At 35.1% G+C, this 72,089-nt stretch overlaps 2 protein-coding genes across 6 annotated transcripts; one reads left to right on the plus strand and one right to left on the minus strand.

Annotated features, from left to right (window-relative positions):
- Positions 1-210: 210 nt before the first annotated feature.
- Positions 211-38,251, minus strand: LOC149779040 (uncharacterized). 5 transcript variants are annotated; one of them, XM_089939604.1, is made up of 10 exons: positions 38,121-38,251; positions 34,867-34,900; positions 32,106-32,184; positions 28,284-28,362; positions 23,486-23,596; positions 19,638-19,729; positions 19,172-19,262; positions 18,206-18,335; positions 10,685-10,836; positions 211-8,831 (listed from the first exon to the last, which is right to left on the minus strand). In XM_089939604.1, exons 2-10 carry the CDS (start codon positions 34,883-34,885, stop codon positions 8,706-8,708), a joined length of 879 nt encoding a protein of 292 aa, XP_089795730.1. In that variant the 5' UTR covers positions 34,886-34,900; positions 38,121-38,251; the 3' UTR covers positions 211-8,705. The 5 variants fall into 5 exon arrangements, with proteins under 5 accessions (XP_089795730.1, XP_089795729.1, XP_089795732.1 ...); XM_089939603.1 differs by having other exon boundaries at positions 38,003-38,128; XM_089939606.1 differs by lacking the exon at positions 38,121-38,251 and adding an exon at positions 37,862-37,976.
- Positions 38,252-49,577: 11,326 nt separating this feature from the next.
- On the plus strand, positions 49,578-70,271 carry LOC149779041 (calcyclin-binding protein-like). The gene is made up of 6 exons (XM_089939611.1): positions 49,578-49,738; positions 53,270-53,492; positions 59,732-59,828; positions 63,313-63,412; positions 63,979-64,085; positions 69,080-70,271. Exons 1-6 carry the CDS (start codon positions 49,721-49,723, stop codon positions 69,222-69,224), a joined length of 690 nt encoding a protein of 229 aa, XP_089795737.1. The 5' UTR covers positions 49,578-49,720; the 3' UTR covers positions 69,225-70,271.
- The last annotated feature ends 1,818 nt before the right edge of the window (positions 70,272-72,089 follow it).

Genomic DNA, 72,089 nt, shown 5'->3' on the forward strand with positions numbered 1-72,089 from the left:
GGTAAAAGTTAAGTCAAACTGACCAAATGGTGAGAGAGAGAGAGAGAGAGAGAGAGAGAGAGAGAGAGAAAGAGAGAGAGAGTTTTAAAGTCAAACAAGCCACAAAGACAGAGAGAGAGTTTAAAAGTCAAACAGACCAGAGAGAGAGAGAGAGACAGTTTATGGTTGGTGGTATTGTTACTAAAGCAGAATAATGACTTAGATCAACTGTAAATATATCAAATTATTTTAATAACCTCTTGTTGGTTAGGCATTTCGCTTAGTTTCTATTCCACATTCATTTCTATGCACTGGTACATGAATAGCAAGGCGTTCATGAGAATGGTGAAGGCAACCAAGTGTTTCTAGTGTGCTACTTTTATCATTAAAACCATCTTTCATGTTTAATCGTAAGTGTGTATTATACTGATTTAATCAATGTGAAGAAAAATAGAAACTAAAAAATGAAAACAATCAACTTATCAATATGCAAGGTGATTGTGAATAGCCACAAAAGGCATAGAACTACATTTTGTAGCGGACACACTCTGGGATGTGAGTTCATTCACTCAGTCAATAAACAGCTGCCTGTAGTAAATCTTAACTCCATTCAAAGGACAAATATATGTATATGTGTGTGATATAAATAAAATATATGTACAGTATGTACACTGTATCAATGATATACCACTTATTGTATAAATGTTTCTTTAAAACGAAATTCCTTTTAATGAAATATTTATACATCTCGTGGTGTATCATTGATACAGCATACATACTATACATATATTCTATATGTGTGTGTGTGTGTGTGTGTGTGTATGCATTATCATATCATGTTAAGTGACAATTTTGCTAATTTCCTCTATTATGTGTATATTTTAAATATTTTTACTTCCTTTTATCATTTTCTATGTGAAAATTTTAAATCTGGAAACAAGTTAAAAAGTCTGACTACACAAAATTAGAAATGTATCTTAAAATAATACATAGTACCCAAAGATTAGTGTGTTATTGGAAAAAAGAAGAGAAATTAGATATTTTATGGCGACCATTGATGTAGAAAATTCTAATTTTTCACACAAGTTAATGATTTTGTTCTTTTGCTGGTGTACATTTTTCATGAAGTTTAATTAGGTGGATCATGTATCGTTCTGGGCTAGTTCTTGTGGTCACCATGCTTTGCATTCCTTTTGCTTTCAATATTTATTTTCCAATTGTACACATCACAAAATGGTATGGTCACCTTTGGATTAAAATAATATACATGTTGACTACTAATTTCAAGTGAAACTTATACAAGCTGAAGGACAAAAGAGTCAGTCCTATGTTTTACTGACCTATGTAAGCTTTAAGTAGTGAAATTATTGCTTTGCCATTGTGCTCAAAACTAAGATCAGTCATATAATTTATAGGATGGATTAAAGTGAACAGAAGAGATATGTGTTACATCCTTTCATTAGGGTCAGGGGTGTGGTGAACATAAACTTTATAGAGAAAAACGTATGCATATTTAATGAATTTGTTGAGTAAAATATTACCGACAATGATATAGTATTAACAGATATGATGATGATGATACGCAGTGCATGGTATTTGTTCAATAACATATTATAAAAGGTAAACTTGTGTGCAGAGGTCACCTGAGCACAATGACCAGTTTTCCCTATCCCCATCTGTGGCCAAACTGGGGGAAAACTGAATTGCAACTGACATAAAATGGGAAATTTCACAATTGGGGTAAAATGTAAATGATGATAATTTCATATCAGTCACTTCCATGATGAAACAAAATACAATACGAAGGTATAAATCTAGCTTATAATTATATCTTAATATTAAAAGTTAGTTTGCTTTTTTTTGCAAATGACTTCAAAGTATACATTCAGTGGCAGTTATTTGTTATGAATTAATTGTAAATAATAATATTTTAGCATATTAATACATTTTTAACAACAATATAATGAACATAGTATGTACTGTCTAGTGGCTTATACAAACAAAATAATTAATATTATAAGCCACTTGGTACTGTATAATACCATAATGTACCACATTGTTTAATACCATAATGTGTTATTTGATAATGTGTAACACCATATTGTATCACTAGATATTGTATAACACTACAGCACCTTATCTGACTCTGTGCAACGCCAAATTGCACCACTAGATACTGTATAATACATAGTGCCCCTCTTCATACTGTGGAATATCATAAATGTCCCACTTAATACTGAATAATATCATATTGCACCATACACTATATTCTACAATAAAGCCACTAGAAATCCTTATACATGCCAGATATGTCTACTGGTAAAGATATCTGGAACAACTTCTTAATACTCACATTGGACACTCAAAGGAATGGAGGCAAATCTTATTCTTATTCTGAACTACACAACTGTAAAAGTGAATAGCAAATCTTTGTACAAGTGTCAAAACAAGCATGAAATGGTAAATCTTTGTACAAGTGTCAAAACAAGCACAAAATGGCAAATCTTTGTACCAGTGTGTCAAAACTAGCACGAAATGGCAAATCTTTGTACCAGTGTGTCAAAACAAGCATGGGATGGCAAACCTTTGCATGAGTGTGCCAAAACAAGCATGGGATGGCAAATCTTTGTACAAGTGTCAAAATAAGCAAAGGATGGCAAATTTTTGTACAAGTGTCAAAACAAGCATGGGATGGCAAAGCTTTGTACGAGTGTGTCAAAACAAGCATGGGATGGCAAATCTTCGTACGAGTGTGTCAAAACAAGCAAGGGATGGCAAATCTTTGTACAAAAGTGCCAAAACAAGCATGGGATGTCAAATCTTTGTACAAGTGTCAAAATAAGCAAGGGATAGCAAATCTTTGTATGCAAGGCATCAGACTGCCCTAAGCATCAATCATAATTTCTCCTTAACCTCCTTAACACTGGCTTCACAAATCCACCAACAAAGCTGAGTAAGTTACACCCTAACATGCTCATGTGATCCCATTTACAATCATATGCATACTGAATAGAGATCCCATCTTTGCTACTGTATACTGTATAGAGATCCCATCTTTGCTACTGTATATTATATAGAGATCCCATCTTTGCTACTGTATACTGTATAGAGATCCCATCTTTGCTACTGTATACTGTATAGAGATCCCATCTTTGCTACTGTATAGTGAATAGCAATCCCATCTTTCTACTGTATACTGTATCGAGATCCCATCTTTGCTACTGTATACTGTATCGGGATACCATTTTTGCTACTGTATACTGTATAGAGATCCCATCTTTGCTACTGTATAGTGAATAGCAATCCCATCTTTCTACTGTATACTGTATCGAGATCCCATCTTTGCTACTGTATACTGTATTGGGATACCATTTTTGCTACTGTATACTGTATAGAGATCCCATCTTTGCTACTGTATATTATATAGAGATCCCATCTTTGCTACTGTATACTGTATAGAGATCCCATCTTTGCTCTCTACAATGAATAGCAATCCCATCTTTGCTACTGTATACTGCCAAACATCAGAACATACACTTTACATTGTCAACATTGCTAAAATAATAACCAGTGTTCTGGTTTTGTTTTAAATAAAAGTAATGAACAATCAAGCAAATAGTATTTATCAATTGTTTGTTTAATGCTAAGAATAGCCAAGCAAATGAGTTTTATTAAGTTTTGAACAGGAAAGGCACATAATTATTATTTTTGCTGGTGTGATCTTACACAGCAGTCAATATTATCAACATGGGAAAGGTGCTTTGGATGAAATTTTAATGTCAAAAGAAATCAATAATTTCCAGTTGCAAATGGCTGAATCAGTTCTCATGGCTGAGATAACCTAAAATGCTGAATGCAATTTTTTGAGACATCATGAGAAATGATGTCAGTCCAGGTGTTCAGTGCTTGTCGAACCATGTGGGTTGTAATTAACTTGTACATTCCTTAAAAACTGAAATAGCAAACTGCAACAGTCCTGTGTTCAAATCATATGTCACGCAAACAGATGAAGCTATTACAACTATATTTGGAGATGCCAATCAATAATGTACCGTTTCCACATTGAGTGCTGGTTTTAAACGACTTATATTATCCTGTGCTAGGAACTCAACATCTCCAAGAAAATGCATGTCACATGGATGCAACATGTTCTCTAGCTTTCCCAATCAAATATAAAAATATTGCACTGATCATGCCTGTTACCTCTATATTGCAGAAATATGCTTGATTAAAGAAAAAAGATATAGCAAGATGAATGAAGGTAAATCAAAAAAGCAAACAGGTTCTTCAATAGTGAAGCTAATCAGTTAGGATTAGTTATGGATTTGTTTTCTTTTGCACACATATATGCACTCATTTATTCAACACAAATTTTTTCAAGAAAACAATACTCAAAGACTCATGTATGGTTTTTTTTTCTACTCACTCTTATTTTCTCATATGAAGTTATTATCCAATTTTTATTGCATCTTTTATTTATTTTAGTTTAATTTCCTTTTTATTCTTGAGTTTCAACTATCTTCAATAATCAAAGTTTTGAGAAGACCGATCACCTGAAGTTCCTAAGTGATCCTAAATTACACAAGATCTGAGCTTCCAGGACAAGTATGCATTGAATTCTCAAAGGATGCACTATTTTTCTCTGTAATGCATCCCCACAAGGCACCTCATTTCCACCAAGATGCTCTCCCATTTTATATTTTGGTCAGCAAGGGCCAATCTGTGGAATAGCTAAAGGATAGGCTTAAGTAAACTGACATGAAGCCAGTGTGACTAATTAGTCCATATCACTGTAATTATCTTGGGGAAAGGAAAGCCCCTCTAAAGGTAAATTTGACATGACTTCAATGGAACAAATGTTCTAATGAATGTGTTTAAGCACTTGCAATGTTTTGGCAAATATAAATGAAAAAAAAATTAAACTGGTGACAATGCATATTTGAGTCATAAAATTAATCAAAGCTTTCTCTGAGTTGGATTTGGGCAATATTGGCAAATCAACAATATTTTATAATAATAATAATAGACTACAACTTTAAGGTACATCTAAATTATACATGGGCACTACTGTAAAGTATCAGTAAAAACCTTTTAAAAGTGTGCAGAAATGTATGTTGACTCATAAAAATGAGTCAGCAAAATCTGTTTTAATTTTTGTGGGAAATGGATTTGTGATGAAAACTACACTAATGATAATAAAAGGCAAAAAAACATAACAGAAAAACAGAGTACTACTGAAGACAACAAAGTGAACTTGAACTTAAAATATATATTTAATGCTGACTCCATCATGATTATGGTTAGGATACTGATAAAAAAAAGTGGCAAAACAACCAATGTTAAAAATTGAAGACCCGCGTGGAAGCAGTTCCCATGGTTGAAAAATGTGGAAAAGGTACGTTTAAAATCAATTTGTGAGTGTTGTAAGACTGTGGGAAAGGAAACTACTTTCACTTGAAATGGAAATAATAACTTGCAGCTATCAACCTTTAGCAATCTCAAATGTAATAATTGTTGAGGGTTGCCATCCTTTGCAAAAAGGTCAGACAATCCTGCATGAAATGATCAAAATAGGTGTGAAAAATGATGACCATATAGCTGGACAGTTATGTACAATGAAACTGTCAATAAATTAACCAGAATAATGGAGAAGTATCTTATACCTGAAGACTTCATTAACCAGAAACCAAATACAAGTCAATGAACAGGAAAAAGTAAAGAAGGTGACTCTTCTAAAAAAAACAGTTTACTGTTGGTAGAGTGGATTATGATGTGAAGTATTTTGCACAATTACAGATAAAGTTTCTACCTAATGTGATCTTATGAGGATGAGAATTTAATCCAGATATGTAATAAAATATCGATCATGTACTTTTTGCATTTTCTTTTCTATCAATTTTTAAATTGAGGGGACTTGCAAATTTAAGCCACGGACTCTTAAAAAAAGGCTGTGGTCTCCTGAGTTCCTGTAGTGAACAGTCCAGGAACCCCCTTCCTGAAATTCTGTTGACAGCCTTGGAAGAAAGCAGCAACAATGATGTTGATACTCATGGTCCATCTTTCTATCATAAAATTACTACTCCAAAAGGTGAACATTTTTTCTTATTTTATAAAAGAGCATTGTCTATAATTTAAGGTTGAACAATAGTGAAGATTAGTCTAATTATTTACCTAAATCTGAGATGCCTTCCTTTGGTATGCAAAACCAGCCTTTGAAAAACCATAAAGCTTCTTAATATTATTAGTAATAAAAACTATTTTGTATCAGAGAATATATACAATGCATACCTGCCAACCCAGCATACAAAAATACTGACTGCTTAAGACAAAAATTCAATGCATATGTAACTATTTAAAACATCTACAACCATCAGTAAAGTAACTTAATTATTTAGTATCAAAGATGAATGTACTGCAATCTTGCACCTTCTGAATGGGCACCCTGTTCCATTCAGAAGGTGCAAGAATGCAACATATGCATAGACAAAGGCTGTTTATAAGAGCTATTTTAACACCTTGTTTTTTTCAGTCATTATTGATTCCAATTTACCATCTTTCATTGATGATGTGACTTCTGTGTGAATATTGTACTGAACTGTCATTCTCCTAGCACACGAGTAATGATTTTCAATTATACTAAGTGGAAAAAGTGTGCAAAATAAATCGCAAGCATCACTAGAAACTGAGGAAGGTTTATTTCTAAAAGAAATTAAGTAAACTGAACCTCAATCAAATTACAAGAAGGTTCTCTCTGGCATTTATAAATGTCCCAATTTTAGGCTGAGTTGGTGAAGATGTAGCAGCAAGCTGAGCACCTCCATTGTCCAATAGAGAAATCACAATTATACAATTTGCAAAATGCATGGTTTTCTTCTTTACTAAATGGTTTCACAAATCTAAACAGGACAAATGATTTGTCCTTCCAGTTGTTTTCTTTTCTTTTGCTGGAGAAAATTTTTAATCTTCTGCTTTCCTTTTTGACATAATTAGAAGTTAAATACTACGAAGACAAGATACAGCAATCCAATATGGTGGTTAAAGACTGGTATGGTAGCCTTGATTTAGAATGAACCCATCATATTTTAGAACCTGATATCCCTATATCCATTCAACACATTTACTCTCAGAATGGAACCGGGTGCCCATTATAAACAGAAAATTGCATAGAAATTTTGAATTTAATTTTTTTAAATTAAAAACGGATTTTTAACAAGACAAATGTACAGCAGTATTTGAGTCCAAAATATGGAACAAATACAGAAAAGAAACAGAACACTTGGCAGCTATGACAATGCAATAAGATGGAGGTACTGATATCTCTACAAATGATAAAAAGGTGAAATTCAAAACATTTTTCAATTTTATATCTTTGTGCATCATTTGGTACAATTTTAGCACTTCGTTCAATATGTTTCAAACATCACAATAATAAATTGTTGACCTGTTTTCCTTACTATACAGACTGACCTTTTAACCTTTAAAATATAGATGGGTTTGAAACCATTAACATCTTCCTTCATGCCCTATCCAGGAAACTGGGTTTCCTTCCAATGAAATATACCAAAGATTTACATCTCAACATTATAAGGAGACCATTCTTGGTTGGCATTTGCTTCTGGAAAATTTTCCAGACTATTCAAACATGATTCCCAACATCTTACATTAACTATTAACATGCATGTTATTATTCTTGTGGTAATGATTAATTTTACTTTATGCATACAATTAGACCTTGCTCAATATAAAAAAATACCTAGTTAATGAAAGCAGAGCACCAATAACAAAACATATTACACACATAAATTACATATAGCATATCAATCAGCCATCATAATGGCATATGTTACATTATATTAACTGAAATATAGGTGATGGCTTTTGCAGTAAAACATGGGGGGGGGGCCAGAATCCAGTTTGAAATTTACCACCCTCCCATAGAAGCAATTTACCTCAGTTTTACAGCCACCCTTGGAAAAGCACACCCTTGCAAAGAATAACGATATCAAAATTATATAAAGTACAGTTTTCAAAAGGATTAATGTCTCTGAGGACAGTGAACAATTATGTTAACTGGACCACCAGCCTACATTTTACTAATTTTAATATTATTCTAAAATCATATTATTGGCAAACCATTAAAACAATGCATGGGACTTAGGCGAAAATTAAAATCCTATTTTGTTTGGAATATGTGTGTGTGTTTTTTTAGTGTTTCTGTATCTAACTAGCCTAAGCGCTTTTGACTCCTAATAAGTCTTCTTCAAAGGCAAATACAAAACGTAGACAAGACAAACAAATAAAACAGAAAAATCACTGTGTTTGCAAAAGTTATATATGTGACTGGGAAAGCAATATTAAGTTCTTAGTAAATCAAACAAATTAATCACCATACATTAACCTTTCCCACTCCTCATGATTCTGCTAATTTTCTTTTTATAAAATTGTCTGGTCCCAAAAATGTTCTTACAGAACAGTCTTCACAGTACTATGATTGGATGAATGAAAGATGACTGATTTCTTAGTCGCATATAACATTTGGCGAATATATGCAAGCTAAATTCATTCATTCAGGGTTGTACATATTCAGATGTGCAAAATGCAAACCTCTAAAATGTGAACTTAGAACTTTTTCTGGCCAAAGCTAGATTAAAATTATTCATAATTTTAGAGTGATAATAACGAATTAAAGTGTACTGATTAACACAGTATATCCATGAACTGTAATCTCAATGTCCTTGTTCTGTAATCCTCTTTCCTTCCACCACATGGATTTGGGCCTTTTCAAAGTTGAAGAAATCTTTTCCACTCAGGTCGTCAAAATTGCTGCAGTCTAGAATGGCAGAGTTCTTCACCTGATAAAAATATACATTTTGAAAGTATAATGTTGTATGTAAACTTAAAAAAAATATAGTAAATATAGTTTCTTATTTTAGTTAACACTTTAAAGTTCAATGACACCTGCCATTGTGGACAACTCTCTACCAAGGATACATCAGTAATAGCAGCAGTCATAAAGCCAGAAGTCCACCTATACAATTTACCTCCATATTAAGGACATCTGTCAATAACGGATGGCATTTTGGGGACATATACCCCTCACAGACAAGTTTCAATGTAGTTGTATCATTTCCATTGTTAATTATATCTATTGGTTTCATGATTAAATTGATACAGGGCCTCTTGTTCTAATTTTCCAAAGATTGCAATAAGGTCTGGCAACCAGACTAAAACTGTACCTCTATAATAAGGACACCTGTCAATAAAGGATGACCTTTTGAGGAATCTGTCCTTCATAGACATGTCTCTATGTAGTTGTATCATTTCCATAGTTAACTATATCTATTGGTTTTATGATTAAATTTAGGATACAGGGCCTCTATCTCTAACTATTAAATGACTGCACTAAGATCAAGCAACCAGACTACATTCTCCAGCCCATGTGTAGAAACAGAATACCTGACAATAGTTTGAGTTAGATGCCAAATAATTCAAAACCCATAAGAACATAACCCATTCATAACCCATCTTCCCCAGACACTGACTTTAATGCTCTTTCCTCTAGATATAGTATATGCTGCTAATGTGGACAAAATTTACAGCTCTATTCACGACACACAGTATATGCTGCTAATGTGGACAAAATTTACAGCTCTACTTACGGCACACAGTATATGCTGCTAATGTGGACAAAATTTACAATTCAACCACAGCACACAGTATATGCTGCTGTGGACAAATCATACAGTTCAACTACAGCACACAGTATATGCTGCTACTGTGGACAAGTATCACAGCTAATTTACAGCACACAGCATATGCTGCTACTGTGGATGAGTTTCACAGCTAATTTACAGCACACTGCATATGCTGCTACTGTGGATGAGTTTCACAGCCAATTTACAGCACACAGCATATGCTGCTACTGTGGAGAAGTCTTACAATTCAACTACAGCAAATTTTATATGCTGCTCTTGTGGACAAATTTGACTACTGTAAACATGTTTTACAGCTTTGCTATTGGCAATTTTGTCAAGATGAACCAAAATAATCCAGCATCAGAAGAAAATTTCAACCTTCTCCATAAATTCGTACAATAGATTGGTCTCTTTTATATGGCTAAATGTATAGCAAAGCTCAAACTCTTCATCCCACATGATCATTATTCAAATGCTTGCCTGATGACATGACCAGTAGCTAACTACATAGCTGATAAAATAGTTAATGTAAATAATTATCATAACATTATCATAATTTATTCTGTACTTCTACATGAAATTTATGGAAGCCATTAACACAAATGGATGAATACCTTCTCATAATACAGTGATCTGAACTTTAGCTTGTTTATTTTGTGACAGATTTGCTGCATTTTTATTAATTGGTACCATCTATACTCAATTAGAAGCCAGGTCAAACTCCAAACGGCTCAGACCCAGGTCTGACATCACATAATGACAGACAGATTTGGGTTTATGCAGTGTGTTACAAGTAAATAGTTTTTTTTTTAAAACACAGAACATGATCTGCTTGCACATTATGCAATGGCAGATCAGGGTCTATGTTGTCTGCAGTTGGAGAGTGAGTACATGTTCCTCTTTTAAAGTGGAATCTACAGGAATTATATTTTCTTCCTGAACAAGTGTGTATTATGGTTCCATTTATTTTCATAAATAGAACATATTGGGGGTACTCTTGGATTATTTACCTTGTGAAGTGGAGTGTACTGGGGATGGTCATGTTTTATTACAGGATTATTGCTGGCCCTGTTAAAGGCAGTGAGAAGTGCCCATCGTCTATTTTCACTCGTGTTTGCACTGCTACAGTGAAGTAAATTGCAATGGAAAAACAAGGCATCCCCTGAAAAGTGTATACAAGGAATGAAATGCTGTATGTAATCACCAAATGTAAGATATATTAATAATACTTTATATATTGCACTATTTACTCATTAATGGCTGAAAATGTGCAGTTTTAAAACAGATGTATTGCTGGGATAAACTGTGGCCTTCCCCGCAATAAGAATCAAGGAAAATGTTATAGGAACATACAGGTTTACTGCAATGGACATGATGGAGTCATAGGGTTTGTATACTACACCCAAACATTTGCACACAACACACTAATTATATGGTCATTATTCAAACATGTTCATGTGACCAATAAGTACAAAAGTTATATACCAAATATAAACAAAAATTAAATATTAAACAACAAAAGAGATCAGTACTCACATGAAATTCTGATCTTTGATTAAAAGTGACACCAAAATATTGCAAGTCAAACCACCCAATACTGGCCAAATCATAAGAGACTATATTTTACCATAGTTTGTTTGTATTATTAATTGTTCGATACATGTACCAGTATAATACCAATCATATCAGTTAATGACTGAAATATTCTATGATACTGATCAGAGGTCTCGCTAGGATCTGACCACATAATTTGCATTTTAAAATTAAATCTTTAATAAAATAATACCTAGGCTTTGGTTTCAATGATTTGTATATTTTTTCTGAATATATCTGCCCGATGATTTAAGAAAACAGACAATCTAATAAACTGGTACATCCCAGACTTAGCGAAGTCCGCCATTATTTCCCATTAGGCCTACTGATTCACTTGCAGTTTCAAACTAATTTAATGACGAAATAGTGTATAAGAGGCAGTTAATATATATCAAGATCACCGATTCTGATCTTAAAACACAAGTTTGTATGTTTTATCATCAAAAGATAGCATGCAGGAAATTGATAGTTGCTACCTTAATCGGAAAAGAGTTAATGGTCAATCAGCTATCAAAGCATAATGCTTGTGAATGGGCAAGAGTTTGTTTGTCAATGTAATTGATATAAAAACTAGGCCTAGCTACTGATGCCTTGATGAATATACTTCGCTACAACACTAGAACTAACCGGGCTAAGGCGAGGGGCATTAAAAAAAAATATGGTATGGTCAGTCAATGTACATCTTAAATAATCACAGGGCGAAGTCGTTTTCGCTTTCCTAACAGAAGAAGGTGAAGCTTACATTTTCAGCCAACTTGTCACCCACTTATGAATGGCATTTTGTCTAAGTCTCAACATGTCTCAAGTCTGAGGTCATGTGCACTGCTTATTCCGCTACATTCGGAAATGAACACAATAACGAAAGCTAAAGTTGTTTATTTAATGAAAACTGTTATAAGTGACCACGTGTACATCTCTGGGTCTTTCTGCCTCTGAATTCAATCACTGTAAATATCAGTACATTTTCATTTTACCACCCGGCCACCAGTCACAGCCTTTGAAATTACTGCCCAGCTATTGCATCATGTTCTTTTTTATGTACTCTTATAAAATGGCAACATGTATGTACACCAAAGGGTCTTTAAGTCACTGAATTCTGTCATTGTAAATACCAGCACAGCTAATTGATTGACACATTTTCCCACAAAGCAAGTGGCTGAAGCAGGACTGGCAAGTCTTTGAATTTTGTCGCATACCCATTACATGCGTACAGAGGACTCCCGCCTCAGTGATTTTCTGCATCCCAGATCAAAAATTGGTGTCCAAATACGCGTAATTAAGTGTTTCAAAGATCTCTGCTGATCACATTTCATTATTCTGGTGAATCCACACAAAGAAATTGGTACCTGAAATATTTGCATCATTTGTGTCAGCAAAAGCCAAAAAAGCTCTTCATACCCATGCATTGGCATCAGCATTCACACAGATAAAGTACAGCATATGTAAAGCTTAACTTCATATCAACTATTCTTTTTTTTCCTGGGTCCTTGGCAGCAGTCTGACGTTTCATAGTACCTACCCCCTGGGAAGGGGACAATGGGGACCTACATTTTACATGTATGTTAGCTTTACATTCTTCATTAAGTTTTCGCATATAGTTCAGATTTTCTGTATTATGTATGTATCGTTATATCTGGAATCATGAAACTTGGTCAAGGTGATACAACTTAGTATGTTCTACACCTCATTACAGTAGTTGACTACTGTGGCCAATATCTTGCACTTCACCGACTTTCATTGAATTTTGTGTTTTAACCCTTTACCTCATGCAAGTGCCTTTGAACACCTCTACTCCATTCTCATGGACACACCTTTTGATGTCTCTTTTGACGCCTCTACACCATTCTCATGGAAGTACCTTTCAACGCCTGCTGTAAACATCAGCCATTTTGAGCAGGTTTTCGTAGCACCACCTTCAGGGAAAACCCCTATGGTGTGAATGACCATTACATCAGATCACATGATCACTGTTTGAGATCTGGACGAAATCTGCTATTTAAAGTAGGTCATACTCTCCAAATGGAGGCTGCGGAGTCCATTCAGTACTTTCTCAAGTTTTCACGATTAGAATCACAACTATGAAAGCTTCAATAACTTCAGTAAAGGCTCTGATATTCACATAGCCAGCAATTAGTTTTTATAAATTATCAAATTCAGATGATTTAGTGATGCAAATGCAAAGAACTTGTAAATTTTGAGTATGAGAAATTGCAGCTACAGTCCGTGAAAAATAATTATACAGCTATAACGATTGTATTTTATTCTTAAATCTTTCTATACATAATATATGTGTACCAAAAATGTAAAGTGGTTTAAATTGATGTTAAATGTAACATATACTACACTGCTTAACAGTCAACAGGCAGGCCTATGTGTATGGAATCAAATAGGTAACAGGTGTTTTATTTATAGCACACTGCACTGGGTAACTTTGCTACATGTATATCTATGGGCAAAAAAGACATACTCTCTATGAGGTAAAGGGTTAAGTTAATTTCTCAAGCTCTGTTCATGCTAGAATCATCAAAATATATGACTGTTTGAATCAATAATAGCATCACATATTGACAAAAAAGGTCACTATAACCTACATTTCACTGATTTGTGTTAAATCTTGCACTTTGCTTACGACAAATAGTTTTTTTTCACACTGTAAATATTCTTTTACCTAGAATCATGAAACCTATTGAGGACTGCATCTTGATGATCAGTACAAAACTTCATCATAAAAGTAGGTCATTTTGACCTATATATCATCATAATATCATCAAACTAGATCAGGGGTCTCAAACCATGGCCCGCGGGTTGCATACGGCCCACCAAGCCATATCCTGTGGCCCACAAAATGATTGGCATCACAAGGTGTTATGAGAAATAACAAAAGTGGTGTGGCCCTTGAGCCATCAAAAAAGCCCTCATGCGGCCCTGAGGGTGGTTTGAGTTTGAGACCCCTGAACTAGATGATTATGCATTGTTATCCAAAACACACTCTTGCAATATATGATAGCTATGACCTACATTGCACATTTTACAGATTTTTGCTTTGGATTTTTAGTTTAACTCGAGATCACATACATATGTAAGTTTAAATCCCATATTCATTTTGTTATACCTTGATTTATGAAACTATGTGATGGAATGTATCTTGAAGAGTACTGTATCCTGATCACAAAAGTTGGCACTATTAACAACATTTCTTGCTTCACGGACTTTACGTTTTGTTTTTACTGTACATGTCTGGATCATTAAACTTGTTAACTGTAAAAATCTCTCTCATATAATGTCCACCGAACAAGAGTTCCTTGAAGGATTGATGCTTTACCTGTTTACTGGCTGAAAATAATTTCTAGGAATTAAACATCAGATCTGTATTTTCTGACCTTTTATTCTTTCTAACTGCTGAGTAATGAAACCATCTCTGAAATTCATGAGAAACTTTAAAAAAATATGTAACAAATATATTTTCTTAATATCTCATTTTTATGATGCTCACAAGATACCTGCAGATAAAATTCTTACTTTATGTGTAGAAAATCAATGAACCTGTTTCAGAGAAAGTAAAAATATACACACATACTAGTTTTGGTTAAATCTAAGACTGTGGGAATTTAAAAAAAAGAAAACAAAGTTATTTAAGCAACATCATTTAATGTAGTCATCAGACATATCCACAAAATGAACTGAATAAAATCCTGTTGTTTTCATTCTTGTTTGTGTTATCATATATAGTTAAAAAGTTGACAATTTTGACCTTGCAATCAAACGAAAATTCTGACTATCAACATGTTCACTAAAAAGCAACTCAATATAAAGTCTGGTCAAAATTTGCCTGTACATGTACAAGTCAATTTGTTCATAAGCTCAGTGATGTGCAAAGATGCAAGCAGTAACCTTTGACCTAACTTTACAGTTGATTGGGCCTGGCTTTCAAAACTCCATTACAAAAGCGCAAGATATGTTGATGGACAAATCTATACCATTTTCACTGAGAACCAACTAAATATCGCAAAATGTTTTGGGGTGAAAACTTAATGTCAATGCCACCATCCCATGCAAAAGGGGTTGTGATAAGATTTTTTAGATGACCCTACGTTGCCATGCTGAAGGTCGGATGAACACCATTTTTGTTTAGAACCAGCAACATTATGCTATAAGTGTTTTAGTGAAAAAGCAATGTTACACTATTTGTTCTGAAGAATTGGCCATATAGATTTTCAGGACGGACATCAAGACTGCTAATTTAAATGTTACATCTGCACTGTATAGTAATATAAAAAAAACAATGCAAAAAGTGGAGGGTTTTCATATGATATGGCCATCTGTTTAAGAGAAGCAGCTGTAACAAAACTGTTTTAAAACTCAGGGGCTAGGGAACAACGGCATTTTTATTTAGGCACAGCTATGTACAGTGAGAAGTACTTTAGTGGAAACTCCAAATCATTATGGCCATGCCTTCAAGAAAAGTATTGTTACCGAAATTTTTCAAGATGGTCGTTACTGATCAGCACAATTTTCACTAAGGACCAACTAGATATGATAGGAAGGTTTGTATTAAAAACTCCATGGAAACCATATTGTGTGTCTGATTGAAACAATTTTAATTTAGGACCAACTAGATATGATAGGAAGATTTGTATTAAAAACTCCATGGAAACCATATGGTATGTCTGATTGAAACCATTTTAATTTAGGACCAACTAGATATGATAGGAAGGTTTGTATTAAAAACTCCATGGAAACCATATTGTGTGTCTGACTGAAACAATTTTAATTTAGGACCAACTACATATCAGAATAATTCTTTAAATGAAAACCCCTTATTGATAAGACTATGTATTCAGGTAAGTAATCATAACAATGAAAACCCCTTATTCATAAGACCATGTATTCAGGTAAGAAGACCGTGTATTCAGGTAAGTAATCATAACAATGAAAACCCCTTATTGAAAAGACTGTGTATTCAGGTAAGTAATCATAACAATGAAAACCCCTTATTGATAAGACCATGTATTCAGATAAGTAATCATAACAATGAAAAACCCTTATTGATAAGACTATGTATTCAGGTAAGTTATCATAACAATGAAAACCCCTTACTGATAAGACTATTTATTCAGGTAAGTAATCATAACAATGAAAACCCCTTATTGATAAGACTATGTATTCAGGTAAGTAATCACAACAATGAAAACCCCTTACTGATAAGACTATTTATTCAGGTAAGTAATCATAACAATGAAAACCCCTTATTGATAAGACTATGTATTCAGGTAAGCAGTCATAGCAAGATTTTCAAGATGGTCACCATGGCAACCAAATCCGAAATCATATTGATACAAATTTTATCTACAGTAGTCCCTTTCTTATAAGGCCACCCCTATTGCAGAAGGGAAGTGGGTGGGCTTTCTAGAGCAGGGTGGCAAATGCAAATAGTAAATACATATGAAGAAAGTCACAAGTACATTTAATTCTAAAACATTTAATATTTTCATTAAAAAATCACATGCATGTTGTGAAATAAATGTAAAACAAACTGTTTCATCATTTTCAAAAGAATGTTATGAATAACCATTGATATAGTTTTAAAACTCTTAATAATTATGTTACAAATCACATCACCTGTCACTTTGTTGGTAACAGTCGAAAAACCAAACCAGTCTCGTCACAATAAAAAATATCCTTGCTGTCATATCCCATGCATATATCGTTAAGTCTTTATTCCAATCTTCATTATTAACATCAGCTGATTCTCCACAAACACTTAATATTGTGTCGCACTTGAAATCTGTGCAATCATCCATTACTTGCTGTAAAGTCGTCATATCCCAATTCAAACTGTTGCTTTTTCTTGTCATTCAAATCAGGATACAAACATCTCCTGGCTCAAACAATCTTCCTTTCTCCAGCCATTTCACCTTCCCACTTCTGCAGAATTGTTTCCTTATCTTTCACGATATTGTTATCCGAGTCTTTCTGACATTAGTTTTCTGCAAGGATCTTCAACCCCCCCCCCCATCTCTTGGTCAGTTGAATTAATTTCACTTTCTCTTCTAAACTGAGAATTTTCTTTTCCTCGATGTCATGTTGATCTTTTTGCAGTAAGTTATTCATGTTGCCAACTACAATACGGATTTAAAAAATTCTGCATCTAAACAAATTGCCATGTGTTTATAAAGGAAATGATCTTGTCACGTGATTCGTTAGTTGCTTTCTGGTACCCTATTGTTTTTATACATTTTTTTTTACACTAAGTGAGAGAAGCCAAAACGGCTTCAATATGTACCATTAACATCACGCAGATTTGACCTTGCTGCTGTTAAGATTTGTAATTTTGACAATTATTGTCAGTAGCAATAGCCACTAATTATCAAAGTCAACAAGCTCAACATCTTACTATGGGAAGCCATAAAGGCTATCAAACCATTTTCCTGCTGACTTGTGTATTGTACATCGATACTGCCACTTCTCAGCTATTACTACTGTTCAATAATTGTAATCTTAACAATTATCAGCGACTAAACCAGACATCTTATGATAACACAGCAGTAAGGCTAACTGGATTACATGTACTTAGTTGTATGGATTAAAATTTTAGTCTTTCTCGGCTTTATGGAATAAATGTGGCTTCTCGTGAGGCATAAATGAATTTCTATCAAAATGAACAATACTTTTAAAAAAATTATGATTCATATTATTTGACAGTTGATGAAGATATTATTTTCAATCAAACACATTTAATAACCCTTTGCTGCCAAGTATTATTCCAACAGACGGACAGACAGTATAATGATGAATATAAAGATACCAAAACTGAACCAACATGTTATAAATGGAAATGGCCAAACTCTGACAGTGAGGTCTGCCCTTACCACGGCTGCCACTGCTTGTGTTCTATTCTGCCATATAATGGGACAAATAAGACACATACAAAATATTACCTGCATTCATCTCCACAAACTGAAGTGGGCAGACTTTTGCAATCTGGTCCACTCTCTCCAGATCTGCCCCTGTTTGACCTCCAATCAGCTTGTGTTCAATTCTACCACACTTGTGAGAACAAGGCAATATCTAAAGTGAGAAAAGGCAATACTTGTACATGCATGCATACAAATGCAGTGTGATAATAGGATTATTCAATGGATGGATACATGCATTTAAATGCAGTATAATAATAGGATTATTCAATGGATGGATTGGTTGCCTCATTTATAACTTCCACCATAGCATAATGTAGGCTCTAAGCATATAGGTCCTTTATTTCATTAATTGATCCACTAATTGATCAAGTGATGGTTGGATTGATGGATGAATTAATGTAATGGCTGACTATCTTTGACTTACATTTGTATGACTTAAGCTACATTTTTGCTGCAACTTTAAAAGTGTGTTCACTTGTATAAGTTATATTACTATGCATATTATTTCATGCATGTTGAAAGGTAATTTTTCAAAACACTTAATCAGATGTTAATAAGTTGAGTGTAAAACTGTTTTAAACTTGAACATATTTTCCATATTCTGATATCTTTCCAAATATTCTCAAAATTATTGCTTTCAGTACAAAAAATAAAACAATCATGTCAAGTCTCGATGTCTTATAACCTACATACACATTAATACCACATTCAGTAGTTTGTTTTTAATGGGGAGATCTAATATGAAACTAAAATAATCTATGATAAGAATTTTTATTCGACAATGCTGCATATGAGACATAAGAGAATATACCCCACAGTACAAGTCAAATTTGCTTATGACCATGTTCCTTTTCATATCTTTAAGCTGAAATTAGAACTTCAAGGTCATCTGTTTTACTGTGACTGAAAGAACTATCACTTATGAACACTCTATTACCCCCACCACCTTCTTGAAAACTGATTTTGCAATTGCAGTTTATTCATTACTTGCAAACATCCATTCTCCTTTTTACAGTCATCTACTGCAATGAAAACCGTCAGTGCATCTGGAAATAACAGTCCATTGTTGTACCAATATCTGAAATAAAAACAACAGTAAGCATTCTTTATCTATTATTTTCTTCATATTTCTGATGGGCAACATTTTCCTCTGTTTCATGAAAATAATTTTGACCAATATTTCTTTTCCTTTAGAACATACAAGCATACTCCCAAAAATAAAGAAGACTCTTTCAAGATGATTTTGAGGTGACATTGCTCACATGGGTGTAAGAAGTTAAGTATTTTCTTGAAAACACACATGAATACTGTTTTTAAACTGATGAATCATGCATGCAGTAAAAAATAAAATGTGTATTTATATTTAATTTACCTAAATTCTTCATTCTAGCTTTTCATCTCCATAATGTGACTAAACAAAGACACATACAAACACACGCACACACAAGCTTACCCATAGTCTTGATGCCATATATGCTGCCCTCCGATACGTGCTGGTTTCTTCATCAATTTTGAACTGTAGTGGTACACCTCCCCACCTAACAACTAAATATAAAAATAATGTTCACAGAAAGCCTGATCCTCTCCAACCAACCATAGGTACTATGAATATAAAATGAACATAATTTGTGTGTGTGTGTGTGTGTGTGATTTGTATTTGTAACATAGCTTTAACAATATTTAGTCATATTGCTATGATGTCTGCAGCGTGACAGTTTATAGTGCTGTCTATCACTGGGGCATCATGCTGCAATCATGTAGCATCATGTCTAACCCATTATCCTGACACCAACCAGTCCTAACACTACCGCTTAATACTGAGTGCCAAGCGAGGCAGCAGCTAGTACCTTATTTATAAGTCTTTGGTATGACTCAGCTGGGACTCGAACCCTTGACCTCCTGCAACCACATCAGTTTATAATTTCAAGTCGGGTGACTCTGACCTCAAAAACTCAAATGAAACCTGCCCTTCCCACACAAAATGCAACAATGAAATGGAAATAAAAGGACCATCAACAGCAAATTATATACACAATCCATGTTTGGTCCTCTATGTAGGAAAATGAAATGTTTGTACAGAAATCATTTTTCGTTCTTCAGTCACAATGAACCTGTCTTTCTTCATTACCATAGGTTCAAGCAATCTACAAATTTTGGTTCAGATCTGTGATGGAGAAATAATATTATTATGCAGAAACCATTACTCTTCTTTCAGTCACAGTGACCCTGACTTTTGACCACAAAAATCACTAGGTTGCCACCCTTGTCCAGCTGCACGTCATCCACAAACATCCATAAAGTTTGGTCTGGTATGTGATATAGAATTAATCATACTGTGTGAAAACCATTTTTATACTTTTAGTCAGTGACCTTTGATTTGGCCAAATCAATAGGATTCTTCCTTATCTCAAGTGCAAACCATCAAGAAAATTGGTAACTGTTGATGGTGAAGAACTCCAATTATTATGCAGAAACATTTTCATTACTTCACTTCACAGTGACTCTGAACTTCGACCTACTAACCTAATCAGTAATCCAATAGGCATCTTCCTTACTCCAAGTACAAGTCGATCGTTAAGTCTGGTAATGTTTGATGATGGAAAACTCAAGTCATAGTGTAGAAACCATTTTTCTTATTTCAGTCACAATGACTGTTGTTTGAGCATTTAACCCTGAAATCGATTGAGTTCTACCTTACCCACGTCCTAGCCATCTACACAGTTTGGTAACTGAAGATAGTGGACAATCTGAGTGTGCAAACACAAAATTGTAGCTAAATGACCAGATAGGCTGACAATATCATAGAATATAATGACGTGCCCCTAAGGCATGCACATAAAAACTGAGTGCAGGAAACTTATGAAAGTACACACAATCCATTATGACAGTTTTAGCCTGAATGACCTTTGACTTCTGGGCTCATGAATCAACAGACCACCTGTGAAGTCTGATGAAAATTGGGTTTAGAAAACTCTATCAATCATGCATTACAAGCACTGACTTTTCACCTATAAGTTTCAGGACCAACAGAAAGCTGCTATGAAATAACAACATGAAATATATTAAGCATAAAGATGTTAAAATTCTGTAAAGATGTATATGAAACAAAAGACAAAGGTAACACACACAAAATCCTTAAAATGTACAGTCAATTTTTATATAAAACACATTCCCTCAAAATATCCAAGATTTCCTCAGGTAATATATAGTCAAAGAGTTTGTTGATGGAGTTGACATCAAAGTATCTCTATCTCACAGGGTAGAAATTGATGCACTCAACAAAATAAGTTCCACTCTCAGTGGACACTGATGGTATGCATTCTGCTTGAGGTAAACCCTTTAGAAGGTATGCAAAGTCAGGTATGAGTGTTTTCAATACACTACTGGTACAATACCACCTCATGTCTGTGATTTGTTTGATGGATGCCACTATCCAATAATGGGTCTGATGTTCTTACGTTTGTGGAATCTTTAACCATGTATAATAGACCTGTCGATTTAAAAAATATTTCAAGTCAGTATATGGAATATTACATTCAGAAACTGGTGACTGCTGGGTAGCATCGGCTGCTTTATCTGCCCTTCCATTACCCTTTATACCAATATTACAAGGCAGCCAACAATACAATATACTTTATTCCAGACCATAAAAGCACATCAGGATCCTGTAATATCTGGATATTAACAAGGGTGGTCAGATTTAAGATTTTACAGATTTTGGTCTTCCATACAAAAAGCTGAAAATATTTTAAGGCGGGGGCGGGTCCTCCCCCAGCAGGGTCTTGACGAGCAGTGCCCCTGATCCAGGGATCCAAGGAACCAAAGGCCCCGGGCCAAAAACACATTTTACTATCATAAAAACTGCTCCTGGTGCAACTTATCATCATAATATAAAACAAAATAATCATTTGAAAAACTAATGAACTTACCAAAAATGTTGAACTTTATTTATTGTCACATGAATTTCTTCTCCAATACTTTTGATGCTGAAGTTATTTCATGTGCATGTCAGTGTTCACATTGTAATGAAGTCACAATAATTTATCAATTTTTGCAGCAAACATACTTCTCTCTTTTAAAATCAAATCTGTAAAATAAACACCCAAGTACATCAACTACGTACAAATAATCCCATACATTCACTTGTCTTTTTCTGGACACAACCTGCAAATTTATTTAGCCTTCCTTTTGTGACCACTGACTTTGTTTGGCTCAATGTGCAATTGTTTCATTTCCTTCTCAACAAGAGCCTTTCTTCCTTTCAAGCTAGTGCTTTGTATTGGCAACATGCAGTGCACATATTCTGACAGGAGGCTACATCTGTTCTCTCATGCAAGAAATCTTTCTTCTTAAAGTACTTAACTGCACTTTTTCCAAATGCCTTCTGAACTTTAATTTAACAATATGCAGATTCTTTTTAGGTGCTGTTTCAAACTCTTCCAACCATGATTACCATAATTCAGATCTTTCTTGCAGAGGTCACAAAATGCCAGTCCTCTAGCGTTCAGTTTTCTTATCAACTGACCAACTATATTTCCATCAACTTTTCGCTCCAGCCATTCCCATTTCCATATATTTTTTAAACCTTTACCTAAACTTTTCATGTCTTCGTCTCTCTCAACAACTTGGGATGCCATGTTTTGTAAGCATGCTTCTTCTTTCCATTGCCATCAGTTTCCATTACAAGAAGATTCATTGGATGAATTTAAACTTTTGACCCATCAGAATAGTCTTTACAAGACTCTTGTGCTAACTAATATATAGAACAAATACTTTACAAGGGTCATTATGGAATGGGACCAAACAGACCATTTTTTAAAAAAAAAGATTAGAGATGATATAAAAAAACGGACTATCTCATGATAAACCTGATTCAAGTCAGGAGAAAAGTGGAATTCTGCTTTAAAACGGAGAAAAATCATGTCTGATTTTACATGGCCTCAATGAGAAAAGGAATGTTACCAGATGATGAAATCAGTTTTTGCAATGTTTCAATGTAGTTCAAAAGTATTATTATGGCTGTCATATGTGCAGTAAAAATTGAGGATTTATCCAGTAATTGGCAAGTTCTCTAGAGAACACACAATGCAAGCAGCTCTGGTATGCCAACAGACATCATTGCCCACCCACCATCACCCCGCCCCCGCCAATTTTACTGATTACACAAAGGAAACTATTCTGATCAACACTGTATATAGATATATTGAAATTCAAATATAAAGAAAGCACTATATTTCCCTTAAAACCAATGAGATTACACCAGCAATAGAAAGACACTAAAGGTATCTTTATTATACGTACCTTCTCACTTGTTCCTGCCACTTTCTCACACCTGGCTACCATGCCAGTTACATCATTTCCAGGCTGATTCCAGAGTACAAGATGTGCTGCTTTACCTTGCCCATCAGCAACCTGTATATATGATATATTTATGTACTGATGGCCCTATGCAGCTCTTGCATGACAAGTTTTACATAGTTGATCAATTATTAACATATCGATGCTTAAATCTATATCCCAAATTATTTTCTGGACTAAAGAAGTCCAGACAACCTGCACTTAAGAAACCTGAATGTACACAGGAAAGAAGGCAATCATAAACACAACAGCAACAAAACTAAGTTTATGTATTAACTGTGTTTTACTTATTTCTTCTGTCACAATTTTGTTGATGCTAGTTTGGCAATGAGAATGCAGATTCTACAAACGATTTTCAGGCAAAAATTAAACAAGGAAAAGATATCGCAATCATTTCTGATATCAAAGTAGCCGACTTCATAATAAAGTTCACAGAAATAATTCAATCCAAGCTCAAATCACTTCATATAAAAGCATGTTCAGCACAATCAACAAAACAAAATTCTTCACTCAAATCTGGCTGCAGATGTATCAGACTTTAAACTCTACAAGAATAGCCCACATGATACATTTTTTCCAGGGCCTCATTTCATAGAAACATGTGTGTCTAAGATTTGTGTGTCATATAAGAATCTATACTAGAGTGCCTAACATCTGTGTATGTTGTACTTTTTTAAAATTATACTTGTTCAGTAAGAACCTTTAGCAAAACCTGATAGCTAAATGATCAGACCATTTTCTTCTGCACTGATCCTTCCCAACTTCTTTTCATGTGAATAACTATCCATTGCTTTTCTTATTTTTATACCATAAAATGAATTGACTGAAAGTGTTTGTGGGATTTAACACTATATTTCAACTGCTCATGATAGGTTATTCATGGCGACAAAATTATCTGATAGAGGAAGACTCCCCTCCCAACCCATATGAAGCTACTGGCAAGCCTTCTCACATGCACACATCAGCCAAGCACAAGACTTGAACCGAAGCAGACAAAGGTGAGATGTCAGTCATTTGTAAAGGTAAGGATCTTTCACCACTCTGTCAACCCTGCCCCAAATGAGGGCATTATGAAGTAAATAATAATGAAAGGTTTCAGTTGCTCTGCATGTTGAAGTATCATATGTTTTGCATTTAACACTTCTTTTCCTATTACTGATATTGCCTGTTTAAAACATCTGAGCCAATAATTTAAAAATGCAATCTCCCTCCAATAAGCAAAAACAGAAATAAAATAAAATGAACACACAAACCTTTTTTTGTCACATTTGTGTTTACCCTTCCTCAGTTTCCAATTGTACCAGAGATTCTCCAGTCTATATACTACAGTCTACCATTATTTATCTAACACCAATTGTTGCTAAAACAGTCTACCCTCATTTATCTAACACCAACTGTTGCTAAAACAGTCCACCCTCATTTATCTAACACCAATTGTTGCTAAAACAGTCTACCCTCATTTATCTAACACCAAAGGCAATTGTTGCTAAGACAGTCTACCCTCGTTTACCTAACACAAATTGTTGCTAAAATAGTCTACCATTATTTATGTAATACCAATTGTTGCTAAAACAGTTTACCCTCATTTATCTAACACCAACTGTTCCTAAAAATGTTGGATAAAAATGAGAATGATACACAGATACAAATAAAGTCAACTATTAAGAAATCATTTTCCAACTTTGATTTCATTTAAAAGCAATTGTCAGTCAACCTAAAACCAAACAGATCAAACTAGACAGCAGATTTATATGTATTATTTAATACTGTACAGGGGGGCCCCGAGTGGCCGAGTGGTCTAAAGCGCTCTTCGTTACGGATCACTGCCATCTCACTTCTGTCTGCGTGGGTTCGAGTCTCGGATTCAGCCAATGTGGGTATGTGAGAAAGCTTGCCAGTAGCTTCTTGTGGGTCGGTAGTTCTTTCCAGGTTCTTCCTCCACCATTAATACTAGCCACCATGTATAGCCTATCGTGTGCTGAAAAATGGTGTTAAACCCTACAACAACAATAATACTGTACAGAGTTTTCATAATGATTTTTTTCTTCTTCTTGGCACTATGACTTAAAAAAAGTTCTAAAAGATACATCCACATAGATATAACATAGATGTCTCTCTCATCCATGTGAGTACAAATCAAATTCATGAACATGTATTGGTTCCCTCTATACCATATATACCTGTGTGGAAGTTGAGTCCAGGTGCAAACAACACAGACCCTGATCTACCATAACATAATGTGTAAGCAGATCAAGGTCAGTATTTTTGTTCAACTGATTATTTCTAATAAACTGCGAAGACTGGAGCTGGACTCAACCTATAAATGAGCACATGTGGTACATACTTTACATTGTTCTAAATCAAGAAAGCATCTCTACAGTTTTAAAAAACAAACACTTTTTAATCTTAAGGTAAGTATCAACAGAGTATCAACTACTGTATCAATGCCAAACAAATACATACTGTATATACTCACATATAAGCTGCATAATTTAGAAAAAAAATAAAACCGGGAAGAAGGGAGTGGGTTCGACTTATCTACAGGTCAAGGTCTAAACTTGAAAAATTTTGTTTTTTGTTGTTGACTATCGTAATGGCTGTAAATCATGGGACATGAAAAAAACAGTTATTTGTTTCCATATCCAAAGGCATATGCATGTAAAAAATTACATTTTTCATGCCCCAAAACTTGTACATGAAAAATGTAAAGACAAAAAATTGGCAAGATCGACACAGGTAACATGGCAGTGTCAAAGCTGTTTCAATAACATCAATGAGCTACTATGATTGTTTTTGTTATTAATTTGCATGTGCATAGTTTCTCATTTCTCCAACATGAAATCAAAAAAGGTAAATAAAGAGTTGATAACTCATTGGCTGGTTCAAGATTACCCTGGAGACCAGGCTGTACTATAATGAAGAGTGCTAACACAACTGGAGACCAGGCTGTACTATAATGAAGAGTACTAACACAACTGGAGACCAGGCTGTACTATAATGAAGAGTACTAACACAACTGGAGACCAGGCTGTACTATAATGAAGAGTACTAACACAAGGCAAATCAAGCTTAGCATCACTTGAATCCTTGTTTATTCCCAAAACTATTTGATGCGGATTTTGCAATATTCATTGTTTCTACCAAATCAAGATTCATTCATAATGATCCATATGTGCTTTTTCAATGACATAAGTGATCCTACAAAGATTAAGGTAATCTTTATGAAAAGGTACAAACATTTATAACCAGCATATATTCTCATAACTTTTACATGTTCATGAAAAAAGGACAATAATAAAGGCTAAAATTCTGAATATAGATTTACTAAGTTCATCATTAATCTATTTTAGTTGGTGTTTTAGCTGAACAAAATCATAATTTTCCACACACTGGAAAGCTGGTTGTTCCAGTGCCTCCCTTGTTTATAACTGGTGGATTTTCTTGTTTTCCAACTGCAATACAGGCCAGTTAATAATAAAAAACCTGAAACTGGCTTGGTTTGAGGGAATTTTGTCCAGCAGCTATACCAATACTTTGATGTGTAATTGCCTTTTACTCCATAATAATAGTAGCATGATTACCGTAGCTGTGTCAACAGGGTTTAAGGTCGCTTACATCAAAGCAAACTAAAACTCAGTCTTTTCCGGTATTGCAATAATTTCTAAAGCATTATTTCTGAAACATCATATTAGTATTTTGGAGATATTATTTATGTTTAGTGCTGTGGTGCCTATGATTCGATTCCAATGGATGTACTTCATCCAGCACAAGCTCAAAGCTTCAATGTACAAGTGGTGGTGCTATTATGTACATATGCTGACTAACCTAAACGCAAACTTTGAAGAATAAAAGCCTATTGTTATCCATTGTTGTCATACTGAGATCAAATTTTAATGAGCAAGGTATTTATAATTTCAAGACAAAATAAAAGTCTAGTTAACGGTGCATTGATACAAAATTCAAATGCTATAATGCATAAACAAACAATAATTAGTTAGAGTCAATAAGGAGAGGTACTGTAAGAGCAACTCTCAAATTCTCAGTTCTTGTCTTCGTCTGATCAAATTATAAACAAATCTGAATTAGGCAGAAACACCAAGAAAACAGAAAATTAAATAAATTTATTGCCATTTTAAAGTTACTATATTAACTTATAATATTTCCATGTAATAATCATATATGCCAACCCCAAGAAAGGTATATACACATAATTTTTGTTAATATAAGTTTGCTTAAGTAAATGCATGTATAACTTACCATGTGCATCTTGTGATGTTGTCTCAGCCTTGTAGGTCAGCTTATGCATGGGTCATGCATGTTTTAATGTTTTTACCTAGTAATCAGTTTGGGGTGGGGATCGGCTTACAGTGAACCAGTTTATACATGCGTATATACCATACAATATGAGATTCTGTGATGCCAACCACATTTAAACATCTGCATCGCACTAGTCCAATCAATTAGCCCCAACTGGTACTTATGGACAGTTTGAGTCTAATCTCACCTAGTCCTTAAATTGTACAATTAGTGCAGACAAACCTGTCTGCAACATAGCTGTGTACATTTTTGAGAAAGTATGCATACAGTAAGAGTTGTACGATTTCCACAATATAAAAGGACAAAAGCACAGTGGCCCTTCATTATAAAGAATGATTAAAGGCCATACTACAAAGAATTTGTTATTGCCAATGGCAGGGACTATTATACATGAAAGTAAAATTGAACTACTATGATTACTTACACCGTATGTATTTTTCTCAAACTCTGGATTTGCTAAAGCTTTAGCCACATGCTTGATTTCATCCGAGTCCAGAAGATTTCTGTTGAAAAGCATTAAAGGAATCACATTTAGGCATGCTTCAATCTTTCAGAATGTACAGTACATACTGGGTTTTTTCCAGACAAATCCAACTGCAAACTGCACAGATCTAGATTATGCCATCGCATAATGCACCAGAAGATCTGGGTCTTTACAGTTTGTAAGGAGTCGTCAGTAGAACAAACAACACAGAGCCTGATCTGCTAGAGCATTATGCTACAGCAGATCAGGATCATTGTTCTCTACAGTTTAACTTGACTTACAAGTGGGTATATGTGGTATAGCTTTACAGTACAAATCATACAGATCATTTAGGCATTCGGTACTGTTTCAGTAATAGGTGTTATTTTTAACAATTTGATTACATTGAGCAAAGTCTGATGATGAGAGTAACAACAACAAAATCTGGGATGGAGACACATTCATATTTCTTTATGAAAAAAAGTGAAAATAAGCAGAGAAAAAATTTACATAAAAAAAGAAGATTTAAAAAAGTAGTATTATTGTACTGCAATTGCATTGCTTTTTCTGTTACAAATTTGTGTATCAGTATCCGTATGAACTATACATATATTGTACTTCAACTCCCAGAAGAGACTATAGAAATATCTCATACTTCGAGTCCTTGAGTAGACTATATAGATATCTTATACTTTGAGTCTTTGAGTAGACTATATAGATATCTCATACTTTGAGTCCTTGAAGGGACTATACTATAAATATCTCATACTTTGAGTCCCTGAAGGGTCTATGAAAATATCTCATACTTCAAATCCTTGAAGGGACTGTATAAATATCTCATAATTGTGAGTCCCTGAAGAAACTAAAATCATATTCCAAAAACTAAAAGTCATTCTTGAGAGCTCAGGTAAACATTTGCACACAGTTATCATTACCCTTACATGACCAGTAATCCTAGAGTTACTAAATGACTATTTAAAAAGCAATCCAGCGTATAACTCTTCCTGCACTGCTGATGAATCAATTACGTCACATATTAAATATCTGCTGTTCTGGGCAAGTAATGAGACACATGTGACTTGACCAAGTGACCTTGCAGTAAACTCATTATGAAGAATGTAAATATTGAAAAGATTTTAGTTTTATTCATCTATTACAGTGGTCAAAAACTTCTGATATTTTTATGATAAATTCACACATTCACCCACTTTTTGGCCAAAATACTAATGCTGCATCCATCTTGGTGTACTGTCATCAACAACTTGTTTGTGTTGGCATATGAAGACCAAAATCTGCACTCATTCAGTATGTGATTTCCCATGTTTGAGGATAGTTTATGTCAAAACAGCATGCATGATATGCCAGTCACAACCTGACCAATCATGAAAAAATTCACTAAACCTCTATCCTAATAGGACTATCTGTTCATGAAAAATTGTAGAGATGGCCATCATGGCAGCCATTTTGGAGGTCAGATCAATATTATTTTAATAACTACATGTTGCACAAAACAAATGTTAATATAGCATACTTGTACACGCATTTGTTCTGGAAACATAGCTGCAACAAGACATTTAATGATGACTGCAATGGTGGCCATTCTGTGATGTCATAACAGCATCATTTTATATAGAACCACAGCAATGTATCTTCATTTTCATTCAGGACCATGAATCCTACCATCAGACCAGCACTGGATGGCAACTACAATGTATCCTTCGGCGAGCCACTTTACTCCCATTGTCCTGGCACCAAATAACACCAATCCAATCCATACAGTACCAACAAGACATCTCATTTAGTAAAGAATCCCCATGTCACTATACATATCTGTTCAGGAGAAGCTGCAATTGCAGGATTATAAACATGGACACCATGAAACGCCTGATCCTTATCATTCCCATTTTGGACCAAATATTTAAGTATAGCAGTGAAAACCCGATGTCAATATGACCAACCATAAAGGAGAACTAGTGATAAAAATTGATGTCCTTGGAACGATGGCCTCGGAAACTAAATTCATTTAGGTCCAATTAAACCAAAAGATGAATATATGTACAAAGATTCATAACAATCATACCAAGTGGTATGACGATCTTGTGCTAATGGATGGATGCCAGGCCATTGCATAAGCTCTTTGAGCCTTTGACAAGTACAGTGATATATAACAAAATTCATCTTCCATATTGTACATATTCACTTATAAGTCAAGTCCAACTGCAAAGTACACAAACCGAGCTCTACTATCACATCATATGCACTGGTAGATCCGGGTCTATGCAGTTTGTCAGAAGTAATCAGTAAAACAAACACACAGACCATGATCCGCAGGTGCATAAGCAGCATCAGATCAAGGTATGTGTTGCTTGCAGTTGGATTTAACCTATAAGCATGTATATATGGTAGGAGTGATACTTGTTTTGATCATGAACAAATTAACTGAATTATAAGCAGTAGTTTAAAAGCAAAAGTTGAAAGGAATCATACAATATATTATTATTATTATGAGATCTGATTACTAAATGCATGACAATCAAAATAGTAGTGTCCCTAAAAAATGGGGAATCCGATGAAGAAAATGTTAATATTCATTAAATGTTCCTAAAAGCTACATTACAAATCTAGATCACACAGGCACAGACACACATTAAATGTTTCTAAAAGCTTCATTAAAAATCCAATCACACACACATATGCATGAACACACATGCAGACACAGATACAGATACACTCACACATTAAATGTTCCTAAAGGCTACATTACAAATCCAAATCTCTCTCTCACATACACATTAAATGATCCTGCACATACATCTAATACAGCTTATAAACGATGAATCATATAAGAAATAGATTTTAACCCACAAATTTCAGGATTACATGATCTAGTATGAGTACTCATTTAAAATCAAATTTATGCAATGGATAATTGCAACCCTTGACAAGTAAAAGATTGAAATAATTTGTCAGTTTCATAAATTCAGTTTTAACTGAGCACAGGTATAAGATTATATTTCTAACATAACAAAAAATGCTGAATGAATTTGAAAAAAAAACTGTTGAATAAAGCAGTGAAATCACTGTGATATATTCCAAATCCTCAGCCTCTACACCTTTATATTACAATGAGGTCATGATGTTATATGTATTACCAAATTTACTGGCTTGTAAGTTGAGTCAATCTGCAAACAACACATGCAGATCAGGATGTATGTTGTCTGTTCTACTGATTACACCCAACAAACTGCACAGACCCAGATCTGCCAGCACATTATGCACCGGAAGATCTGGGTCTATGTAATCTGCAGCTAGAATCAACTTAAAAATGAGTGTATATGGTACATATGGAATATGGTGATGTGAGCACATTAACCAAACTAGCAGAAGTCAAAGTTTGTTGTATATCCGTTACAATATTATACAAGTTTTAGGTTATATCAGTTGAGACCATTTGTGATGGGGCCCCGAGTGGCAGAGTGGTCTAAAGCACTCTCTGTTATGGATCACTGCCATCTCACCTCTATCTGCATGGGTTCAAGTCTTGGATTCGGCAAATGTGGGTATGTGAGAAAGCTTGCCAGTAGCTTCTCGTGGGTCGGTGCTTCTTCCAGGTTCTTCCTCCACCATTAATACTGATCGCTTTGTATAGCCTATCGTGTGCTGAAAAATGGTGTTAAACCCTACAACAACAACAACCATTTGTGACAAGAAAACTGCTTGAAATATAAATGTGTTCTGGTTTCTAAAAAGTCAGTTTTCAAAGGTTTACCATTTTTTAATTACCTGACCAATATGTATCCCAGATCATCAAAGTCTCTCTTTACATTTTCATCCACAGAAAAATCTTCACTAAACATGTAATCTGAAAAATGTTATAATGAATAATCAAAAACATAAATAGACAGACAGACAGACAAGAGCAAGCACAGATCAGAAAGAGTAAGATATACTGAGGAAAGAAAGTGCATGACAAAGATAATAAGAAATTATACATCTGGTTAATCATGTCAAACAAGTGTATTCATACTATCAAAGGAAAAATTCTAAAATATTTACATGTGAGAGAAAAATCAGAAAATGTTCTGGCTTTTCTGCCTATGAAAATCATCTGAAGTAAACTCCAGTAGCTGTCACAGCATACATGTATGTGTACACTGTTTACCAAGTTAAGTTGAAGTTGTTGTTTTAGGGTTTAACGCCATTTTTCAGCACACAAATAGGCTATACATGGCGGCCAGTATTAATGGTGGAGGAAGAACCCAGGAAAACCACGGAAAGAACCACCGACCCTCGAGAAGCTACTGGCAAGCTTTCTCACATATCCACATTGGCCAAATCCGAGACTCGAAACCCACGCAGATAGAGGTGAGATGGCAGTGATCCGAAACGGAGAGTGCTTTAGACCACTCAAGTTAAGTCACGTGCACATTATAATAGGAGTTATTCTTGGCTGAAACATTCCAGACTTTCTTTTTCAAGCATGAAATCAGCAATGAAGCTTCTTTTAGTGAACATGTGCAAACAATTTCATAATGGTATCGTCGAGTTTGACACATGGTTCTATTTTGCCAAGCATGCTCAAAGAGTGACTGAGTTTGCTGCCATTTTCCTGTAAATTGATCAGACCCAGATATGCTGTCTTTAGCTACAAGAAAAAGAAATACCCTGGTATGAAAACATTATGCATACAGCTACTGTAGAGGTTTGGATAGCATTCATTTCATTTCTCCATTCTAGAGTACTGTTTACAACATAAATGTCTCAAGTCTATCAAAGTTATAAGCCATACACTGATGAGATTTGTTGATTAGCATTTGTAACAGTAAAATTTGGTCTTGTGCTGACTTTTCCATCCTTGCCAGTATAAGGTACCGGTAGTTACACAGGGTTCATACAGAATTCTGAATGATAAATTCAAAAACTTTTCCCAAACTTTCAAAGACCACAAACATAGATTTCCAAGACCTATTTTGCTAACATTTTATATACAAGTTATGTTATATGAGAAAACAATGAATGAAAAACACTACAATACTGTTTAATGATAAAATGAAAATGAACGGGTCATCAAAAGAAAGAAACCAGGAAAACTCAACTACATCCGCATCTAACCTTGGACAATTTTATTTGTGCTTATGGAAAGATATTAAAATGTTTGGGCTTATTTCAATTTTCAAAGACTTTTAAAGACCTCAAGATAATCTGCTCGATTTTCCCAAACTTAAGGCCTTGAAAATGCTACCTCATTTTTCCCAAATTGTCAAAGACCTTCAAAGACCATATGAACCATGTAGTAGTGCAAACCTAGCAGAAACGCTGTTTTGTTGATATGAGCATCTTCAGACGGTGATTATAACAGCACCCATGTTTCATGGTGATCCAATGAAATCTGAGACAAGTTACATTTATTTGGCCACATAAAGCATTAAGATGCAAATCAAGGAAAATAACAATACATAATTTTTGGATTCCACTGATAAACTAAAACTAGAATGGGTTGACAATGACTTTATTATAGAACTGACATAGGAATCTCAAGGTCTAAAGGTCTAAAGAAAGAGAAGATATGTTAATGGGAAAATTTAATACGTCATATTCAGATGACAATTACGTTAATCTGCAATTATGTCAAATTGCAATTATGTTTAATTTTGTATAACTTATAAATATCTATCCATTCTAATAATTTTTTAAAAATCTCATCTACAAATGTTTGTCGTGCATCAAAGATGCAAATAAAATTATTTTTAGTTTGTTTAAGCCCATATCAATGAGTTTTGCCAAGAGGTTTTCATTTATTTGTTGGGTAATGCAAGTCAAGTATTTTGCCCAATGACACAACAAAGCAGCCACTAATTATGCATAGGAATACATCACATTAACCAATTGCAATAGCTCTGGATCGCTTCAATTTATTTGTAATAAATTGTCTAGGCATTTGGATTCTAAAAGCCTGACTCAAAAATGGCAATAACTGCAACAAAAATTGTCAGTACCGGTAAAATTTTTGAAAATGTTATAGATTAGTCATTTATCGCTATTGTGCTAAAAGTAATGCATATATGTGTAATGCATACTGAGAAAGTGCAGTGTACATTTTAAAAATAGCTGAGTCCTCACACTTTAATGTGACAGTGGTGTGGAACATGAGACTTTGTTACTAATTATGATCCCACCATTAAGTTATGTTATAGTGTTACCACAGAACAATTTCAGTGATATAGATAAACAGTTTGGTGTAATCTTGTTCATAAGCTATTCCTGTACAAATACATGTACGTAAAACCATACAGGTCCAAGGAAATCAAAACCACCTACCCAGAAACCCCATCCCCACTCACATGAGTGCACCATGGGGACATTATGGGAGTAAAGACTCAGGGACTCATTGTAAAGATAGTTGTGGATTAACTGTATTCATCTAAACAATTATAATATTAGAGGTCAGTCAAAAACAGAGAGAGAGAGAGGTGAAAAATTAACATCTTCCAGCTTTAGCTGTTTTCAGACAAATAGTATAAAGACTTAGAAAGGACAGAGTTACCTCCTTGAGCTCCTGACATCTTCAAACTATTTTACTACAAAAAATAAAAAAAGATAAATGAATTTCAACATAGGTGAAAGCATCCTAAACCTGCATACATTTAAATTCAATAACACACAGGATAGACATCTGCATTTATAAATTAGTTATAACCAAGAACATATGATATATATTTGAATGTTAACAAGCAATGTTGAAAGAAAGTTCCTTACAATGGCAAAGGATTCCAATTTATTCCTGAACTCGATTTAAAAAAGAGTGTCATAATGCTATATCATCCATTCAACCACACTCCCACCCCCATCCCATTGCACCTTACACCAAGCCCAATCTATAAAAGGAACAGACAAATTAAAACCATGTAACCTAATATATTGTATGATACAGATTAAAAACAAATTATAATCATGTAACCTAATATATCTTATACTGAAGATATACTTACTGTTCAAAGTACAAATGGACATGTCTTTGTGTGCATGTGCTAACACACACATACACAAACACACACTAATATGCAAAATATTACACTCTCGCTACAATTCCAACTGTGCCCTACTGACATTAGCCACTTTTTATCATGACAAATGTAATTCCCACCGTACCCATCATTAATCTACTGTGTTCATGATATGAATTGCCACTGTGCCCTACTGACATTAGCCACTGTGCTCATGACAAATGTAATTCCCACCGTACCCATCATTAATCTACTGTGCTCATGATATGAATTCCCACTGTGCCCTACTGACATTAGCCACTGTGCTCATTACAAATGTAATACCCACTGTACCCTACTATCATTAATCTACTGTGCTCATCATGACATGATATGAATTCCCACTGTGCCCTACTGGCATTAATCTTATGTGCCCATAACATGAATTCCCACTGTGCCCTACTGTTATTTATTTGCTGTGCTCATGATATGAATTCCCAATGTAACCTACTGGCATTTATCAACTGCAAACTGCACAGACTCAGATCTGCTGTCTTTAGTTACAAGAAGAAAAAAAAGTACTCTGGTATGAAAACAAATCTATGAAGCCCCACCACCACTCCCCTGAAAAGTGAAGAAGTTGTATATACACAGAGTCACCATGTACCAACTTTCACAAAACCTATTTGCATAACTGCTGTATTGCCACAATTCAAAAGACTACACACACTTCGACCAGTGAATGCATTAGTCCAGAATATTCTGAATAATGTACACTCAGCTAAACATAAAATATAATTCAGTTTGTGGTCTGGGATGACCTATTCCAAGAATGCTGATTGGCAACAGGACATATAGACGAAAAAAATCAGTCAACTACAGGGGCTTCAATTAGATTCAAAGTTGGAGGGTGAGCTGGCAAAGTAGGCAGGCAGTTTGGAGGACCGGGGATACAGGGTTTTACTAAGTTGCTGGGTGCAAAATCAAAGTAGCCAGGCAAATCACATGGCTCGCTGCTGATAATGAAAGCCCTTCACTAACATGTATTCATATCAATGAGTTAAGTTAACAATCAATAACATTACAGCTTTGTGTGTATGTGTGTGTACGATTTGGATTTGTAATATAGCTTTAACAATTTTTCAGTCTTACCGCAACGATGTCCACAGTGTGGCAGCTTATAGTGATGTCTAGCACTGGGGTATTATGCTGCAGACAAGTAGCGTGATGTCCCACCCAGTCATATTATCCTGACACCAGGCCGACCAGTCCTAATACTAACCTCTTAATGCTGGGCACCTAAAGAGGCAGCTGTTAGTACCATTCTTATAAGTCTTTGGTACCATTCTTATAAGTCTTTGGTATGACTCAGCCAGGGTTAGAACCCGCAACCTCCCGCATCTGAGACAAATGCTCTAACCACTAGCCCACTGAAGCAATCAACAGCTTTATGGGGCTGATTTATCAGACTACAAAGTACCATAAAATAAGAAACTAATCAATTATTTTCTATCTGCTGTGCATTAAGTTTTAATGAGATCACGGTAAAAGCTAATACTCAAGAGATAAAGTGCTGAATGCGCAGTTCAGTTAGATATACAGCAATCGATGGTTACCAAATGTACCTGCTTATAAGTCAAGGCAAACTGCAAACAACAAAGATCTTATCTGCCCTGGCATAATGTACCTGCAGCTCAGAGTCTGTCTGGTTCTACTGACTACTCCCATGAAACTACACAGACCCAGAACTGCTGGCACATTAAGCGCTGGCAGATCTGGGCCTGTGCAGTTTGCAGCTGGTTTTGACTTACATGCGAGTACAAAGGGTAACTAGAAAAAAAGTCATTATTTTCCAAGTCATTGTGGCAGACCAAAAAGTCGTTCTCTGTAATTTTTACTGACATTCTGGTGCTTCCAGTAAAGTCAGAAGAAAAAAAAATAAAGATGTAGAAAAAATTGTCTGTTTAGTCATTGTGGGTAATTTTCTTCATGAGGTTGTGGATATGACAGGTAAAGAACCTTCTTGCATTTCTGGCAGATGTGAATCAGTAAAAGCATACAATTGTATCCAAGACCACTTTAAGGCTGGAGCCCCCACCCATCCACATATCACCACCCCCATTTCACTGCCTTGCAACACTACCACTGAGGTCGGATTGGACACTGGAGCTCCGCCTTTAAATAAACCTTAGTTGTACCCTAGTCCTACAACGAAAGTCGCATCACCCGATATTTTTGTTCTGAGGGGTGATAGCACTAAAACAAACGCAACATGTTATATGTCTTACGTTGTAGGACTAGGTTGTACCCCGTTTTACCTTCAATTACTTGAGAAATGAAAACAACGACAGCTCAGATAGGCCTGCGTGGCAGATTTACAAAAATGGCTTTAAGTAAATTATGTACGCAACGGCCGTGCGAATAGCCATGTGCGTGCGAACGGTCTCGGAAATTTAGTCTGGGACAAAAGTAGCCCTACAATGTAAGACATAGCGCATGCTGGTTTTGTTTAAGTACCTGACGCACAAAACATAAATATCAGCGTCAAAGTCTTACCTGTAGGACTAGACTATCACAAAAGTAAATGACAACTGAGTGCAAGATATCCAACACATCAGTGCATCAAAATGGTAACGATAACATATTCGACACTGTGATAACAGTTTCACATGTCTTCATATAATTTCTTCTACTTACACCGAATCCCAGCCGTCTATATTTGTGAAAACCGAAGTCTTCGTTGGCTATATGTAATTATCATCAAGTAACAAAGGTTAAAAGCCGAATGTAAACAATATAGTGATGAGATACATACATTCCTAGTATATTTTATCCTAAGGAAAATTCTGTTCACTTGTTGCTCAATCCACTCTCAATTTACGAACGAACAACATCCTGTAGATAACTGTACCAACCATTCCCTGAGTCGTTTCGGTCTGGGTCGTTTCAGCCTAGGCCTACCGTATTACGGAGTCGATTCGGACCTGAGTCATTTTGGCCTGTTTCGGACCGGATCGTTTCGGGCTTCTGTATTCAAAATACTATTATATGTTTAACACTGTTACACCCATTTGAACGACTACAGCACGAATAACTTTTTTTCTTTCTTTCTTTCTATGTTTTTTTTTTTTTTTTAAGTCGTTGTCCCATATATTGAGCATGTTTTATCCTCTGCGACTGACCTTGATCATTAGCGTTGTACTTAAATTAAAAGATTTAAAATTCGAGTGAGAATCTTTTATTAGCTACCGCATTGTTTGGTAGTTGGCTGTGTAAGCAGTTTAAAGAACAAACCTATTTCAGCAATTGCTTGAGCAACGATTGTACACATAATGCATTGAAGACAAACACAAAGAAGACTTGATGGCTTTGTTGTTCATGGATCAGTAATTATAAGATTAACACTTATGAACTGACATCTTTCAACAATAAAATAAGATCAAAATTCTCAAAAGGTCCAGCCAAAAAAAAAAAATATTTTTACTGACTGTCACTTATTCAGCTGTTTCTGGATTTGTTTGTTGATTAATATTATGACAACCTATTTATTTTAATATTTCATTAATTATTATCTTGGTTTTCTGAACTATCTGTCTTGTAAAATTTGTCTGAACGACATCCAATTAATTTTTTCGCAGCTGTTGTTTATTCTTGTTTTTCTTGAACGGTTTTCTATACACGTTTATAAATGTTTTACAGTTTCTTACAAATGTGATAAAACAATTTTTATTATGGCGGATCTTCCGTGTATTCATTGTAATCGGGAGGTTAGACCACAACGACATACAATTGTTTGTGACGTTTGTTGTCATGGGCAATATCGCACATGCAACTCTGGTAAAAACATATTTAAATATATTCATAAATCTTGTTATCGCTAACCTTAAGATATTAAATTACTTGTTTATTTGTATTATTTATTTACAATGGATTCTTTTCATTACGTTTTGATAGTTCCTGTCTTTAATGTATTGTACGTATTACTGCATATATAATATATGCCTTCCTTCTTGAAATAAACATGTGTACATATTTTTTCGTTTCAATATGTGTAAAAAATCTTGAGTGTCATTTCTAAGTTGAATAACCATTTCAACTGGAAATTGGGGAGAAAAGCAAACACGTCTCTTATTCTTGTCTACTCAAAACATTCTGAGTTCATAGTATTACAATCAGCCATATAAAGAAGCAGTATAGACAATTAAAGGTAGCATAGTTATCTACAAGACTTTTGCTCAGTAATAACTTCAAAAATACAGGAAACAAATTATGAAACAGTTATGAGACAATTCTCTGCTAAATGGGAGTTAGATTTGAGATATGCTACTATATGCTTTACATGGTTTTCGTCAAGGGGATCCACTTTCTCCTTATTTGCTTTTACTAGGAGCAAAACCTTTAGGTATTATGATTTGAAAAAATAATGATATTAAAGGCAAATTCATAAATGATGTGAAAATTGGCACAATATGCTGATGTCACATCGTTCCTTTTAGATGGTTTGGAGAACTTTTTGTATAACTCGGTAGAAACATTTGACGCACTTGCATCAATGTCGATACTAAATGTGAATATCAACAAAACAATAGTTATATTAGGACAATATTTATGAGTAAAAATAATAAGATTGAAATTTTCTCTAAATTGTATTAAAAGTCATTTTCATTTAATTATATGGAAAGCAATTTTCTACTAAAATATATTGAGATTAATTTCATTTATTTCTGTACGACAACTGTATACTATTTTAATAAAGATTGCGCCCTTATGAGCAAATGCAAAACTCCCTTGCACTATACATTTCTCTTGTATTGAAAAGTCAGCAAAAGATACACTCGGTAAGTTGTGCAGGTTGCTGAACTAACCAATTCATAAAATTATCTATGAGTAAGTTATAAGCTTCACGCCTTTTCTGAAACAAATAAGCTGGTGTGGCAGAATTGTCTGTCTAGTGAATACTCAGGCACGGTCGATTCAGTAGAGAAGAGATGGGAGCCTCGTTCTGATTCGAAATGAACGAACACTAGCATCTTGACGAATGTCCATTTTTGACCGTGAGGATACGTTCAAAATTGCGTATACATTAAGAACAAGCTTGCGCAGAATTATTTCGTTCGTTCAGAGTCAGAAAGAGTCTGTCTCTCCTTGCAGGTAAGAATCGTCTGTGTTCGTAAACTTCTTTAAAGAATATGCCCTTTTTAATATTTGAAATTTCAACGGTAAAGTTCATATTTTTGCAACATTTTTCTGAATTCTTCTATCTTATATTACAATGTAATGGAATTTTTAATTGTTTTAAAGAATTTATATTCATTCGTATTTATGGTAAATATTATTGGAAAAGATAAATTCGATGCCAACTTTATTTTTAGATTTAATGTGGAAATAAAATATTCTTTAAGTAATAAAGAATAATGTTTTGTAACCTATTCCAAATTAGTATTTTATTTTAAATTTAGTAAAATACCTTTCTTGAAAATGTTTGTTGCATTAATCGTAACTTGAATTTTATTCTCTTTGGCTATCATGAAGTTAATCGAGATTTAACTATCTGTATTTGATTCAAAAATGCAGAAATTATGCAAATGTATGAAGTTGGTAAGCTCGAAGGAAAAGCGAAATCTTATAGGTATTTCGTGTATTTTAAATATAAAAGCTATATAGATGTATCTAAAGAATGTAGAATGTATCAATTATTTAAATAAAGTTCGTTCGTCTAGAATCAGAAAGAGTCTGTCTTTCATTGCAGTGATTCCCGCACCTCATTCCTCAAGATGTAGTCGTATCTACACCGCTACGAGTGACACCTCTTTTAAGCGAGCCTGAACTCTTTCTTCTCTATCTCTCTCACCATGGGCAAGAACATTTCTTAACTTATGAGTAATTCCTTCTCATAGCAAGAAATGAGAAGAAGGTTATGACACCAAAACTCTTATCATAACAGTTATAAAAATAGGGTCATTAAAGAAATCACTACCCAGATGTGTATAAATTTAGGACTTGATTGGACTTCAAATTTCTCTCTTTTACAAGTTGAGTTATTCGTGAATACAGAAGACATTGTGGGAATAAATTTTGAAAACGAACTGCAAGGTGTACAAAAACTGTTAGGGGAATGGAATCGAAGAAAATTAATAATATATGACACATCTGTTGTTCTAAAATCAGTGGCCTTATCTAAACGACACATTTATTATTAATGTTACCAAATCCAATAGCAAGTGTTCTATTAAGAATAGAAAAAAAATGTTTTTATATTATTGTGGAATAACGGTCCTAACAAAATAAGTAACCTGACTTTAGTGACGAGAGGAAGAAATACTTGAGATCGTATTTGACCCTGTACGAAGCCACGGGACAGTTAGGAACCAACACCAGTCACGGCACTACGTAAGAGCATTGTGATTAAGGTTATACTTTGTGGGCTCTTGATTTCAATCCTGACCAAGACAGTGACGAGGGACATTTCCACCCTATAAAATCCGGCCAAATACGTGTGGAACTTCAGTTTGCAAAGCCAAAACCTGTAAACAATACGGTGAACGTCATCTTGTATACCGAATTCGATAATGCGATATAAATCAACAGTTTTAGAGAAGTCATTCTAGATTGTTAGAAACTATAGAAGACTCTTATCCCTCTTTGAATGGTGGAGAATCTATGGAAATGGAATGGGAGGATACCGTGGAGTGCGTGTGATTTGGATTTTTAACGTAGCTTTAACAATGTTTCAGTCATATCGCTACGATTTCTGCAGTGTGGCAGTTTATAGTGATGTCTAGCACTGGGGAATCATGCCGCAGACATGTAGCATGATGTCCCACCTAGTCATATTATCCTGACACCAGGCCGACCAGTCCTAACACTGACCTCTTAATGCTGAGCGCCAAGCGAGGCAGCTGTTATCACCATTTTTATAAGTCTTTGGTATTACTCGGTCAGGGATCGAACCCACGACTTTCCGCATTGGAGGCGGACGCTCTAACCACTAGGCCACCAGAGCGGTCTCATAAAGTGAATACCGTGGAAGCCGAAACCCAAGACAAAGACGAAGAGGACGTGGTGATGAGGTCCAGATGGCCAGGGCAAGAACAACATTTAGTCTCCTGTTTTGCCAAACACCTGGCGGATAAAATTACGGAATTGATCAATAACGATTGCTATGGATGCCAAAACAATCATCCCAGTCAAATTCAACACGATAAATGTCTGATGATGAGTCAAGAAAAAAAATTGGACTAGTATCTGGACGAAACTTGGAGTATCATCTCGGAAGAAATCGTGTTGCATCAGTGGTATTAAGACTTGCGTGATCATTTCTCTCCTCCACTGATGGCTCTAAAGATTTTCACATCGAAGCTCTCTTGGCCCAGAATGCGGAGACGAAGCAGAGAAACGCTTACTTGTCAGAAATTTTCAAGCAAAAAGTCAGGATTGAATTGATGACTTATCATTACCTGTGAAGAAAGATCGTAAAATAACAACTAGAGTTGGTGACAACTGCTCTGAACCACACACAATTTAAAACGCTACACCATAAGGGAGCGTACTCAGCCCAACCCTTTTCAACATCATGATTAATGACTTGGACACCAACTTAACGTAAAAGCTAATTGACCTTTCACAATTCGCAGATGATAGTGGACTATGGAGAGCAGGAAATCCCTCCAACCACAAAGTAATTGGCGAAATTCAAACAAGTTTAAACAAAATAGGTAAATGGTCTGATAAATGGGGGTTCAAATTATCCCATGAAAAAACTATAGCAGTGTTGTTCTCCGCCAAACGTAAACCCCAAAATCAGTTTCCAAAACTTACCATCCAAAATCAAGAAATTAAATTCGTAAAAGTAGCCCGATTTTAGGAATGTACTATGACTCTAACCTAAACTGGGTACACCACATAAACGAACTAGTTAAAAGGTGCAATAAAGACCTTAACCTCCTTACAAACCTTAAAGGAACCACCTGGGGATCCAATCAAGAATCCTTACTGGCATTATATAAATAATTAATTAGGTCCAAACTAGATTACGGATGCCAAATTTACAACTCGGCACCCCAAAATAACCTCAAGAAATTGGATAGCATACAAAGGAAGGCCCCAAATTATTTGTACTGGAGCACTACCATCGACATCACTAGTAGAGCTTCAAATCCTAACTGGAGAACTGCCGCACCACCTTAGAAGGCAAGAACTCACCCTCAGATATGCAACCAGGCTAACAATGCACCCTGATACGCACCCGACAAGGCTGGCAATAAATAAATGCAACAGACCTTTTAAAACTAAACCAACACAAAATATACCAGCAGGGAAACTAATACACCAACTAGCTGAACAACTTCCTATAAATAACCTTCAAGCAGAAATTACAAATCACTATGATACAGAGCCATGGAATAATATCAACCATTCAATTAACACCCTCATTACGAAATATGGCAACAAAAATGAACAAAAACACAATTTAAAAACAATCAGTACAGAAGAGATCAACACTAAATACTGTAACTTTATTAAGATATACACTGATGGATCCAAAATAACAGATCCACCCAGAACAGCAGCAGCTTGCGTAATCCCAGAACTTAACATTAAAACAGGACAAAGATTACCTAACCTCTGCTCTGTATACACAGCTGAATTCTGGGCCATCCTACAAGCCCTGAAATAGATTGAAGAAAACAAATTACCCCAAGCGGTAATAATAAGTGACTCGTTAAGCGTCATAAACTCAATACTTAACAACAACACTAAATCAAGAGAAAACTATCTTAGGCAAACCAATACATTGTTAAAAAAATTAAACAATAATAGCTTACAAGATACCATCCCACATAAACATACCAGGTAACGATATGGCAGATATGACAGCTAAACAAGAACTAAACGAAACCACCCACATCAACCTAGATTATAGCATAAGTGAACTCCATAGCATATCTAAAATCCTCATTGACAATAAATGGCAGGAATTATGGAATGCAAACACTCAAGGCAGGAAACTAAAAACCATCCTTAAAGAAGTCTGTAGAAATAGGAAACCACACAAAACAAAAGGCAACGACCAAAAAATCATAAATAGAATACTCACAGGCAAAACCAAGCTGGCTAGCAGCTTCGGACAGTATATAGGACCACAACCACACAACCCCAACCGTTATCACTGCCGGGTTCCAGAAGACCTAGAGCATATTTTTAACAACAGCCACACACTTAAAAAAGAAAGGGCTAAGTTTAAAGATAAACAAAGTAAGATTGATCCCCAGCCACTGATCCAGAATTATTGATTAACACAAACTCCAATATTAACTTAACATTCGAAAACATAATATCGTACCTAAAAGAAACAGGACTATATAAAAAGATTTAAATAACTGTAAAACAAGTTTTATACTCCAAATCAGTAAGATAAGGAATCAAAATAAATAAGGACTAAAATACAAGACTATTAAACCCATAACACAAGACAGGGAACCAGGCCAATTAAATAGGGACCGCCCAGAATAGGTGATCTTGACTTCTCTCTCAGGCTCGATCAAATCGACAAGGACAACTACCAGGAGTAAAATACTTGGCCTGGAAAACATAAATTGCAAGACCCAAAATTAAAACTAAAACAAGCTAAAAGGGACTACCCAGATTAGGTGTCCTTGGACGTCTCTTAAAAACTCGAGCAAATCAACAAGGACAACTATCTGGGATCTAAATATACATGACCTAGAAAATAAAATTACAAAACCAGTAAACTCATAACACAAAACAGGGAACCAGGCCAATTAAATAGGGACCGCCCAGAATAGGTGACCTTGACGTCCCTCTCAGGCTCGATTAAATCGGCAAGGACAACTATCTGGGATAAAATACATGGCCTGGAAAACATAAATTGCAAGACTTAGACTTAAAATTCATATATATATATATATATATATATATATATATATATATATATATATATATATATATATATATATATATATATATATATATACTTTTCTCCTACCTTACTCTTTAACTTTATATATCTCCTTTTTCCTTGTCTCTTAAACAACATCTTAACAAATCTGGCATGAAAATTAACACCTCTACGAATCCACTCACTCAAACCCAGGTTTCAGCCATAAACAAATACCTAGAATTACCGACAGGACCTAAAAATCAGATCGTTACAGGTGGTCTTGAACCCAGACCATCAGGACCGTTTACACTAAAACAGATGTAGGAACAAACGACCCCAAATTATCAATATATAAGGTGGTCTAAACTCCAAAGACCATCAGATCCCGCAGCACAAGGCTGCAAAACAAAAACTCTGCTTTAGGAAGTATAACCCCAAATTAACACGCATAAGGTGGTCTAAAGCCCAAAGACCATCAAATCCAGCAGCACAAAGCTGCAAAGCAAACAGCACTATTAGACCACTAAGACCCTAAAACCAATACCAACAATGTATACCACAATGTGGCAACATCAAAACCCATGGCTGTCAACTTGGGTATCTATCTTTAACCAACTCTAAATTATGCAGGACGACACCTTTAGAAACTATACCCTGGAGCCTAGAAACGCCAAACTGTGCCATGAACCGCCTCCCGATCCATAAGCCTCTTCCTCCTCTGCCACGGCCGGACATCAAACATCACGCGTGCAGGGCACGCCCCCATAACAATATACACGAGTGCGCGTTGGGTCCAGTCCCACTCGTCTCAGTCAGCAAAGCAATGCAACCTAAGTAATGAGTCGATACATCGAGATCGCTAGGAACTAATTAGTACCTCGATCTGACGGCCCAATTAATAAGTGTTCCATGAATACATAAAAGCCTGGGGGGATGTGGCTCTCCTTCCTTCCCCCAGGAGTAATTAAATAGCACGCTGTGCGTGAAGAAAACAGTGATACATGCTCCAATGGAGCGAAAATCACTTTAATCCAACTAAGTAAGTAAGTAGTCTGACCATCCATTGTTGACTCGTTCACCTATGAAGATGCCTTCTAATTTAGCTAAACTAAACGAAGCCTACCTGCATTTGCATCGTGTCAGGAAAAGCCTGTACCCAAACCTGAAGAGACAGATAATGTTAGGATGCTGAAAGTGGCTGAAGACCTGATAGAAGAGAGGAAATCAAGAAGGAAAAAGAAGAATGGACGGAGAAGTACAGACGTCAGAAGCAGAAAGAGCAGCAGCAACAATAGCATGAACCAGACTAGGTTTTGCCGACTGCCGTGTGGACACGAAAGATTTCTTCTTCTCTTTCGGAAGAAGCTGACCCTATCCTGTGTGAAAGCCTGCCGCCAGACAGGGGACGCAATCTTAGACGATAAAAGATTGCCATAATCTCCGTCCACAAAAGGTCTCTAGAAAAGAGACTATTCAGATTGCCAATTCGTATGAGTGTGGAGTAGTGTGACTATAAACACTCACTCCTTTACTGATATATGTTTGTGTGTGTTTATGTAAGTGTGTGTTTATTTGTGTGTTTGCATGCGTTCGTGTACGTTTGTGTGGATAGTACAGTGTGTGTTTGTATGCGTTCGCGTACGTTTGTGTGATAGTATATTTGGGGTTTGTATGCGTTCGCTTACGTTTGTATGGATACTATATTTGGGTTTGCTTTTTGCTCCTTCCCGTGTGTTGATAGTATATTTGGGGTTTGTTTTTTCTTCTTCCCTCTGTGGAGTGTGTGTGTGTGTGTGTGTGTGTGTGTGTGTGCACTCGTACGATTTTGTATGTGTATTTGTGTGCACGCGTACGTTTGGTTGTGTTTGTGTGTATGTGTGCGCGCGTACGTTTGTTTGGTTGTATCTATTGGTCTTTGTTTGTCTTTATAAAGCTTCCTTTATCCCTATCAAATACATTTCACCTACCTACCTACCTACATTAGCGCGTGTTCAGGTCAGCCACTTGCAACACTGTCGCCATTATTCCCCCTAGTGTCTAGTACAGTGACGTCATTGTAGCTGGAAATTTTGAGGCTATAGATATAGACTTGGGTGTTTTCCACAGGTTGTAGCTATAAATAGATACCAGGGTTTTTAAACAGAAACGTCACACAAGTTGAGGCTATAAACAGATAGTGGCTTTTCCCAAAGGACTTTCCCGCAAGTTGTAGCTATAAATACATAGTGGGGTTTAATAGGAATCTCAACAGATTATAGCTATAAATAAATACATGGGTGTTTGTCCACGATGGTCACACAAGTTGAGACCATAAATAGTTACTAGGTTTATCTATTTTAGACTAAACCAATTTAATCTATTGTTCGGGGATATGTTTAGTCTCCATTAAATTCTGGGACAATTTCTTCATTTTAGCGTTACTTTTAGTCACATCCAATTTGGCGTTGGTCTTTTCCTTGATTATAGCTATTTATATCATAATTACAATTATGCAAATTTATGAACACCGCCAACATAATTTCAGGTCTAGGTAATGCTTTATATATAAATCTCGGGGTTGTATTAGCATATGCCTGTCTCTGTCTCTGTATTGTTTGGCCCACCGACATCCTTGTCCGTAGACAGGCCCTGTACAATTTCCCCATCGTCCTTATACAGTCCCAACTAATGTTAAACTTTCCCTTGTCCCGCTATAGCCCCACCCATGTTAAATTTCCCCATGTTAAATTCCCACTGTCGCTATACAGTCCCAACCTATGTTAAACTTTCTCTTGTCCCGCTATAGTCACACCCATGTTAAACTTTCTCATGTTAAATTCCCCTTGTCCCTATACGTCCCCAGGGTGTTTTTCCTTATATGTTCTAATTTACCATACGGTATCAATCTATGTCGATGTGTTGTATGTGTTATATATGTCTATATCTCTCCTGTATTTGTCTTTACCTAGGGTAGATCGTATTCAGGTCAGCCACTTGCAACATTGTTGCCAGTGTTCCGCCCAATTGAGGTCAGCCACTTGCAACATTGTTGCCAGTGTCCACTACCGTAAAGTCAATTCCTATTGAGTCTAAACAGGCCCATGTTCAGTTCCAGCTTGAGGCTATAGTGCTGGGACCCTTTTTAACACAGAATTCTACGTAGGCTAAAGTGCTCCACTTAACTACTTGCATTCAAGGGAAATAAACTATTTGTTGACTTGTACAAAACTTATTGGTTTTCGCAATTTCTGTCACTTAGTTTTAGACCCAAGAATCGTAACATTATACAATTCGTGTCTCCGTTTGAAATAATTGCATTGGATATTCAGGGACCTTTGCATCGAACGAAGAAGGGAAATTGATGGTGGCTATGACTGTTATTATCCACAGTCAGGAAGCCACTATTGTCGCCAATAAATTAGTTGAACATACTGACTCAATTTTCGGAGTACCAATGCAGAATCTTTCTGACAAGGAAAGCAAGTTTCAATGGAATGTTTTCAATGAAACGTGTTTGCTTATAGGAATACATAAAACAAATTTCACACCATTCAGACCAGTCTGGTGGAATAGTGGAGCGTGCAAAGCGCACAATTGAGCAAATGTTGTCCAAATTTGTTTCTAAACACCATACGACCGGGATCATTATACGGTGTACTTTCGTTTGACAAGCTTTCAGTGCACCTTCGCTTGTGTATCTCCTGTCTGCACCTTCCGGAGTCATCGCCAGTGTTTTGCCTATGTACCTTGTGTATTATTTATGGTGCAGATTATAAACATATACCATATTCTCTGAAGAAATTACCTATTTTAAGTCATGTACTAAAAATATAATATCATCTACACTGGCGTTAGATTGCTTGAGTTAGAATCTTTCTCCTGTACAGATTTTCCAATTATTCCTTTGTGGTTTTCTTTACACCTACATTTTTCTGTTATTTTCAATTGTGCTGACATTTTTTGTTTGTCTATTCTATGATAGAAAATTACATAGAAAATAAATATATTCGAAAGACCACTAAAGGATCCAATCATTATCTTTAGATAATATGCAATGTCGAAGAGACATGTTTAAAAATAGACAAAAAAGTAAAAGAAATAAATATAAAATAAACATTAAAAGTGTAATCGAATGTCCATAAAAAAAGAAATAAAAAGGAAAGAAATGACGAAACGATCTCAACAAATCTAGATGTCTTCATCTTGCTTGCCGGTGATCTTACGTTATCGGTTTTATTTTGCTCCAATAGCATTCGTATTCATACCACTTATCTCACGAAAATTTAATTAATGTTATAAAATGTATTTCCAATCGCCTTCTAAGGGAGGTAACAAAATTCTCTGCACGCGCACAGGAAGTGACATATAAACGGTGAATAAAATATACATCAAAAGTAAGCGATAAACGTTTTGCGAAACTAAATCGCCTAGCTTTGATGCAGCGATACTCGTATGGTACTGATTCTTCTAGAAAACTCTTTCTTTCGAAGCGAAAGTAGATTCAAACACGTATTGAATTACAGTTTCGTAATATAATGGCAACAGCAGAGGAGGTAAGAAGCTTAACTGTGTCTGTATTAAGTTCTTATTTAGATACTTGTTCGAAAATTGAATTGAAATGAAAAGTGTCAACCCGAATAGTGGATTTGTCATAGCCTTAGGGGCACGTATCGTTACTAAGTATACTTATAAACCATGTATGTACTATATAATAGTACATATATTATTTATCGGTAAATTGTAAGCAACAATACAAGTCCATGTGCGTCACATAACACCATTATCAAGTCACGGAAGTTTTACCTTTCCCACACAGTATTAGAGATTTTGGACAGTTGCACACCACAACATGGCTGTCCTAATATCTAAAACGCGGTGGAAACGGTCAGACAAAACTTGCACTACAGTCATGAATACAGAATGACAGCAAATGAAGCTTTCATGTTCCAAAGAGAGTAAATTTGGTTTGAACCAAATCAACTCCCCTAGTCCTACATGTAAGACCTAGACGCTGATATTTATGTTTTGGGCGTCTGAGTCTTACTGCCCAAACAACGGCGCAGTATAGCGTGTTCCGATGTCGTTTAACATCGGAACGACAAATCAAATTTTCAGGAATATCTCACACTTGACAGCCAATATCGGCGCTTTTCTACAAATAAAAGTTATCATGTTTTAGTCGGGCTTTGCTTACTCTAATGTCTTTTCCTTCTAAATTCAAAGTCCCACACAAGCAAATCTACATGATTTGAAGTTCCGTTGGCCTTCATTTCAGTTGGCTGGAATGTGATGGAAGTTGGGAATACTGAAATTGGTTAAAAGGATGATAAGAATCTTGAATGAAACAAAGCTAGGTAAACTATTTCTTAAATATTAATATATTTGTATTCATTTAGTTAAAGAAGAATAATTTAACTTAACCCGATTTCGACATTACCGGCTTACATCGCATTACAGCCAACCGAAATGTAGGCCAACGAAACTTGAAAACAGGTCCATTTCTTTTGTGAGAATTAGAATTTATTAAAGAAAAGACCTCACAATAAGTAAAAGTCTGACAAAAACATTATGACTTTGTAGAAAAGCGTTGTTTTTGGCTGCCAGTTGTATGAGATATTCCTGAAAATTTGACTTTCATTACGATGTTAGTCGACATCAAAACATGCTACAGAGCACCATTATTTAGGCAGTAAGACCCATATGCCCAAAACATAAATATCAGTGTCAAGATTTTAAATTTCCCATGAAAACTCCAGCTTCATTTTGGCATATCCTGCGAATCAACTGTGCCAGTTACCTGAATCAGAATTGTTCCAAGGCACTTAAATCTAATGAAAGAATATTGTAGCTGCTTGATTAGAGGACACGTTGCCTAATCAAGTTGTCCATCGATACATAGTGTGCAGTGCAGTCATTGGACCTGGTTATTGTTGCTCATATTATACATGTCATACATTTTACAACACACTGATTAGTTATTTAAGCAATACCATTCTGTAATAAATTCTTTAGGAGCTGTAGATTATAGGACCTTGTAGTCAGACCACCTGATAATGAAGTATAGTATACATTGATTATTCCCTCATTATAATGATGTCATTAGGAAACAGAATATAGTTTTATAGTGAGTCCAACTTATGATGAAGTATGGTATACATTGATTATTCCCTCATTATAAGGATGTCTTTGGGAAGCAGAATAAAAATATACTTTCTTATAGTGAGACCTCCTTATCTTGAAGTATAGTATACATTGATTATTCCCTCATTATAAGGATATCTTTGGAAAACAGAATATAGTGTCTTATGGTAAGACCACCTTATAATAAAGTACAGTGTACATGTTTCCCTCATATTGCTGTCTTTGGGAGCCATAGAATATACTACCTTATAGTGAGACCACCTTATAATTAAGTAGATTATACAGTATTCCCTCATTATAATACTGTCCATGTGAGCCATAGATCATATTAACTTAGATTACCTTATAATGAAGTTTATTATACATGCAATTTCGCTACTGCAGAAAGAACTCTGATATGTGACCATACCTGCCTTTAAGAACGTTATAGTGGAGTACCATATGGCGAGGGGACATGGAGAGATGTCTGCATAAACTTAACAAACTGTGCACCTGAGAGAGAAAAAGATTGTAGGCAGAGGTTATTGACTTGGTGTATTTAGGTGTAGGACTTGTTAGAAACTGAGCATCATGGGTGTTTTGTAACACAAAGTACTTGTAACTTACATTGAAAGTTTATGCCAGTGTAACATTATTGTTCGCTGTTGAAATTCTTTTTGTGAGGCTATTTTGCTGTGCTTTCTAATGTCTTAGAAAACAATAAATATCAAATCCTAAAACATGTTACCAAGATTGACTTTCATTGATACAATAGATTATGTGTACATCATGCCAGGTAGCATGTAACAGTATACATGTACAAGTTATGATAGAAGGAAGAAACTAGTATGTAAATTTACTGCACTTTCCTTGACGCAAAACAATTAAATTTATTGCTCAACAAAAGATTAGATTTGAAATTTGCAGATTTAAAAAATTCATAAATTCACTTGATCACCATGTTGGTATAGCCTTTCAGAATAAATTGGTTTGGTCATTTTCAATATAAAATTGAATGACTGTGTAGTCCAGCATCATTTATGCCAAACACATGCCTGAGAAATGGTAGATTTAAGAAAAGCTAATGATTTTGTTTTTATATGCTTGAATAAAAATATACAAAGTACACACTGGGTTTATTGGCCATATTTCACTTGTGCTGGTAGACAGTGCTTTGGAGTGTAGTTTAATGAACTATGTCAGTGAAATCTCCCATCTCTGCTTGCACTTCTTTCAACAGATGTAACTTTTAACTCCACCTCAGGAGTGGATTCTACTTGGCCAGAGTGTGGATTACAACTCTATCCCTAATGGACTTAACTGTAGGTGGTAATATGGGTTGTAAATCAGCTGAGTCCATTACATGACAGCAGCAATGTACCTTAGACCTGAATACACACTAAATCATGGAGATTTCATTGTGCAATGGTGTGATTTTAGTTCATACTACACAGACAAGAGTGGTAAATGGTCAGTAGACTTTGCATATACATGCACTATAGTACAGGGTTTGTCTAGTCTAATCATAATGTATGTTTGCACTTAAAATAAAGATTGATGAATAGATACATTATGGTAATTTACAGAATTATTTGGCAGTTACGGAATAGGATGAACTATGTCACTATGTCTGAGGAAATTAACTCGCCCATAGTGTACACAACATGGCACCATGTTAGTATGGAAAGTCTGTTAAGCATGAAAGGCACAGAGAATGCCATTTTTATGGCCACTTAGGTTACATTCAAGTTAGAGGTTATAAATCAGTGAATTAATTAAGTTCTGTGCACTTTTTGTCACATTAAAGATTTCTGTTTTTGAAATCAGTAGGGGGTGTTAAAAAAATGGGGAAGTACATTAAGACTATAGTCTAATTGTAGTGCATGTTTGCACTTCCAATAAAGATAGATGACACATAGATAGATAAAAATATCTGAATCTTTCTAATTGTTTTATTAATGCAGCTCAAGAAAGACGTGGAGGAGCTTAGATTACTATTAGAGCAAGCACACCGTCCCAAAGTTAAAGATTTACTCGCCATTGATATTAGAAAACTGGAGACTGAAATCACTCATAAATTAGAGCAGCAGAAAGCAGAAAACGTTGAGGTGGATGGCTGCAAAGAATCTCCTTCCACCAAAATAACTGTCCCTCTGGCTCGTTACACAGTGGATGTCAAGGAATATGGTATGGAACCTGAGTAATGTATACAGTTACAACCTGTCATAAAAGACTATTCCATCTGATAAAACAAATCATGTTCTTCCGAGACAGGTGGTTTTTCATGACAGATAATGACACAGTATATTCAGTATATCTGTGCAATGTGACTGGTCTGTCAAGATAAGTGGTATCTCCTAGAAGTAGTCCATCTTTGCTAGCCAAGGTTCTGATAGGCTGGATTGATCTAATATTTCAGTGATTCGGGTCTGCATCCAATTAAAATCAGTCTTTCATTTATTATTGTCACTGTCAGCATGATGATCTATCAGCTGCCACCACCATTTTCAGCTGATATACAATGCCCAGTTGTTACATGCTATTCTTTTGGTTACTTGTTATTAAATACTAAGGGAGGCAATTTGTGAAATCCAATAGATGTTGCTAGTGCGAGGCACTGATTGATTGGATTGATCCACCAGCGTGTAGACAAATAACATATTTGAACATTGGCTAGCGAAGTTGAGCTGTGATATTTCATGTCAGGTTTTAAAAGACGACCAAATTTCAGCATGGTTTATTTTTTGGATGTCATTGTTATCAAAAGTTAGAAAACTAGAACTTTGTGGAAATTATGGTAGTAAAACAATATTTAAAATTGTGAAAATCTGAATGTTGCGAAGTATCTAAGTTTAGAAACTTGAACATGCAGAAATTTCCCTATCTGTGGTATGTGGTTTGTGTGCTACTGTTTCCTAATTCTTATTTTATAGATCTGATTTTAATTCAACATTGATGCAACTGGCAAACAGATCAAGAAAATTCTAACATTGTTTTTCTTTCACCAGAAAATATATTTTCAGGTTAATAATGTGTTTTTAACGAATTAAAATGTTGGGTATATTTTATTGTAAGTCTTGCACAATTTTTGTAATACAATGGGCCAAATTTGTTTATTTGATTGATTCACAGTATTCGTTACATAAAGGGACAAATTAAAATCAATTTATTCTTGTAAGGCAGGTTTTTTATTTTATTTAGATAGGATGTCATCATCAAGACATGAGAGGGACTGTCATCTTTAGTCACAATATAATTTTCATAGGACAGATTCAGATCATGGTTTTCAGCATTTCATTCAGAACATTGCACAACCCCTGTATAATGATGTTCATGGGAGTAATGAAATATGACACTACATCATAAGACTGCCTTATAATTGTTTTTTTATTTTATTGCACTTTTAACACATTATTGGCTATATCTTGCCAATAAAGTAGGCACTAAGAACATTTCTCAAGGACAAGCACAAGGCTTTTATCCAAAACTGCCTTGGGCAGGTATCAAACCCCAAACACTTGAATTAGAAGTCTATCTACTGAGCTGATGGGCCTTCCTGCGTTATAATGAAGTACATTTTATATACCATTTTCAGACTTTCTGTTGTCCCAGTTTCTTCTGTTTTCTACTTTTTCATTGGGCTAAAACTTGTCTCTACCTTTCTTCACATCAGATCTACTATTCTGATTTGTTTAAAATTTTAGTGACATTCTTTGATCCATTTAGCATGGACTAACCATCATAAATATGTTTTAGGAGCCTTTTAAGTAGTGGATGGGGCACATCTGGTGCAACTTGTAAACCTTGTTTGAACTGCAGTTTCAAATAAAGGTTGATGTTACCACGTATAATTCCTTTGAAAAAGAAGGTTTCAGTGTTGGAGGAGATACATATTTGGCTTTGTTGAAAAGCTCCATGAATTATCACCCAAAACTCCTAGAGTTTATCTGAGAGAATGCCTACTTTTACAACTGTATAAAATATACAGTTGTCACTTTTTGAACTCAGAATTTTTGTTAATTTACATATTTCTAAAAATATATATATTCAAAATAAAATGAGATAAAATTGGCTGGATGAATTGACATATGACAATGATTTTTACCAGGTAGACTTGCATTCCATTTCTTTAGTGGAATGCTTAATACAGTAGTTATGTCATTTTTTTAAATTGCTTTTCCATCTTCAGTGATAAATAAAATAATGTGGAGAAAGTTTGATTTTATTAAGAAAAATTATTCCTTGAAAAGTTTTGTAATTCCTCAAAAACTCCCTGAAACATTTGGGGATTTTTATGAACCTGTATTGTTCGGGTGTTGGCCATGTGGTCTAAATCGCTCACCTTTACAGATCACTGACATCTCATTTCTATTAGTGTGGCTTCAAACTGTGGTGTGGACAACACCGACCACAGAATTTTTTTTATATTTTGGATATGGTTTTTTGTTAGGCTAGCTTTGCAGTTGAAAAAGTGCTTGCTAAAATGAACTTTTGATTGTGTCAGCAGCATTACCTGGCTTCATTGCTTGAAGTTGGTTGAGGTGGATTTTACTATACATAAACAGAAGTATTTGTGACAGGATTAAAGATCAATTATGAGCTCAAGAATTTGCTTGGTGTCTTAAACCTCCAAAAAACTGTCAACACCTTGATCAAGAAACCCTCAGATTTGACAATTTAATTTCACTTCTAACACAGAATACTGGTTGCTTTATTAAGTTAGATTCAACATGTTAATGTAAACTGTAATTGATCTTATTTGGTGTGTGGAGAAATATATTATTGACAGTCTTGTCCATTACAAATGGGCCAGATGTATATTATCAAGCAAGGGTTAAGCTAGACTTGAATTTTAGGAAGTGACTTCTTTTGGTCAGTGAGAACTGAACAGGGAGAAGTGGGGCCTGAACAGGGAGACGTGGGAGCAAAGCAAGACATCATATATATATATATATATATATATATATATATATATTATCTGTGTGTGTGTGAGTATTGTTTTCATTCTGTTCTTTGAATCATACCATCTATTTCCCAGTATGCATATTTGCATTTAACATTGGTTTTAAGCAATACTTTATTTTCAACTAGAAATTTTTTCTGAGTTATATATATATATATATATATATATATATATATATATATATATATATATATATATATATATATATAAACACATTTGGTGCATGTTTAAGAATTATCATATTTCTATTCAGTGTATTTTGACAATATGACTTAAAAAGAGAACAACAGAAGATATTCATTGTAATAAATTTTAACTGAGTAACTTGATCATACAGTATTGTAATTGCAAGTTAGTCAAAATGCTTAATCAGCTACTCTTAATCAAGATTTTTTTAATTTTTACTTTCTGTAAGTTCATTATAAAATGGCATTTGAAAAGATTTCTAAACTTGTTTGAAATAACCGCTGCACCATGTACATAAGAAAAAATGCACGTCTTGCAGATCATACTGTTCATGCTAATTTCTTTGTTGCCCATAAAACTTTACCGTAACTGTTCACAGACAACACACTCAAGAATTAAAGTCAGTAAATGAATGAACTAAACCCTTTATTTTTTAGAAAGAGAGGTTTTCTTAATGTAATCACTCACTTCATATCTTCCTATCAACAGTCCATTGATAGGATTGCAAATGTTAGATTTTATTATTTGTCTACATACTTGGTGTAACATAAGGCATTGGTTAAATAATATTTGTTTTGCTGTTTTTCTTTCTTTTATATTTTCACAAAAATTGGTAAACTCAGAATACAACCTTGACCTTACCGTGTCTCTCGTTGAATTCCACAACTGTTACACAGCATTGTCCCGTATATTTATGACCTACATAATTGTATTTTAAAGCTAAATCTTTAATAACATAATATTTAATCTCTGCTTTCTTACAAATTGTATATTTTTTTGAATATATCTGCCCATTGGTTTATGAAAAGAGACAATCTAATAAAATGGTACTTCCCAGAACAGTGCTGTCCTCCATTACAGTTCCAAACTGATCAAGAAAATAATGTTCATGCAGCAATTAAAATATTCATCTTACTGATTATATTCTTAAAACTCAAATTGCTATTTACATAAATTTAGGTTTAGAAATACAAGTTTGTATGTTTTTATCATCAGAGGATAACTTGGGGAAATCAGGCAGTAATAGTTGCTAACCTATTCAGGAAATGATTAATGGTCAGTCAGCTTTCAAAACACATGCCTGTGAATGTGCAAGAGTTTGTTTGTTGGCATAATTGATATCAACACTATTTGATGGCTTGAAGCCTACATTTTGCCTTGAGCTATACATAACATAATACTGGAACTAACCTGGCCAAGGTCATTCAAGGATGGTCATTCAAGGTTCTTCTAAAAATAAAACACATGGGCGAAGTAGTTTTTGCTTTCCTAACAGAAGAAGGTAAAGTTTACACTTTTGTAGGTGACTTAGTCTCCCACTTTGACTTGTAGCATGACGCCTGATCAAGTCTTATCTATTACTAATGGGCCAGATGTATATTGTCAAAAGTCTTTCCATTACTTATGGGCCAGATGTGTATTATTAACAGTCTTGTCCATTACTAAAGGGTCAGATGTATATTGTCTACAGTCTTGTCCATTGATAAAGGGCCAGATGTATATTGTCAAAAGTCTTTCCATTATTTATGGGCCAGATGTGTATTATTAACAGTCTTGTCCATTGCTAAAGGGTCAGATGTATATTGTCTACAGTCTTGTCCATTGATAAAGGGCCAGATGTATATTGTCAAAAGTCTTTCCATTATTTATGGGCCAGATGTGTATTATTAACAGTCTTGTCCATTGATAAAGGGCCAGATGTATATTGTCAAAAGTCTTTCCATTATTTATGGGCCAGATGTGTATTATTAACAGTCTTGTCCATTACTAATGGGCCAGATGTATATTATCAACAGTCCTGTCCATTACTAAAGGCCCAGATGTATATTATCAACAGTCTTGTCCATTACTAATGGGCCAGATGTATATTATCAACAGTCCTGTCCATTACTAAAGGGCCAGATGTATATTGTCAACAGTCTTTGCATTATTTATTGGCCAGATGTGTATTGTCTACAGTCTTTCCATTACTTAAGGGCCAGATATATATTATCAACAGTCCTGTCCATTACATAAGGGCCAGATGTATATTGTCTATAGTCTTTCCATTACTTATGGGCCAGATGTATATTGTCTATAGTCTTTCCATTACTTATGGGCCAGATGTATATTATCAACATTCTTTCCATTACTTATGGGCCAGATGTATATTGTCTACAGTCTTTCCATTACTTATGGGCCAGATGTATATTGTCTACAGTCTTGTCCATTACTAATGGGCCAGATGTATATTATTAACATTCCTGTCCATTACTTAAGGGCCAGATGTATATTGTCTACAGTCTTTCCATTATTTATGGGCCAGATGTGTATTGTCTACAGTCTTTCCATTACTTAAGGGCCAGATATATATTATCAACAGTCCTGCCCATTACATATATTTTGTGATTTTTCTTATTATTATTATTATTCTTATATTATTAACAGTCTTTCCATTACTTATGGGCCAGATGTATATTGTCTACAGTCTTTCCATTACTTATGGGCCAGATGTATATTATCAGCAGTCTTGTCCATTACTAATGGGCCAGATGTATATTATTAACATTCCTGTCCATTACTTATGGGCCAGATATATATTGTCTACAGTCTTTCCATTACTTATGGGCCAGATGTATATTATCAACAGTCTTGTCCAGTACTTATGGGCCAGTTGTATATTATTAACAATCTTGTCCTTTACTTATGGGCCAGAAGTATATTATCAACAGTCTTGTCCATTACTAATGGGCCAGATGTATATTATTAATATTCCTGTCCATTACTTATGGGCCAGATGTATTTTATCAACAGTCTTGTTTTTCACTAAAGGGCTGGATGTATATTATCAACAGTCTTGTCCATTACTAAAGGGCCAGATGTATATTATCAAGAGTCTTAACCATTATGTCCATTACTAATGGGCCAGTTGTATATTATTAACTGTCTTTCCATTATTTATGGGCCAGATGTATATTATCAACTGTCTTTCCATTATTTATGGGCCAGATGTATATTATCAACAGTCTTTCCATTACTTATGGGCCAGATGTATATTATCAACATTCCTGTCCATTACTAAAGGGCCAGATGTATATTGTCTACAGTCTTGTCCATTACTTATGGGCCAGATGTGTATTATCAACAGTCCTGTCCATTACTTAAGGGCCAGATGTATATTATCAACAGTCTTTCCATTACGAATGTCCCAGATGTATATTATCAACAGCTCTGTTGTCAGGCAGGCTATGGAAATTCTTTGTTGCAAATAAAATTTTGTGATTTTTCTTTCTTTCAGCCTGGGATCAGTCTGATAAATTTATGAAAATCTATGTTACAATAGAGGGAGTGGAGTCCGTATCGGAAGGAAATATTACATGTGATTTTACGAACAGGTATGGTGAAGTATTGGAGAGAGAGAGAGGGATGGAAATGCAGTGAAATACATTAAAACCCTGCCTTAAATGTCACCATCTTTGAATAATCACTTGTATAGAGCGAGTTTTTTGCAAGATCCAATTTACTAACCTATTGTAAAAAAAAACAAACTCTTTTTCACAATATTTTTGGAGGCCTTTTTCTCAACATCCCAGAGGTTACATGCACAGCGTCAGACAGATTTGATTTTATAGCTATATAGATATATGTAATGCTAGTTAATTCAAGTTCCGTCTTTATCAGAAAGTGAGATGATGGATTTTTAGCCTGATTTTCATTGTCTCATTCATGTTTTTGATGAATTGCAATTAGGGTAAGACAGAAACATAATGGTATTGCAATTTAAAGGTCAGAGGTCAAGGTTACTGCATAAGACTAGTAGTTTCTCAACACAAATTTCAGTTATCTACATTGAGGACTAATAAACTTAATTTGGGCATGCAGTTTATGGTTCTCATGCATTTGATTTCTTGATGTTTGAGCCTGATTTGATTTTGAGGGAGTACACAGCTAGAGCTTAATTTTGATATGCATCTCAGACGTTTTCTAGCACTGCATAGTACTTTCACTTTTGGACTCTGAGATAAGTTTAAAAAAGAGCCAATACCTCTTTTGCCTTGTGTCTTGCAATTTTGTAAATGCACTCTCAAAAAGTAGTAATACCTGTGCTGTTAATTTTTTTTAATTTCAAAAATGGGCAAAGTTCATGCTGTTTCAGGTACAATTCCTGAGCAGTCAGAGACAGTAATTTTCATCAGATGTCTGTGTCAAACATGTGGTTTTATTAATAGTGAACAACACTTTTCTCTTCATACTGTGAGTGTGGAGCAGACAACTTTGCCCAGTGTCCTCCCTTCTTTCAGTGGTGCCCTAAAACCCAGGAGCAGAATCTATGTACATGAAAGCCAACATGAATCTCACAACTTGAAAACAGACCGCTCCAGTGGCCTAGTGGTTAGAACATCTGCTTTGGATGCAAGAGGTCACGGGTTCGAACACCATTCGAGTCATACCAAAGACTTATAAAAATGGTAGTAACAGCTGCCTTGCTAGGTGCTCAGTATTAAGAAGTTAGTGTTACGACTGTTTGGCCTGGGGTCAAGATAAAGTGACTGTGTGGGAGACCATGCTACATGTCAGCAGCATGATGCCCCAGTGCTAGACATCGCTATAAACTGCCACACTGCAGACATTGTAGCAGTATGACTGAAAACTGTTAACACTCATTAAAAATCCAAATCACACACACACAACTTGAAAACATGTCTTTGAAAAAGATAAAAAGTTACTACAAGTAAAAGGCACTGTACTTGAGGCAAGCACACTGAACGGTGCAGTATTTTGTAGAGTACATACAAACACAAGCTTTTATGACACTACAAAAGTAATTGTGCATAAAACGATGAAACAGATCCCTGCCTCTTAGTGTTGAACAAATGGACAGACATCACCAGTTCACAAGCTGGAACTTTTATGAAATAATGCCAGAAAGTATATTTCTATGCCTTCTGCATTTACTGTTTATGATGGGATGCCATATATGTTAGGACACCATAAATAAATTTTGTAATTTTTGTGTACTGTTATGTTCTGGGAAAAATCTTTGATTTTGAGTTGTAAGTTTTGGGACACCTTTTCAATCATAATATCAATGCTTAGCTGGTAAAATGATTAATAAAGTGTATCAAATCTAGGACTTGGAAATGAAATCATTCAAAACTTGCATGACTGAAAATTCACTTGAGCTGAAATTTTATTTAAAATAATAAAATAAACAACTGGTCAGTGTTGTTTTGTTTACATCTTTCTTCCTAACGGCAAAGAACAAAATTTGATAAATCTAGGGTCAATATTGGAATGTTGCATTATCTATAAAATACTTCAAATTCAAGTATTTTTACATTTCATGCCACTTTTTCCACTTTGCACTTTTTACACAGATTATAGATCTAAACCAAAAACTTATTTAAACATTTGGACATTGTGGCCCGTAAGAGCTGAGATCCCACCCATTTGTCAGGACATACAGTATGAGATGAATTATTGCTATTATTATTATTATTATTAAAAGAAATATGCGCTAGAAAAATTAATGCAGAGGATGGAGGTCGTGTCTCTTAACCAAATGAAATTTACCCCTACGTGTTGAATAGGTTTTTAAATAACTCAACATGTGGATTATTAGTCAGGGAAGGCTCTTCTTAGCCCCTTCTACACCTCAAAGTGTCTGCTGCCATTGTAGTGTCTGCAGCCATTGTAGTTGTAGTGTCTGCAGCCATTGTAGTTGTAGTGTCTGCAGCCATTGTAGTGGCTTCTTGTATAGCATTTATTTCATCACAACCATCAGACTCGATGTATACAACAAACAGCATACATGTTCTCCACAAAACTTATTGTTAATGGTCCATATTCCACTTCTGAAATTTCTGAGCTTTTTAAATTTATTTTATAATGGAAATTGTAAATGAATTTGAAAGGGAAAGGATGGTAGTGGTCTTTAAAGATATCTACTGACAGTCATTTGTTGATGACATGAACTGTTTTCCTTCATATGGCTGCATTTTGTTTTGTGTGTGATGCTGAGGATGGTAGTAGAATAACCATTGCGGTAAACAGCTGCCAAAATCTCACATATTTGATGCCAGTTGAATTGCAAGTGTTTTGAAGACTGATATGATGGACAATACAGGGTTGGGACATACATTTATGGTCTGCTGTTTGATGGAAACAAGTTATGATTTGCATCTTGGTCATTTTCTCAGACACTATTCCATATAAAGTCTCCAAAGTTGATGTTTACATGTGTTGTGTTGAGTACTGCACCTTTCAGTAATAATAATGTATTTGTGACCTATATTTCAGTCCAATGACAGTGAATAACCTTTGCACTTTGCTCATTTTCTGTGGTACTGTTGCCTTTAGTCACATAATTTGGTACGCAATTGTACCTTGAGATGCACTAGTCATCAGTAAACAGAATTAGGTCACTATGACCTATATTTTTCCACTAATGGAGCTTGCCTTTGTACTGAGGTCAATTGTCTAGGTTTGAATTTGTGTTTAGGTCATGTTCTCAGATACTAATGCTTGTAGAATCACACAAGTTCACAATTAGATGGGTCAGTTTGGGGTTCAAAGGAAACCAGAAAAATATACATGTACATTGATAACACATGAATAAAAATGAATTTATGCATGGTTTGTGAGCTGACCATGCTGCCATTTGAAATTTTCTTGTTTAATTTATGTCGTTTTAAACATAGTTCAGCAAATGTAAATTTAATTTCAATGAATGAAAAATGTACACAACAGTTGATGTATATACATCAGTTACACTATTCATTGGAGGCAAATATCCACTGGCTGCTAGTTTTTAATTTAATTTATATAATCACATTCACTTGTTTACACAAATGATTTTGTTTGCAAAATTCATTTCAGGTCATTCAAGTTGTCTGTGAAAGACGTAAAGAACAAAGATTATCAAGTTTATGTCTCCAGCCTGTTCGAAGACATAGATCCAAAAGATAGCTATTACAAAGTAAGTGTCAAGTTGGCTTAAACCCACAACTTGTTGCATTAAAAAATATTTCTTCTAGTTCAACTCTGTCCCACTGGATTATGGTCACATACTTCCTTCAGAGCAAATGTCATGTACTTGTTTTATGGCTGTAGATGCTGAAGTGTGTACATTTTATTTGCTTGGAGGGACTGAAGTCCTCATTTATTATGGCATAGTGCCAGTTTTCCTTTACCAAATATAGTTTGTGTTACTAATAATAGTAACAAACTTTTTATGATATTGCTAAAATTATTTAGGGTAGTATGTTTATTATAGTTCTGAAGGACCAAGAATAGCAATATCACTTCTGCCGTCCTTATTCTCCATTTTGTTTATAAATTTTTGTACACCTTGCGTGATATATGGATAGATTACTTGACTTGTTCTGCATGACAGTTTATTTGTAATGTCATAGCCATCATTTACATCAGTCCTTTTTTTATATGCATATTTCATGTGCTTTGAAAATTAATTACTTGTGTCTTCTTTGTGCAGATTTTTTTATGTGTAATAATCCTGTCTTCCCCCACCCCATTTAATTTCAGGTTAAAACAAACACAGTGCTTATAATGTTGAAGAAGAAACAGACTAGCAAAACATGGGCTTATGTTACAGAAAAAGAAAGCCAAAGTAAAGCCAAAGAAACTAAAAAGTAAGTCTTTCTACAAGGTGGGAAGAAAATTTATTTACCTTTACAAGTGCTTATGCTGCATTATCAAATTATATAGATTGTCAAATGACAAAGAGGAAGCCACCACATGTGGGAACCTGTAATATCATGTAGTGGTGAAAGACCACAAAATATAACTTAGTGTTTGAGCTGTGAACTTCCTCTATTCTCAGTTTTACATCTTATGGTACTGCAGGTTTACTCCATTGTTTTACACTCCATTATTGATAGTATAAGCAATTTGGAATGCAAGGTGTGCAGTGCCCATTATGGCTGTCTTTCCTTAAAGGATGCAAAACTAAATGGAACAGTATAAGACTACATTCATTCCCAAAACCAACCATTAGCCAGTATTTTAAGCATGCTCTTTGCAGAGACTAACAATGAAAAGTCTACACAGGTTGGTCCTTTTAATTTTGGGGAAGCCATTGTGTTGTTTTTTTAAAAATAGTTCCATCTATACTCAGTGACATGGGAGTTTTGATAATGAGACTATCTCTCCCTTACTTATACATGTTCACCCTGCTCAGAACATCGTCATGGGAGTTTTGACAATGAGACTGGCTTTCCCTTAATTGTATATTTCACCCTGCTCAATTAATTGTGATGGGAGTTTTGACAATGAGACTGGCTTTCCCTTAATTGTACCTATTCACCTGTTCAAATAATTGTCATTGGAGTTTTGAAACTGAGACTGGCTTTCCCTTAATTGTATATGTTTTCACAGCTTGGATCATCATGATGGGAGTTTTAATAATGTGACTGGCTTTCCTTTAATTGTACATGTTCAACCTGCTCAAATAATTGTCATGGGAGTTTTGACATTGAGACTGACCGTCTCTTAATTTTAAATGTTCTCCCTGCTCAGGCAATTGCCATGGGAGTTTTGATTGTGAGACTTACTTTCATTCAATTGTACACATTCACTGTACTTAGATAATCACCATGGGAGTTGTATTATCTCAGTTGGTAGATTATCATACTTGTAATCAAAGGATCATGGGTTTGATACCTAACTAGGTCAGCTGCTTTTCTGAGTATCCTTGGATCAGGATTTTTTATTGGGTCTCCTACAGTACTATTGCATACATGTCACCCATTAAGCTTTTGGCATAATCATTATGCTCTTTTTCACTAAATTACACCTTATGCGTAAATGTATTCGAATTTTGTGTTTTCGGTGTATCCCCCTCCAAATTTTTTTATTTGTTTTCTCATTTTTATTAACATCCCATTAATCCCACAGACCGTGTTCTAGAAAAGACAGCTTCTAAGTAACTACAGTATAAGAGTACGCTTGTCCATTGACTTACATACACTTTCCTAACAGTATTATGCTCTATTTATAGCAGCTGCCCTATTTCCAAGAAATAGGCTGGTTCTACTTTTGACCTTGGTTTCTATTTATAGCAGCTGTATGGCTTAGTTAGGAGAGAACAGACTGGTTTTCAAACTTGTGGTCTTTGCTCGCAGATTCTTTGTTCAAAGTGATAACTGGTACAGAACCAGTCTGTAGGTATTTGGCGCTAAAAGTCAAGTCAGATTTATTTTAGTCGATGCGTGTTAGAGCTAAAATGTTTTTCAAATAATTTCACAGATGGATTGGAAAAGATGAAAAATCTATTCAGAGATGAACTACATACTACAGCATTCTATTCTAGGACAGCTTCACGCCCCTTGCAGGCTGTGTGGAAAGGATTTTAATATTGGTCATGGTGGTAAAACAAAGAAACCTTGAATTAGCTTGTTTTACTAACTCCAATACTATAGTAACTTTTTATTTTTACAGCTGAACTAAATTGTGGACACAAATTTTATAAATGCAGAGGCATTATGTACGGAGTTCGTAAAAGAACACGGACTATCCCTAGCGGTAGAAGACTACATTGGTCCTTAGTTCAAATGGATTTTTCCTGATTCCAAAGTTGCAGAAAATATGCATGTACAATAAAATCATCTAATATTGTTATGTGTTTTTAGCAGAAGGTACTTCACTTAAAATTGCAGAAGCAGTGAAAATTGGGCCGTTTAGTATTGCAACAGACAGGAGTAGTGATTATGATGACAAAAAGTTATACCCAGTCTGAGAAAGAAACATCGACAACAATAAGGGCAAAGTCAGAGTGCTGTTCTTTCATTACCAAAATGAACAGTAGATTCCACTGGAGAAAACAATTTTTTATTTACTTGATAATGCTTTGAATAAATATAAGTTGCCAGAACTATATTGGGTTTTCAGCTGATGCTGCATCAGTGATGACTGGAATTCATGAAGGAATTGCATACTATATTTTGAAAAATATCTCCATCATTGCTCATATCAGGTTGGGGGCCCCGAGTGGCCGAGTGGTCTAAAGCGCTCACCGTTCCGGATCACTGCCATCTCACCTCTGTCTGTGTGGGTTCGAGTCCAAGGCTCGGCTAGCGTGGGTATGTGGGAAAGCCTGCCAGTAGCTTCTCGTGGGTTGGTGGGTTCTTCCCGGGTTCTTCCTCCACCAGTTATACTGGCCGCCATGTATAGCCTATCTTGTGCTGAAAAATGGCGTTAAACCCTAGAACAACAACAACAACAACAACAACATATCAGGTTGTGTCTGTCATATGATGCACCGTGCTGCAGGAAATGTTGCTGATACATTAGAAGGAGAACTGCTCAACTATCAAGTTGGCACACTACCTGACAATGTACTTCATGGGGACAGAGTTGATTGTTTCATCTTATTTGCCAGCTAAAAGACCCAATAACTGGAAGATATAAATTTCCTCTTCTTTGTCAGGTTATGAAAGGAATGTTGGTTCTTTACCATTCTAATGCTGGCTGTGAGAGATTTGTCAGCATTGTTAACAAAAGTAAAACTGAATTTAGATCCATGCTCTGTAATAACCCAGCACTTTAGTGCTCTACTGGTATGCAAAGCATTTATAGTCTCAGCTGGTACAAAGTGTTTTGAAATGCAATATGAGAATCTGTTGCTTTTTAAAGCTCAAAGTGTTATATACAAAAACTTTAAGCAGTAATTGATGTTAGAAGTCCAGAGGTATAAATAAATCATTTTGTACATATGCTCATTGAATTTGTATCATGTTATATGTGAATTACTCTTGTTCTGCTTGGATTACTCTTTTTGTCCACTTGGATTACACTTTTTGTCTACTTGGATTACACTTTTTGTCCACTTGGATTACACTTTTTGTCTACTTGGATTACACTTTTTGTCCACTTGGATTACACTTTTTGCTTGCCAGGGGTTGGCATGTATGCTATTGGTAGAGCAGGTAGTAGGTCCAGAACAAATTATTGTATAAAGTGTATTATTATTGGACATTTAAAGCAGGTACCCTTTTTACTTTGTTTTGCCACCCTGGTAATTTGGCTGTGTACAGTTAATCTACCTTGGTGAACTAGTGTATGCTTTTGATATTTTATGAACTTTTTTTTCAATCACACTTTTTTGTCTCTGTAACTTGAGTCGTTAGATATTTTGGCATGCAACTTGGATGTATATATACCTCATTATTATTAGGAATCTCAAATATGGCATCATGTCTGTGTCATGAAGGTCAAGGTTACAACTAAACATATTTGGTTTTCTGTCTTGCTTTCTCTTCCACTCAGGATTTTGGACCATCACTTCCCTTCCTCTGTAATTTTGGTCCATCTTACTGAACTTTCTTTTATAGTCCATCTTACTGTTCTATCTACTATGTAATTATAGTTCATCTTACTGTCCTTTCTACTATGTAATTATAGTTCATCTCACTGTCCTTTCTACTATGTAATTATAGTTCATCTTGCTGTCCTTTCTACTATGTAATTATAGTTCATCTTTCATCTTACTGTCCTTTCTACTAAGTAATTTTGGTTCATCTTACTGTCCTTTCTCCTATGTAATTATGGTCCATCTTACTGTTCTTTCTGCTATGTAATTATGGTCCATCTTACTGTTCTTTCTACTCAGTAATTTTGGTCCATCTTACTGTCCTTTCTACTATGTAATTATGGTCCATCTTGCTGTCCTTTCTGCTATGTAATTTTGGTTCATCTTCCTGTCCTTTTTACTATGTAATTTTGGTCCATCTTACTGTCCTTTCTGCTATGTAATTTTGGTCCATCTTACTGTCCTTTCTACTATGTAATTTTGGTTCATCTTACTATCCTTTCTACTATGTAATTATGGTCCATCTTACTGTCCTTTCTGCTATGTAATTATGGTCCATCTTACTGTCCTTTCTACTATGTAATTTTGGTTCATCTTACTGTCCTTTCTTCTCTATAATTATAGTTCATCTTACTGTCCTTTCTACTATGTAATTATGGTCCATCTTACTGAACTTTCTTCTCTAGTTGTGGTCCATCTTACTGTCCTTTCTACTCTATAACCTTTTAGTCCTTTGAGATTAATGGATGAAACTTTGTTATCTTACATATATCATCTTTCTATTGAAGAGTGTTATGATAACCTTGGGATTTTTCAAAGTCAAGGTCATATCTCAATATTTTTGGCACTCCATCACACTTTCTTTTTCATGCTAACTTTAGAGCCATTTGACATCACTGGATGCAATTTGGTATAACATGAGCCATCATTAACAGATGTGTTGCTTACCACATTAGGGGTCACATATTGAATTTCTTTTCCACTATATTTTTCAAACTATCACTATATATTGTCACTAAATGCAGTGTTACCACACAGAGGTCCTATCTACAAGCTCAAGGTCACCTGTCAGTATTTCAGGTTTTTGTGATACTTGCCCTTTATTTTTATATTGTCACTACAAGATGTGTTCCATTGCATGTTTGGGATTCCAATCATCAAGGTCAAAGGTCACTTTGTCATACAAACTGTTTGAAATACAGGGATGAGAATTGTACATATTTTTTCAGTCTGATGGCATTTTGTGTATTGCAATCAGATTTTATTTTAAATGATATGCAGAATACAAAAAATTTCACTTCATTTTGTGTCTTTCAGACCAAAGTATGACGAGAGCAAAGACCCCAGCGACAGCTTGATGGACCTGATGAAGCAAATGTACGAAGACGGTGATGACGAGATGAAGAGAACCATTCAGAAAGCCTGGGTTGAGTCCAGAGAAAAACAAGGTCATGGCATATAAAATGTTCTGGAGTGACAATGCTGTTACAAGGGATTGTATCAATTCAAAATTGTGTTGCGGCTTTCTGGGAATGGGTATACTTGAAAAAGTCCCAAGCTTGCTCGATGTATTATAATATTTGCATTTCACAAGTCATGGACTGCATGATAGAACAAAAGATTCAAGTGTTTTCAGTGCAAGGAGTAATGTATGGAACCTGTTTGTAGTATCTTAACTTTGGCAGAACTTTTCATGCATCATTTCAGATATGCCAACCCTGACAAGACCTATGTAAAGCAGTCAATAAGTTTCAGCATGTTCAACCAATTTTCAGTAAGGTGTAATATCATTTACTGATACTGTTAAGTTAGAAAATATGCATTTAAAAAGCTAGCGCTGTAACCTTAGGCATTCTGTAAAACTAAATTTGTAAAGTACACCTTGACACTAATTACCACCCATATAGTTTCACAACTTCACTTTCAGATCCTATGTAACTCAGTGGCTTCTTATCTCTCAACTTGACATAATCCTTGGCTATTTTTTCTCTGTTTCAGGCAGAGACAGCAATCACTTCTTCTATCACATAACATACTTAAATCAACACATGTCCAATAAACATAATTGTTGCCCTCCAGATTTTTTCCAAAAAATTCTGAATATTTTTATCCATCTCTGCAAATTTAACTTTTGAAGAGGCTTATTGTCCTTTTCATTTACAATACAAATAAGCAACAGCTTGGTCATACAGACATTTTGCCTGAACAAAAATGTGTGCAATCTAAAGTGACCGAGATGCTTAAAGTTAGTTTGGTTCCCTTATAAACTCCGTCAATTCTAACATGAAATCTGAATCAAACATGGACAATCCTTTATCCAAACTTTTACTGCTACAATCATAGTTCCCTAATTTTTGCTATTATTCCTATGATCAATATATCAAGGGTCGTTCCCCTAAGATTTGAGGTCAAATTGAAAGGGTTGGCAGGTCTGTCATTTTCACATGCCTGTATCAACATGTTTAAGAAAATAAAAAGGACTGAAAATAAAAAGGATCATCATTTCAAATATACTGCCTTTGTTATATATGTTTTTGCTAATGTTGTCAGAGAGAAATTAAAACATCCAAGGTTTCAGTATGATAATCCTATCTACACCTTGGCAGATTGAACATGTTTTAGTGCTTTGTCCTAGGGACATCTATTGGATTTCATGAGTTGCTTCCCTTAGTATGTAATGCCAACTAACCAATAGCATGCAACAGCCATGTATTGAACCTTGGCTGAAGTGGTGCAGGCAATTGACTTGAAAAGGATACTTGGTAAGTTTAACATCAAAAGTATGACTACATACCAGTGGGAAGCCATTACATGTGTGTTTGAGTGCAAGGTATTTGTACAAACATGGACCGGCAGAGGAAATTTGCTTATTTATCAGTCCATTCAAGTTGTGTACTTCCCTTTTCTCTATCATATAGGAACAGTTTTCAAATTTGAACAACTAATTTTGATTAGAGGTGGTGACTTGCCACCACATCAAATGAAATTCACAGACCCGAAACACAGAAACCTTCATGATATGCCAAGGTGTAGATAGGGTTATATCGGAACCTTGGGTAGCGAATTGCCAAAAATGGACTCTTCCAGCATTGTCAAGTGACAATGAGCAGGCAGGCTCCTCATTCACATTTAAAACCTCATTTGGTTTGAAACATGGAGAAAACAATATCGGGGACTGCTTAGGTACACACAAGATGGAAATTATAAATCTATGTAATGAACAAGTTCTGCACATTTGTTATATTTCTGATGCTTTTCATTTTTAAATTTGGGGGATCGGGATGGAATACATGCTGCCTGTGTTGGCTGAAACTATAATGTTATGTTCCTTGCATGCATCCCATATTCAAAGTGAATTCTGTAATCCATTGCAAAGCGTTACTTTTGTTTGATAGTGTCATATTCTTTTTAAATAGTTCTTTTTCCCGTGGATGTGTTCACTTTGTAGTTTTATGACATCCAGATGTCTCTACATGCAAATTATTTATATTTCATCTTGGCTAGATTTGTAAGTGGTTATCATAAGTCAGCAATATTTTGTTGTCACATAGTTTATGTTGTTTCTTTTATAATCATAAACTATCCAATTTGTAGGTTAGATTTACTCAATATACCTAAAATTACAACTGGCTGGAACGACTGGCTACTCAGATTTTGACCCAGTCCAATGTGAGATTAGCTGGCTTTGGACTTCTGGCTGGTGGCAATTTCGCATGCTGAAAATAAATCTGGTACGAAGTATAGCCACAGGATCTAAATGATGGTGCAGTTGAAGAATGTTCATTTCAAATTCAAATGGGTCAACACTGCCATTTTTTTATATTTTCTTATTAATTTTGGTTTAGTTTGCAATCAAAAACTTTTCTGAGAGGGAAAACTTACAAAGTCGAGTTAAATGGGCCATTATTCATTCCAATATTAATAACAATGTTGAAAATCAATGATGAATTGGGTATTCTTTCTATGAAGTGTTAAATGTCATGTGAATCCACCAAGTCCATCAAATTTGCAGAATGGAAACAGTTTGTGATAGTGGGTACCTGAAGTAACAAATGATATGGGCACATGCTCCCTCCAGGAAGTATGGTGGTGGCATACAATGCATCATCAAGTCATTTGCTGGGAAGACTGGGTATTCTGCTGAACTCTTTCAAAATGTATTTGTTATCTCCTGGTCGTCAGCACCAGCTGTCACATGAAAACATTTACTGCATGATCTTTTCTTTACTTTTTTTTACTGTCTAGGATATGTTTTAACTGCTGAAGAAAAATTTGACACGTAAACTTACATTTTGCTACAGCAACTAACAAAAATAGTGCAAATCAT

The sequence above is a fragment of the Sinohyriopsis cumingii genome, chromosome 17, assembly GCF_028554795.1.
Source record: "Sinohyriopsis cumingii isolate HCF-2022 chromosome 17, ASM2855479v2, whole genome shotgun sequence".
NCBI lineage: Eukaryota > Metazoa > Mollusca > Bivalvia > Unionida > Unionidae > Sinohyriopsis > Sinohyriopsis cumingii.

What these genes read in the sequence shown, in the direction of transcription:
- LOC149779041 (XM_089939611.1), top strand. An exon ending in AGTGGATGTCAAGGAATATG is followed by an intron (nt 53,493 to 59,731) that starts GTATGGAACCTG and finishes TCTTTCTTTCAG; the next exon opens with CCTGGGATCAGTCTGATAAA. An exon ending in AAAGCCAAAGAAACTAAAAA is followed by an intron (nt 64,086 to 69,079) that starts GTAAGTCTTTCT and finishes TGTGTCTTTCAG; the next exon opens with ACCAAAGTATGACGAGAGCA.
- LOC149779040 (XM_089939604.1), bottom strand. An exon ending in ATATGGCATCAAGACTATGG is followed by an intron (nt 19,263 to 19,637) that starts GTAAGCTTGTGT and finishes TTTTTATTTCAG; the next exon opens with ATATTGGTACAACAATGGAC. An exon ending in AGGAGAATGGATGTTTGCAA is followed by an intron (nt 18,336 to 19,171) that starts GTAATGAATAAA and finishes TTCTCACTTTAG; the next exon opens with ATATTGCCTTGTTCTCACAA.